This window comes from Hakea prostrata, chromosome 10, assembly GCF_041222555.1.
Source record: "Hakea prostrata isolate BN-2017 chromosome 10, UWA_Hpros_2, whole genome shotgun sequence".
Taxonomy (NCBI): Eukaryota; Viridiplantae; Streptophyta; class Magnoliopsida; order Proteales; family Proteaceae; genus Hakea; species Hakea prostrata.
Window position 1 is genome coordinate 38,123,159 of NC_142609.1, and position 59,888 is coordinate 38,183,046.

At 37.9% G+C, this 59,888-nt stretch overlaps 3 protein-coding genes across 3 annotated transcripts; 1 reads left to right on the forward strand and 2 right to left on the reverse strand.

The window, feature by feature from the left end:
• The first annotated feature begins 263 nt into the window (after positions 1–263).
• On the forward strand, positions 264–15,106 carry SRF8 (STRUBBELIG-receptor family 8). Its single transcript, XM_089137253.1, has 16 exons — positions 264–675; positions 954–1,086; positions 1,219–1,290; positions 1,412–1,477; positions 1,576–1,647; positions 1,742–1,813; positions 3,458–3,529; positions 3,608–3,673; positions 3,749–3,814; positions 3,922–4,235; positions 4,940–5,190; positions 9,818–10,089; positions 10,195–10,330; positions 11,525–11,664; positions 11,794–11,950; positions 13,667–15,106. The coding sequence occupies exons 1-16, from the start codon at positions 576–578 to the stop codon at positions 13,817–13,819; spliced, it is 2,142 nt and encodes a 713-aa protein (XP_088993379.1). The 5' UTR covers positions 264–575; the 3' UTR covers positions 13,820–15,106.
• Positions 15,107–20,903: 5,797 nt separating this feature from the next.
• On the reverse strand, positions 20,904–34,108 carry LOC149002789 (Lycopene beta/epsilon cyclase protein). The gene is made up of 18 exons (XM_089137254.1): positions 33,839–34,108; positions 32,774–32,891; positions 32,413–32,600; positions 32,198–32,305; positions 31,829–31,893; positions 29,715–29,820; positions 28,002–28,085; positions 26,194–26,340; positions 25,987–26,115; positions 25,724–25,791; positions 24,044–24,077; positions 23,874–23,958; positions 23,425–23,492; positions 23,236–23,349; positions 23,084–23,119; positions 22,884–22,970; positions 22,215–22,306; positions 20,904–21,523 (listed from the first exon to the last, which is right to left on the reverse strand). The coding sequence occupies exons 1-18, from the start codon at positions 33,974–33,976 to the stop codon at positions 21,427–21,429; spliced, it is 1,764 nt and encodes a 587-aa protein (XP_088993380.1). The 5' UTR covers positions 33,977–34,108; the 3' UTR covers positions 20,904–21,426.
• A 1,256-nt stretch (positions 34,109–35,364) lies between these two features.
• LOC149002790 (serine/threonine protein phosphatase 2A 59 kDa regulatory subunit B' gamma isoform-like) lies at positions 35,365–47,754 on the reverse strand. Its single transcript, XM_089136602.1, has 3 exons — positions 47,520–47,754; positions 45,768–47,318; positions 35,365–36,421 (listed from the first exon to the last, which is right to left on the reverse strand). The coding sequence occupies exons 2-3, from the start codon at positions 47,040–47,042 to the stop codon at positions 36,032–36,034; spliced, it is 1,665 nt and encodes a 554-aa protein (XP_088992728.1). The 5' UTR covers positions 47,043–47,318; positions 47,520–47,754; the 3' UTR covers positions 35,365–36,031.
• Between the last annotated feature and the right edge of the window lie 12,134 nt (positions 47,755–59,888).

The window sequence follows — 59,888 nt, forward strand, 5'->3', positions numbered from 1 at the left end:
ATAACTAACGGCGACGAGTTATCGATGAAAATGACTTACAAATTTGTCTTCTAGCGGAACCTGAAATCTACGTGGCACTGCCACGTTTCCGGTCGCCAGTTTATTTTCACCCGTCACCGTCAAAACAGGTATGTGGCTTCGATGCAATTAGAATTCATAAATAAGGTTATTTTAGTAATTTTAACTCACTGGTTTAAGTCCTTTTTGTTCTTGGAAAGTTCGAATTCAGAAACTTCAGGTGCGAAAGAAGAAGAAAAAGCTATGTAGTCAATACCTAATACTATTAAATGGATATATATATACTTTGCTTACTTCGAGTCTCCTTTGAGCATTTGCCTTTATTTACTATTTCTACCGTTTTTAACCATTTCATTCTACTTTTGCCGACATTAATAAGCTCTCTTCCCCTTTCTCTCTCTCCGCATTGATCTCTTTTCTTCTTCTTCTTCTTCTTGTGAATCTTTAACGAGGAAGAAATCCAAAGCTGATTCGATTTGTTTCAGCTTTTGGTTTCTATGGAGGTGTTGCATGTTTGTTAAATTGATAGTTTCAAGGTTAGAGCTTTGCAGAGCAGAATGGGGATGAACAGAGTTGAATCTGCTGCTGCTGCCTTTGTGATTTTCGCTATTTTTGTTTCTCTACCTTTCGGCTTTGCTGCAACTGATGCATCTGATGGTAGTGTGCTGCGAAACTGGCTGGATCATGTCATTTTATATATATTTTTATCGATTGTTTTACCTTTCGTATGCATTACTTAGTAGGAGAAGTTTAGAAACGCAGGGTTTGGATTGAAAGGAGGTTTATACGAATGGAAGTCTGAAAATGAAATGCAAGCTCTGTGGATCTCGGCCTTTTCCTTGTTTTCTTCTTCTAGAACATTGAATGCGTGTTTTTATTTATTTATTATTAGTTTAGTTTAGTTTAGTTACTGAGAGCTGCTCTTTGATATGCAGTTCAAGCTCTGCAGGTTTTGTATACATCGTTGAATAGTCCTTCTCAGCTAACGGGATGGAAATCCAGTGGAGGCGATCCATGTGGAGAATCATGGAAAGGAATAAATTGCGAGGGGTCTGCTGTTGTTTCTGTGTACGTGTGGATTCATGTTAAAAGTTTCGGTTCATCGCATCCCGCCCTTCATTATAATTTATAATTGATATAATCGTTTCTCTTCATTGATGTGATTGTTACTCTTTGCTGGCGCTGTTGCCACTGCGACAGTGTTGCTCCTGGGTTAGGACTCAACGGGACCTTGGGATACTTGCTTTCAGACCTGTTGTCACTCAGAACACTGTAAGTTATCTGATTCTCTATTTCCTTTCCCCGCATTCATTAATTGTGAGATTGAACATTTTTATTTTGGCTTGGTTTTATTCTTGATAATTTTTTCCTGTCTTTTTAATTTTGCTTTTAGGGATTTGAGCGACAACAGCATTGACGATTCCATTCCATATCAATTACCGCCTAATCTCACAAGCTTGTAATGTTTGCTCTACTTATTTTGGCGTTCCGTTTCTTGTTAGCTGCTATTGATATATAGTTTTTGCGAGCAAATGCTAATTCATATGTCAATTGCAGAAATCTTGCCAGTAACAACTTTAGCGGGAATCTTCCTTATTCCATTTCAGGCATGGTTGCCCTCAGTTCCTTGTGAGTGAACTGCTTGAATTGCTTTTGTGCTTTCTTATATGGTTATACTTACACAGTTTCAGACTCTTATACAGTTGTGGGTTCTTTTGTTTAGGAATCTCAGCCGCAACTCAATCTCTCAGTCAATTGGAGATCTTTTTGCAAAACTTCAGGGGCTCTCAGTCTTGTAAGATGTTTTGCTCACCTTTGTATGATTGGAATTATTTTCATTATCTTTTAAAACTTTCTTATGGTCAAACTATTAGTTATTCTGGTCCATAGAAAAAGAGGAGGGCTGGGGGTGGTAACTCCGGCAAATCCAATCTTCATTGGGTTGCGGAGGGGTGGACAAGATCTTATTCTAACCTTTGGCATTTTTTACCCTAAGGGGTTGTATGGGATGTTTCTCTTCTGTTTCCCTGGTTTTAGGTAAAAACCAGTTTTCCCCATTTCTATACATTTTAGTTGTTTTTCATTACTTCTGGTGCTAAAATCTTGTATAGTTACATGGGAAAAAAAATGTTTTCTGTATGAAAGAAGAATGAAACAGGGGAATTTTTTTCTCAGTTTTCAAGGTTTCAAAATAGAAGATTATGTTTTGATACTAGAAAGACAAGAATGCCCCTCCGCCTTTTCAAGAGAAGATTTTTTTTTGGTGTTTCTCAAGGTGGGTTTAAAACTGTGCCCAAGGGTCAGTTTGTTTAAAAAATTAAAAAAATTAAAAATAAAACAGAGTGGATTACACATACATGATTTGGGTTGTTTCTGTTCCAAAAGTATAAAAAAACACAGAAAACACAAGAAACAAGAACATAAACATACAACCCCTAAGAGACTACTTTCAGGCTCAAACCTGTGTCTGAGTGCTGGCAGTCCAACTTCATATCACTTGTATCATTATTGTATCAGCATAACTTTATGATTGCTCCTGGCTCCATGTTCCAAGCAGTGTGGTCTGTTGGATGAGTATCTGCATCAGAATGATATAAAAATTAGATGAATTCTACATCTATATGATAGCAGGAGCATTTTATGTATATGCTTTGCTGCTTTATATATCTTGGTGATGGAAGGCAAATCTAAGAAGACAATATCATGATGGGTTTACAAGGTGGGAAATCCAGATTTTGTTCCATGATTTGGTGTCCCAGAACTTCACTTGTGGCCTAAAGTTTTTCAGCAGAACCTGCAATAGAAAGTTAGCCAATATGTTTCCAATGAGTTCAAATCTTCAAGACCGTGCAACTTCAAAGTGTTTATTTAGGGGATTATCCAATTTAGCAGGTTTTATGTGCTTCTTGAAATTATTCCTTCTCTCAACAGCTTCCAATGCAATTATAATAAGTAGAGCCTTCTCTTTACTACATCTTGCTGACAAAACTTGCAGCCACAATGTCCTCTGCTATTCTGTTTTCTCCCATCTATTGACTATTTCCTTCTTCACCTATGCTACGATAAGTTTAGAGTTTGCTGATATTGTGTCAGTTGTATCGATATGATCAAGGTTTGAGAACTATATCTCAATGGCCAGTTCAGCAATTGAAAAAACGGCGTTGGACTGAAAGCTCACCAAGTTGGGGATTTTCCTTTTGGGCTTGGTTAGGGGGGGGGGGGCATGAAATTACACTAATATGACCAAGATATCCGAGATATACAAGATGAAAATCATATCTTTGTGATGTGTTTTGTCTCCCTAAATATTGAATATAGCTTTAGATGAAGAGTTTTGGTTTTCTGAGTACCATTACCAATTTACGGATTCTTCATTCTTCTTCTTTGTGAGTACCACTAAATGTTAAGGATTTTTTCTTCTGACTATTTGTGAATTCAGGGATCTTTCGTTCAATAATTTGAGTGGTGATCTTCCAAATTCTTTTAGTTCATTGTCCAACCTTTCTACTCTGTGAGTTTCTTTAACCATTCATCTCTGATATATCTGGTTACAAAATTTGAACTTTTCATGAGTTATGGATTCTGGCAGCTATGTGCAGAACAATCAGTTAACAGGTTCAGTTAATATTCTTGCAGATCTGCCTCTGACAAACCTGTAAGTTCTGATTGTTTAATTTTGGCCTTTGGTTCATTTCTGCCATTTGAATTTGACACACTCAGTTTCCAACAGAAATATTGCAGACAACCATTTCAGTGGCTGGATTCCTCACGAGTTGAAATCAATTCCAAATTTTATGTAAGCTATCAACATGCTTTATTTTTTTTTTCTCATCCTATTTTTTTCATGATATTCAAATTTTACATTAATATTATTTTTTTAATCCCACATGCACAATAAAACAGATATGGTGGAAATTCCTTTGATAGCGGTCCTGCTCCTCCTCCGCCACCATATTCCTCACCTCCTCCTCATAGGTCACATAATGATCATAACAATTCTGGGCCAGGTAGAAACACACCCCCGGGATCATCACATCTGGATAGTGGAAAAAAGAAGAACGGCATAAACACAGGACTTATTGTGGGCATAATACTTGGTTCCATATTTGCTGGTCTATGTCTGCTTGCTGTTGTATTTTGCCTTCGAAAACGTAAAGTTGGGAAACATAATAGTGCATGGGCTTCTAGTGGAATTCCTTCGGCTGGGACTGATAAAGGTAGATCCTCTAATTTTATTTTAGGGCCTGTGATAATGACATCTCTATATGTGTATCTAGAAGTTGTAACCTTCTTTTATTTTCCCTTTGTCTTATTCCCAAAATTGCTTTAATTGAGGGTAAAAAGGGTTCCTTAAATAATCAAAAGTTAATTATTATGACATTATTAAAGCTGTCATTGTCTTTGTATGTTTTTGGAGTATACAAGTAAAATGACAGGATATACCCTTGTTGAAAAAGAATGTCACAGTAAGGAGAAAAAAGAAGTAAGATTACGAACCATTTGAAACCTTAAGGGGTACCAATTAGAAAATAACTTTATCTATTCTGTAGTTTGTCATGCCTGTATCTGTGATATGTGTTGTTTGCATGTTGGCTTCTCATTTCTTGAAGGTTGAATGTGATCTTTGATCTCGAGTGCTGATGATTATGTAAATGCTTAAATGGTATGCTACTAACATTAGCATGTAATTCAGACCAACGAGCACCCATTATCTTGGCTAGCAATCATTTTTATTGTGTAATCTGCATTCTAGACCTTTAAATTTTGCAAGTAATTGCCAAAATTTATATTTGTATAATGGTATCATTAAAAATGCAGGTGTATTAATATGTTTATCTTTATCCTTATGTTGCCGTTTCCCCCCTCTTTCTGAATTTTTCTAATAATGAAGTGCTCCTTCCTTTTGTGGTATTCGATTCAGGGTTGCAGTCACAAAAGGTCCAAAGTATGTCTTCCATAACAGATCTGAAACCTTCACCTCCAGAGAAGTTGATGGGTGAGAGAATACCTGGGAGCAGTGGATCTGTAAAGAGAGGCAAATCTCCTATTACTACCACTATTTCATATTCAGTAGCTTCTCTTCAAACTGCTACGAATAGCTTTAGTCAGGAATGTCTTATTGGTGAAGGTTCTCTTGGTCGTGTTTACAGGGGAGAGTTTCCTGATGGAAAGGTAATCAGGATTTTCATTGACTGAAGTAAGGCTTTGCCATTAAATCCATTAATATTCCCTATAATTGATTGATCAAACTAGTTGCAGAACCCAGAATTTTCCTTTCCTTTTTTTTTTTGTGTGGGGTGGCTGATGGTAACATAGATGGTTATTTATTTATTATATTTTTAAAAAGAATATTTTAAAACACAACAGCAATTAGTTTTCTCAAATTGCAGTGTTTCTAATACTGAAATTGCATTATGACTGTAAAAACAATAGCGATTGCCTCAATTTTGGAAACAGGGTTAAGGCTCTATATGTTTGACCTCCCCCTAGCCCTGCTAAACGTGGGGGCCTTGTGTATTGGGGTATGGCCTTTTTTTTTTTTAATGGAACAACATCGGCAGAGTAAATGATGAGCTCATGTCTAGCATCCTATAAACATAGATTGAAGTCCACAAATAAAAAATGCCCAAATGTGTGACATTATACTTTTAAGTTTTCTTCTGTGGTTGTTTGGAATTAATCAATATTTCAAGAACACGTAGCTATGAAGAGAACTAGCTCAAATCTTATAAAAGTAACAAATCATCAAAGGAAAACTTATGTGGCCATGAGCAGAATTGCATTAAACTTTATTAAAAATATAAGAGAGAAGGTTTAAAAGAAAAAATGGATAAATAAGAAGAAAAAAAACTCACCATTATTTAGAGCTTTATAGTTGTAGCTGTATAATGGTTCATTGCCATTCACCATTAAAAGCCATCACCACCTACAACTTTTGTCAGCCTCCTGCATACCAATAGTTGTAGCTGGCTTGTCAAAGAATAGTTCCTCATGGTTGTTTCTAAATGCTTCGACACACATCTCCAAACCCTTTTTCTTTAGGTTCCATTCATTCCAATCTAAGTTCTCAGAAGTAGAATAAGTAGGGAAAACATTTATTTCAATGTAAATTCTCAGAAGTAGAATAAGTAGGAAAATATTAGTATAAGATTTTGGCTTACATTTGTGGGTTCCACTTTAAAATTTATGTCCCTTCATTTTACTTTATTGAGAGAAACTCTTAAAACTAGATATTATAGGTCATTTTTTAAGGGAAACTTTGTTGGTAACCAAGGTGGTTACAATGATTCACTGTGACCCTCTTTTGCTTTCCCCGGCCCCAGTTCTGCCTCTTCCTCAGTGGATCAGGCATTGCTTCCCTCTCCCTCTTTGAGTCTATAGGTGATCATTCAAAGCCCCATGCATGCTTATTGGGATTGGATTTAGACTGTTGCATAGAAGGAAGAATAATATGAAAGTGGTTTCTGGGTTTGGAACTTTGGATGGGAACAGTGGTGCCGTTTTCGTCTCTGTTGACCTGTTCATTTTCTGTGCTGTAGAAAATACAATGCAGAAGATGTCTGAGGAGAACCACATCTTTGATTACTTGATTGAGATGGATTTGTAGGAATAAAACTTGAGAGTACATGTCTGCCAATCCAAGGAAATGCAGGTCCTCATTTTTAATTAATAGCTTGTTGTGGTTCATGCACATGGAACCAGAGAAAGAATATAATACGAGCAGCAGGAGAATTGAAGGGGAATTGTGAGCAAGAGGGTGGAACCTGCTAGGAAGAAGCAGAGAAACCTGAGCTGATAGTGACGATGCCTCTCAGGCTTGATGTTCCCACGGAATAGTTGAAGTTTCTGGAGAAGAGAAATGAGGGTAGTGACTACTGCCCACTTTACGGTAGGGGTGTGGAGGAGTGGGAGGGTTGGATTAACTACTTGATCAGATTCTCTTATTTGTTGCTAGTTCTTTGTATAGGGAACAAAAAACTATGGTTGTGAATTGGAATCATAACCTTTTTCTTGTTATAAACGGACAAGCCCATTGTTTGCTACCATTTCACCTAAAAGCTTGAACTTTTAGGGAAGGCAGGGAAATTTATACATTAACGTCCCTCCCTTGTGCAGCCAAGATCACATGGTCTGAAAAATTGGGAACTTATAAAATAGATGGAAGATAAAAGAAAGAAGATCAATTAATTAAACCCTTGCCTAAAACAGGGTTAAGGGACCATCAACAAAATGAACCTTATGACAAAGGAAAGTAAGAACTAAAAAGAGAAGTAGAGCCGGCTATGTGATTGGTTGTGCCGGATTCAATTGTCCAAGGAACAATATCAACTGAGGCATTACTGTGATGGGGAAAAAAATGAAGAAGAGGTATTGGAGGAAGGGACCATAGCAGAGGCAACTGAAGAAGTTGGTTCAAGTCAGGGACATTACCTGACGGAGACGTTGGAACTCGTTAGAAGAGAAGGGTGCATTGGCGGAAGAATCATTATTCACAAGAGTTATGGGCAGCAGTCCCGCCTCCAGATTTCATGCCTCCATGTGAGGCCTTAAGGGCCTTTCCAATACTGGTCCTTGATATGGCACCCGTGGTCATAATAATCGCACTTCATAGGCTGATGACAGAACTAGTCAGTTATAGGCCAGAGGAGTGGTATAGGAAACCTACATGAAGAGGTGCTAGGGCTGGTGTACAGAAGAGACTATTCCATGCGCACAAGGTTGATCATAGCAGTACAATGGTTTTCTTCAGAGTCAAAAATGGCGTAAATCTTCTCAAGGGACAGACAGGGTTCTTCAGGTAAGAACATGCATCTGAGTTTGATCATACTCCGTTTTCAACCTTGCTAAAAAATCATTGAGATGGAAGTTGCCTTCTCACTTGCAAAAAGCAAGAGCGTCCATATCACAAGTGGGAGAGAAATGCCCATAGAAATTCTAAGTCTTTCAGAATCCACACAAAGTATTATAGTACCCGGAAGGGGCAAGTCCTTTTGTTGTAGTTGATGAATGATGCATCAAATTTCAAAGCATTTTGCATCATTATCCATCTTAAGAATATGTTTCTTTCACAGCCTTCCAGACAATGGTTGCAGTATCAAGAAGAAGATAACCTTCTGCAATGGCGGGGGATAAAGAGAATTGAGTAGGTAATGTATAAGTGAACATCAGTTAGTCTCCCATTTAGCTGTGTCAGTAGTAAGAGGCTTCACAGAGGTGCCATTGAGATTGCTAGTGAGAACCTAGGAACCAACGACAACAACACAAGAATGAGACCACATCAGATAATTACTGTCTATGAGCTTGACAGAGTTCATGGAAATGAAGTGAGACATGATCATGCGTTGGATTAACTTCCTCCATTCTCAAAGATATGGTAGAAATACCAGACTTGGCTGCTGATCCAAAAGTAACAAGTGGAGATGTAGGGGGGGAAAAGTCACTATGTAATTCTTCCACACAGAAGGATTTAATACATACGTGAATAGGGAAAGCCTAACTGTCCAAAAGTAACAAGTGGAGATGTAGGGGGGGAAAAGTCACTATGTAATTCTTCCACACAGAAGGATTTAATACATACGTGAATAGGGAAAGCCTTGATGGGAGAACATGTACTCACCAAGGGAAACCAAAAAAAAGGTACATGGAAGGGCCTGCTGTGTCATGGAGGCAAGAGAAGGGGGAGGAAGCATTGCTTAAGGTGGGTTAGAGGTGGTGGGAGTCAGTGATGATTTTAGCAGATAATAAGACGAGGAGGCGGCAGGTTGTGGTGCAACATAAAAGAAAACAAAAGGAACAACTCCCAAAAGTAATTCCTTTGATGCCATGAAGAATATTTGGAAATTGAGCTTATAACAATGTGAGATGGCTCCCTTTGTATATAATAAAAGACAGAGCATAATGTACCATAAAAGAGAGAGTATAACTTACAGAAATAGACATTGGGCAACATGAATAAAACCCTATGGACAGTTCTTCCTTTCTACTTCTATTACAACTAGTATAAGCCAAATGCAAGTCTAGGCATGCTAGGACAATGACCAATTCCAGGAATAGTATAAACCGAATCAATGTCTTGATTGTTTTGAACTTCCAAATAGCTTAATTGTTCAGTTCTATGTTCTTCACTTCCTTATGTTTATTCGTGATGTCTTGATGTGGCTTAATGTTGATTTTCGATTACTTGATGTGGCTTAATATTTGATTTTTGATAATATATGATGTAGCATATTAATAATGTTATAAAGAAGAAGAATAAAAAAGTAAAACTTGGGCACCTTGTTTGCCCAAAGTTCTTAGGCACTCTTCCACTGCCTGTGTCTTGCTGCCTTGACAACTGTGCTCACCATATATGTATATTTACATCTGTGCCCTGGAATCTCCATTTGTTGAAGCCCATGATGTGGTGACCATCTGAATTGGGTGTCCAGCCCTATACTTAGGCTTTTCCTGTGGACAACCATATCCTGTTAGTAATGTGTTACGCATTAAAAAACACATTAATTCAACTAACTAAAATTTTCATGTTTGGTTGACACATGATTCCAACACTTGGTGCCTTGAATCAAGGTTGATATCTATCCCGGTTTTGGGCACCATCCGTCTTCTACCAACCCCGGCTCACTAAGAATACAAAAATAAGAGAACAGGCTAACCTGCTTTCATTTTGAGCTGATTGTTTTCTATTAGTCCTCCACTATGACTTCTATTGCTATATTTATTTTGTCATGTGTTGAACTTACACTGCGCCTTTCTTTTTCTGACCATGATGAACTCCATGCTAACATATCTTGTCAATCAGGTTCTAGCCATTAAAAAGATTGATGGTGCAGCATTGTCATTGCAAGAGGAAGATAATTTTCCTGAAGCTGTTTCGAACATATCACGCCTAAGGCATCCAAATATCACAACTCTTGTAGGGTATTGTGCAGAGCATGGTCAGCGTCTCCTGGTTTATGAATATGTTGGCAATGGGACTCTGCATGATATGTTGCACTTCTCTGAGGATCACAGTAAGATGCTTACATGGAATGCTCGTGTCAAGGTAGCACTTGGTACTGCTAGAGCTTTAGAGTAAGTTCATCATTATTTGATTGATGAAATTCTTTTCTTTTTCTTTTTTTATTTCTTTTTATTTTTTTCTCTTTGAATATCTTGACCCTTTTGACTCTCCGTTAGGTACTTGCATGAAGTTTGCCTGCCTTCTGTTGTGCATAGAAATTTCAAGTCTGCAAATATTTTACTTGATGAAGAGCTTAACCCACACTTGTCTGACTGTGGACTAGCATTATTAACTCCAAATACTGAACGCCAGGTAATACAAGTGTTGCCAGCCATTGTTTTTCATGGTTGTGAGGGTTTTGTGCCATCAATGCTCTACGTTCATATAACTCTTCACTGTTAACTGCTGTTAAATACTTGTCTGGTTGAGTAACCTTTCCTTTCTAGGCAGAAACAGATGACCAGAAACAAAAAGCGTGTTAATTTGGCTATAAAAAAGTATCAGTCACTGAGGTTTAGAACTTTCCTTTTTGTGTAAATAAAAAAAAATCATTGGGAGTTTAACCATGATATGGTATTTTTTCGCTTCAATAATTATAAGTTGTTTTCTGAATCATTAGGACATGATCTTTTTCTCTAGTTTTCTTTTTCTGGCATCAAGGATGGCAAAGTAGTGATGACCCCCTTCTTGCACTGCAAGTTGTCTATTATAGTCCAGCAAAACTATGTGGGTCTCTTAGTGCTTCTTGGTCATGTCTCTGGTTAGTTTGGAGCTGCAGGGCAGTTTTTTCTATTCCAAGTCTTTTTTCCCGAGTCATAAGTACTTTATTTGGTTCTGTTAACTTGGAATGCTTCAGTACAGGGGTATTGCTTCTGGTTGTACTAAAGTAAATAAAATGCCATCCTACATATATTTGTGACTCATGTTTGTGAACACTAATTAGCCATGTAAGCAAAATCATAATATTTGTCGATCAGAAATGTGATGGAGGTGGAGGCTTCTCAAATGGCCATAAGAAGTGTCTTTTTTTTTTTTTTAATTGACTCGTTTAAAAAAAATAACAGGACAACACATACAAGTTGTGCTTCAAATCTATTCCCGGGAACACAAAGGCGACAATTTTTTTCTTCTTGTTCTTCTTTTATTATTTTTTTTTTTATGGGACTGTTGCAATATTGCCCCTTCAAGTCTTCCTTTCTGTGAGGGAGGTTGTATTTTGGAGAAGGATTCTTTTCCATATGTTATTTTGTAGGAAAGACGTTAGACACTTAGTGATGAAGTCATGAACATGAAGGAAGAATCAGGGTGTCTCTTCTTTTAGACCTCAGTCTACAAGTAGTCCTAGAGTGATGAGTTCATTGACCACTGGAAGGAGAATATAAGATACCTTCTTGGGGGAGTTCTTGTAAATAAAATCTGTATCTGTTTTCATTTGCTATAGAGGGGGTTTGTGTTACAAACGATTTGATGCTCTATTCTAAAGCTTACCATTTGGCATTTTGTCAGATTTCAACGCAGATGATTGGTTCCTTTGGATATAGTGCTCCAGAATTTTCTATGTCTGGAATCTGCACTGTCAAAAGTGATGTATATAGCTTTGGGGTAGTGATGTTGGAGCTTTTAACAGGCCGGAAGCCACTGGACTGGTAAATGCAGTGCTTAGGTCGTCGATTTTGTTTGTTTGCTTGCCTGGAGTTTATTTCTTGTTCTTTCTTTGTCAGTGTTCACTATCTGTTTCTTTCTTAATTTCCTTTCTGGATTGGTTTTTTTCTCAGTTCGAGGGTAAGATCTGAACAGTCTCTTGTCAATTGGGCTATTCCTCAACTTCATGACATTGATGCCTTGGCAAAAATGGTTGATCCAGTGCTAGATGGCATGTACCCTGCAAAATCTCTTTCACGTTTTGCTGACATTATTGCCTTGTGTGTTCAGGTATGCTTCTTTATTTTATTTTTTGGAAAGAATTACAATGAAGGCTGAAGCAGCCTCTTAGCAAAAATTATTGGGATAAGACTGTGAAGTAAAATTGCCCCACCGGACTCTGCTTGTGTGGGAATGTGGGGCATAGGGTTCGCCCTTTTAAAAAAAAATTATGGTGAAGACTTTTCATTTTTAAGATCTCGTCGAAGTAAGGTTTTCTATAAAAATTTACCATTCGTATATGGGAGACAAGTCTGTTTCAGTCCCTACCAAATTTACTTTCTACAGGGTGCCCTGTTTCATCCATTTTTGTGTCTATCAAGGAATAGCAGGATAGGCTGTCATTGCATTTATGGACCCCATGCATTATATATGATATGTGATATTTAGATGACACTGCAAGGTGCTTCAATTGTATGCTGACATTAGATAGCAACTTTACTTGTCGAAAGACTCAGAACTTTAAAATTTCTCTCTCCCCTATACTTGCTCTTTATTTACTTTTACTCTCTTATTTAAAAGTTTCAACTCCGATTCCCCCAAAAAGATAAACTATTACTTCCCCTTCTCCTTTGATATTTCAAAATGGCCAAATTATCCTTTATTTTTAGTAGTTTTTTACTCTTTTAATTGATTAAAGTGATTTCTTCTCTTATTATCTATGTTTTTCTCTTCATTTTCTCCTCTTTTATGGGATCCATTACACATGATTAAGTGTACTTAAAAAGTTTTAAATAAATTTTCTCTCTCTTTCCTTTATAGGAATTTGTTATTATTTTTTTAAATTTGTAATATTCTCTTTTCATGAATTCCTATAAGAGAGGGAGAAAGGGAAAATTAAAATAATGATATAATACATCGAATTACGTTTAATAGATTCTTGTAGACAAGAGGGTGAAAGGAAGTAAAAATGAAAAAAAAATGCATCTAATCAATTTAATAAATTCCAATAAAGGAGGGAAAAGGAAATATAAAGAAAATAAAAAAAAAGTATACCACTTTAATGGATTTTTTATAGAAGAGTGAGAAAAGGAAAGAAAAAAGAAAAAAATAATATTTAAAAAAGAGAAGAAATTGCCATAAATGATTGGAGGTATAAAAATATGGTTAATTTAGTAATTTTGAAATATCTAGGTAGAAGGAGAGATAATAGTTCATTTTATGGGATGAAACTTTTGAGAGGGAAGTAAGAGTAAATAGAGACTAAGTCTAGGAAAGAGACAGAAATTTTCCAAACTTTGAACCCTTGACATTTTTCTTGATCTCTCAAAAAGTGATTCCACTGTTATCCATGCTATAGACTGAACACTAAGAGTGATGTTGCCTGGTTCTCTTTATTACCCATTTAATAGAGAACTTAGGCTGTTTTTGGTTTGTAGTGAGTCTTGCAGCATCTTCGTAGAAAAAGCATTGTACCATGATGTAGTAGGATTCTGCATGCATGGACTCGCACAATTTGTTTAGTGCATGACACTGATATACTTTGATGTGTTTACCCCCTCTCCCTTCTATTGTTGTTTATTCAAGCTTTGGATTATAGTAAAGATACAGTCTTTTCTGGTAAGATAACCTACTCTCTGTGCTCATCACGGAAGCTGGAGAACTCTCTTGGGTGGACTTCAAGCCAGTGGCCAAACCGAAAAAGAATCTGAAAGCTTTATTCTTAAGTAATGTCTGGTGAGTCAAGGTTTTAATGCTTAATCTTGGGGTTCTGTGTGGCTCTTGTAGGAACAACCAGAGTTCCGGCCTCCCATGTCAGAGGTTGTACAAGCATTGGTTCGGCTAATGCAAAGAGCAAGTGTGGTCAAAAGACGGTCTAGCGAAGACTCAGGGTTTATGCACCGATTGCCGGACTATGAGGCTGTTGAGAGGTCATTTTAGATTAAATCGGGAGAAAGGAACATCGCGTTACAGAATACATCCGGAATCATGAATATGAGTATGCTGAGAAGAAGTACAGGTGCAATGGAACACAGGCAGAACAGTCAAAGAAATGATAGGAGAGAGAGGCTTCATTCCAGATGCAAACGGAGGAGTATAATTTCAGAAGAATGCTACTGAGGTCTTTTTAAGGTCCTTTCATCCGTCCTCTCTCTCTCTCTTTCTTTCCGCTTGGGTGGTTGGGTGTACTCTTAAATGTCTGGTTCAAGCATGGGCAGTTGAATAATAGGGGATTGAGGTGGTTTTTTAGTCCTTAAGTTCTACAAGGAGGGGTGGAGGACTTGGCCCGTAGCTCAGAGTAGTCCTTTACTAGGGATTCACCATTTTTCTTCCCTAATATTTATAAATCTATCCACAAATTTTCAATCAATTAGATGGCATGTTGGATGTGTCAGCTTCTGAACGCAGTTCATATGTCAAAGTTTCAGGTGTCTGTTTTCCCTATAAAGTTTTAAAGATGGGGAATTTTTATTCAAATGTAATGCAAATTGGGAATGGATTTCCATTTCAGAATCCAAGGTGTTCTCCAAATGGTGTCATTGGTTCTTCATGCTCCTCCTAACAACCATTGCGCCCTTCCGCAACCACCATCCCAAAAAGACAATCCAAAATCCCTGTCCCCACCCACCTACCTAGCCACGCTCCCTCCACGGAGGCAAACTAGAGTTCAACCACCCACAGTTCTTCCACTTTTTTCTCTTCTCTTTGTGTTTTGTTTTTCTGCTAAAACTGTATGTGGTGTTGGAATGCATTTGAACATGTTCCATGATTCCATGTCAATCAAAGCTTGACAGATGGTTGAGGTGTTGCTCGAAGGGTGAGTATGGAGTTGGTGACCTTTCTTTCTCACCATCACATGTGACTCAGATCAGATGTGGACATCCATTTTTGAGAATTTGAGCTACACTTTCTGCTACGTGTTGCCTCTAAGGTGGATGTAGTCCAGCTTGGTGGCGCACCGGCGACAACAGGGGGAATGGGAATGGGGATCCCAATTCCCAACTCGAAGGAGAGAGGGAGACATAATTCATCTTTTGTTGATAAATGCCACCAAACGCCATTTTGCCGTTGCAAATCTCTTTCTTATTTGAGATCTGCCGACACCATATCCTGTATGAATCCAGTGAACATTGTCTTCGTCTTGCGGTAGGTGTTGAAGGATATCTGTCATTTTAATCTTAATTGACAAAAGACGAGACATTTAATTTCATGTCCCCAAACCCTAATTACATTGTGAAAAACTGAATAAAAAAATTTCTTTAATCGTCAAAGTTAAACTCAATAGCTCATGGATTGGTCCCCCCAACCCAAAAAAATATAAAAAATAAAAATAAAAAAAAGGAAGAAGAAAAGAGAATCCAAAAAAAAAAATCAAGATTTTTTAAATCCTTTTTTCTTCTGTTTATTTAATCCAAGTGAGATTCACCACCACACCCCCCTCATTTCTTCTCTGCAAGGCAAATTCATCTCACCATCACAACGACGTAACTCATCCCCTGCTTGATTGAACCTGGTTTTCATGTGGATGATGTTTGATTTCAGAAGAATGACCTTTTACGTGAACTTGTGATCCTCTAGATTTTGTGTGTGGAGTTTGGATTCTCTCCTTGGAGAGGTTTTGCAATGCGTTATAGGATTCAAACACACGACATTCTAATTCAAGATAAGGGTAAATTCAATGAATGCCATTTGATTGATATGAACATTAATGTGAATTTTTTTCAATAAAATGTTACACGTGGTTGATTCCTTTAATTCAATAGACACTCATTGGAAATTTTCCTTCAACAAAAGAGACCAAATACACATGACCAATTGGTGACATCTTAAAATGCCTAATACTCGCAATCCTTTGGATTTTATGTGTGTGGTGCTTTTGAAGTCCCAAAGAATCATCCAACCTGACCTTATCATTATCTTCTAATGAAGCATTAGCCATAAACACAAATTAGCAGAAATAATAAGAACAGTAGAAGTTGGTAAATTGGCAAATCAGAGGATGACAATTGGAGATTTGAGTTGATGGATGGAAATCATAATATAGTACTACTACGATTTTACAATTGTGTCAACTGCTAATTATGGTCGGTAGGCTTGATCTTGGTGGGTTGTTCATGGACTTAATAGGCTCCTGATCCATTAATAACTTCATGGGTAATCTTTTCGCTCTCATTGCTTTCAAGAACAACATGGGCTACTGGGTCCAGTCAACATCTGTTCATTTCATCTCCTTTGTGTTTTTTTTTTTTTTTAATCTTTTTGAGGTGAAAATTTTCATCTCCTTTGTGTCAACATCTCTGTGTGAGTGTCACTATCTCTCTTATTCCATCTAAATGGTATCTAAAATTGAGAAGAAGCGCATGTCCCCCTGTGATTTGATTTCAGATGTGACTCCATTAATTTCACCCATGAAAGTTTGAAAATTATTCTGTTCTGAATGGTGAAGCTGATGTGGATGGGAGAAAATAGAACCTAAAACACACCTATCCCATAATTGCCCTCTCTTTCTTTCCACTGAACTCTCTTCCTCGTCATCATCGTCAACAAGAATAAGATGGAATGAAGATTGCGTAACTACTTGGAAATCTCAGGTTTACACAGACAAAAGCGCGTATGATTCTACAAGTGGTAGCTCAGATTCTGCAGACCAAGTGTTCGTGACTTGGTCTAAGTGAAACCAAAGGCCAAGCGCAGCTTCATTCTTCAACCTGGACGGTTCACAGCTCAACCACCAAAGGTCTTTCTCGCGCAACCCACACGAGGCAAGTGATCCTTTTGACGTTCTTACAAATTGTAAAATATATATTAGCTATTGATTTCATAGTTCCAGACTTCCAGTCTCATTTTAGACCGTTCACCATTATCACCCCATGCCAGATTGGAATTTTATGGTGGTGCCCATCTAGTATTATAACCAGAGGAAAACTTTGTCCAAGTAAGAAAGCTAGAAAAAGGTGAATCAGAAAATGGAAAGCACGAAAAAGGGTGTCTATGAGTGAGAGTTGATTCAAAGATTAAAGAGTTTCAACGAAGCCAATCGAGTGGGTGGGCATATGATTTTTCAAAACATGACGAAAATGACCTTTACTTAGTGGAGGAGGCACTTCCCCAGAACCCAGATTAATACCCAGTTCAATACTTATTTGTGTTACCCCATAAGCCATTGTAGCACATCATTTGAAAGTTGAATTTGTTCAATAATCGAAGGTTATTTTTGTAATTACACAAGGATCTCAATCCCAAGATGGTTGCGTAGCAGAACTTCTACTTCATAATTTTCACATATAACTAGGTTTTATGCACATCCACTACCATAACATTGCTTCTCTCTCTATTTTTTGGGCTCCTTGTTCATCTCTCTATCTTCCTTTTTTGTCTGCTTAATTCCCTACTTCCTTACACATTGTTCAGAAATGAATCTGAGTCGTGTTTGTCCATTCCTGCTTCTTGCTTTTCTCTTGCTGTTCATGACTCCAAGGAATGATGCCATTAGGAAGAGTGTTAGTTTCAGAGCTGCTTTCTCTGAAGCTCCTCAAGATCAGCTCTTCCAACCCTCAACAGGAAATCAGGTCCCCATTGGTAAAGCTAAAGATACGGAATCTGAAAAGCGGAAGATACCTTCAGGATCAAACCCACTTCACAATAGGTGATAGCTTGCTAGTTTGTCTGGTTTCAGAATGCCTTCGTCTGCTTCTCTTCCTTCATCAGTTCAATCCATGTATTGACTATGGAGTTCAAACACCCAGGGTTGACCTGAAGCAGATTATATAGGGATAAACATTTAATACATGTTAGAGATTCTGTACAGAAGGTCTTTAAGGTAAGACCCATATATGTGATTTGGATCTTAGTAGCTAGAGCTGTCTTAGTCTTTTTTCTCAAGGATTGTACCCCATACCTGGATTTGATTCCCTTTTATGTATGCAGATTAGAGTTTGTGTGTGAAGGAGAAGGATAGAGAGAGATTTACGTAATAAGTTATTTAATTTTATTCTTATATCCTTGACTGTAATCATGGCGGCCAACACAGACAAGAATGATTACTTCCCCCCCCCCCCCCCCTCCCTCCACCCCCCAAACCCAAAAAAAGAAAAAATGAACCTTGTAGATTTTGATATGGAAATTGATGCATTCATTGGTCATAATTGGGCTTTGAGTTTCCTTTTCGATTCTTTCACAGAGAAGACTTCGGTGGGTAACCACTGAAATGCTTAGTTGTACACCAGAATCCATTCTGAATGAGAAGAAGAAGAAGAAGATAATGGTTGAAGAATAGGTAACACTCAGTTCATCGGGGTTTTCACTTTCCAATGGGGTAGTATCTGTCTCGGGTGGGTTTCAATGCCAAGCATACTATGCAGATCATGGATGAACCAGATGAACATGGGGAGTCTGGGATGTAATCCTGCCATGGGAATATGGAATTGGGGTTGCTAAAAAGGTTTGGAAGTTGGAAAGCTGAGAATGTGGATGATAAATTCTCTTGCCTTACCATACCATAAGCCAAATGGTACAAGTATGTTATACCATTATCATATTATAACTTTTTGATACAAAACGTTTCTGTCCTTCAGTATGATATGTTCATTTGTATCATTTTGTCTATAACATTACTTCTTGTTATAGTTGAAATAGAAGAGGATTTCTTATTGAAAAGAATGGATAAATCCATTTCATTTTCTTATGTTTATAAGGAAACACAAATGGAGATGAAAATCTGAGAATCCTTTAGGAATTCGCAGTCACTACAATATAAATAAAATAGTTAGTGGTTCCAATTTGACTTGAATTTTGGATTGATTCGGTGAATGAAAATAAAAATTCACATTTTCTTTTTTGACCATGTCATATTGATACTGTATCATATTTATTCAATATAATATAGTATAAGTGATATACTTTCGGTTCCAATAAATGATATACGATATAAATTGACACCCTTAACTGTGAGGTCTACATCCAATTGGAATTGAGGTTGGCTGACTGTACGTTTGTCAAAAGCGCGAGAGGTTTTTCTTTTCCCTTTCCTTTTTATTTGGTAGAGATTATAGAATAGTGCCCATATGGGTGCAACACTGCAACTTGAGGGAGGGAAGACTCTACAGAAAGACACAAATGGAAATGGAAATGGAAATGCAGAAGTATGAATCATGTCCAACATTTTTAGAAATCAATCATATATAATCTACCATGTTAGGAATGAATTCCACTTCAGTATAACTAACTCTTGTGATGATTAATTCTTGAATATTATCCTGTATGAACTAATGAGAGGGGGAGAAGGGGAGGAATCTCAATGATAAGGATCCTGGTTTTCATAATTTCATCCCATGGAAGATTCTGGAGGTTTAGTAAGCCCATTGGTCCATGCCCAAAGAACGGTCCTGACAACTTTTTGCAAATGCTCATTCAACCCCCGACTCTTCCTTTTTGTATTTTGGAATTGGATTCAACAGGATTAGCACATTGATTATATTCCTAGATGTACTTCTTATGATTATTTATATATACGGCGGAGTTCTACTCTTGGCTACAAGGAAATTTGAACTTTTGATCTTATATTATTGAAAATCAATCTCGAAAGATTGACTCTCTTCATTTTCTTCTTCCAGCAGCCCAACATCGCGTTTGATTAGATTCCACCGAGTCTATAGGATTCACGCCGAATGAACCAAATACCCATCGAGGGGTCTCCATTGCTACAGATGCTGAGGCCCGGTTATACCCACATGCATTTTTCTGCTAGATCAATTATGAAACTCCTACCGGCAGAGCAAACACGCCCCCCCCGCCCCCCCCCCCCCAAAAAAAAAAAAAAAAAAAAAAAAGAAAAGAAAAGAAAAGAAAACTGTTTTGAAATTTCCACATTTCTTTCTTAAAATTTTTTATAATAAAGATAACGAGTAGAAAATTCATTGTGTTTCGTATGAAATATCAGTCTTGGCCTCTCTTGATATTAAACATTGGCTCCGTCCCTGAAACTCTCCAGTAAAGTACAAAAATGTAAGTCATGTCAGGCACTACACTTATCATGTATGCAAACAATAATTATCTAGACCCCTTTTTTGAATAGTTGTCTTAGACTTTTGGCAAAGAATAGTTATCTAGACATGAGTTCAATGTAGAAGATTTTGTACTTTTTCAGCCAAAAACCTTAATGTGAAATCAACCCTAATTGCAATACCCTTTTGCAGAATATATGGTTTTTATATTCAAGGTTGAATTAGGGATCGGAGAGTATTCCATAAAGTCATTCTTTTCCCATAAGGTCAAAATCAATATTCCTTTTTGTATTTTCTTGCTTGAGCAGGATCTGGCTCTCGATGGATCACAGCAGATGGTTTTGGAGGTATTTAGGGTGGTCTCCAAACCGTCTATATCATCCACAAAGTGCATTATGTTGTGGGAATTTTTCACATGTGAAATGTACTTGGACTCATTTGAAAGCCTAAACATAATAGATAAGATTATAATTTCTTGATATGAGTTGAGAAGTGTTTTGAGTGATAGAGAAAAATGACTGGGCTAGGCTCTAATCATTATCTTCTTCTTCCTCGTATAGAAACACTATTATCTGTTTGGCCGTGGACGAAACCTTTGAATGAACCATGTAAAATCTTGTCTTGTCTGTGTGTTTGTTTTTGCTCGGTTTTTCTTAACACACCAGAGTTGACTCCCATATCCTGTGAACCTTGGGCGAGGACCATGCCCACACGAGGAGCAGATCGAAAAGGAAAGCTAGAGAGATGATACCATCTAGAGGTGAACAAAAACTCTTTGCAATGAGCATTTGGCTTGCAAATCTACATTGCCCAGATGGTGTTGAGAGCTAGATCTCCCCGTAGTTGCATTTGAACTTTACTTAGCAATCTTTGAGAGCAAGCAGCAAGAATTTGAGTTTCCATCTGCTTAAAATTTCTGATTAATTTAGGGTGCAAGGTTTTTGGCCATCAAGGGTGAAGTAGGTGTATTCGTGCAAGGTGGTGATTGGGCTCCTCAAACAGTAAAATTGCATCATCAGCTCTCACCCATATTTTCTCTCTTTTTTGGCTTTTCTTTCCTTTTTTTTTGTTTTTTTCGTTTTGTTGTTTTCTTCCTAATCATCCTATATAGGATTACAATCTTATCACGTGTGCTTCCCCACCAAAAAAATGAATATTTCCCCTCCAAACCTGGGGGTTTAAGGCTCTATTAATTAGTTGTTAATAGCAACAAATAACAATACTCTTAATAGATTTATATCCATCCCCATGATTTCAGCGGAGTTCTTTAAATGTTCTGTATGGGATTAAAGAGGGGAGGGGATAACTGAAAGGTGAATATCCATCTAATCAATATTTAATTGAGGTAAGATTTGTCTATTATAGTTGTAAAGCAGGACTTGATCCGAATCTGAATAAAGGTGTGGTAGGGATAAAAGTTCAAACCCATAACCTCTTAGATTTATTATCTCTACATAGGAAGCTGCCACCATAGTGCTAGAAGTACATTTGTAAGAATTATTACAAAATCCATGAAAGTGTTGACCTTATCTCTCTCCACAAACCCTACAATTTGTAATCCAATCCAGATCCATACTTCCAGGCCTCAAGACGCCTCTTCCATATGAACTTCCTCTTGTCTGGAAATGCATTGATCCGTGACCTTGCAGATAAGAAAGTTGGTAAAGATCAGGTGAAAATGAAACAAATTAATTATCATCCCCAGATTTAAAAAAAGAAAAAGAAAAGGAAAAGAAAGAAAGAAACCAAATTAGTTTAGGATACTAATGTTCTCCCAAGATAACATACACTAAAGAAAATTTAGTTTCATATATCACTTCAAGTCTTGCAAGTCCATCAGTAGCTTAATGAAGCTGCAATTAGCTGTGACAATGGGTTTACATCAATGAATTTGAATTTCTAGAGCAACTGCTTGAGACATCAAAAGGTGATGCTTCATACTGCACTCACCTCTAGTCATATTGAATTTATTGATAAGTAGAGAGAGAAAACAGAGAGGGAAGAGCAAAAGGGGGGGGGGGGGGGGAGTTTGAGAGATCAACTTGGATTCATTAAAATGAGGGAAATTTGCTAACACTCCCTCGTACTTATATTTAATTTACTCAAACTGCCCTTCAAAAAGCTACATCTCTTGATTCTCCTAAGAAGGTGAACTTCTACATCTCCCCTGTTTTTCAAAATGACCAAATTACCGAACCTTAAAGTGAAGCCATTTCCATTCTGCATTTGTTGGTGATGAATGGAGATGGATCCATTTTACAGCGGAAAATAAGCATCCAGATGCTGTGCTCTCAATTTGTGTGTGTGTGTGCGCATTACTAGACGGTAGTTACCTTATAATAGGGTCTATGAAGATCGAGAGAAATGTGTAGTAACCCAGCATGAAAAAATGTCCAGACCAGTCCAAAAGCACTGCAATTCCCACCTAGAAGACAATTGTTGTAAATTTATAAGTACATGCCTTCATTATATTAGACTTTGCCACATCAAAAAATCTAGCAGGGACTATCTGAGAATGATTGGAATACACAAAAGTCAATTCCATGAACACATTATTGCCGACCCAGACCTTTCTTCATTCATGTACTTGATCTATATGTTCCTTAACTAAGCATTCTGATACTAGCCGGAAGAAGGGGAAGCAATTGCAAGTTCTCATAAGCAGATTGGTAATTTCATCAATCTCTATTTACCTTATATTATTTGTAGGTCAGCCTTGCAGTTTCACACATTTTTCTATGCTCAAGTTAACTGATTATTTTGGTATTCTCCGGTAATTCAACTTTGGCAATAAAAGCTACTGGACTAGTTCTGATTGTGAGGAGCAAAATACCAACGTTATAGTTATGGAATCAAATACCATGAAGGCCGTGCTGCCTCAACAAGGAAAAAACAGATGAAGCCTAATATGACTATGAACTATTTATCTATTGTCACCACTAAAGAAAATTATGAAACTTTTTGGTACCAAGCATTCAGCAGACGTTTGCAACCAAACATACCTGCTTGAATATTGATGGAATGATTTGAGGCTTGGTTAGCATAACCAAACCCAATGTCTTTACAAGAGGCCCAAATTGTATTACATCCTGCCACAATACAGAAAGTTTCATACAGGAACTACTTTTAATTAACGGATAGCAGTACCTTCCAAATTCAAAGAGTTACATAGAGTGGGTATAGAAAAATCCAGAATACCAACCTGAAGAAAAGGTCGCAGTACTGGGTTCCCTAGCCTCTGGTGAAAAATGCGGCATTTAATAGAAATTCAAAATAATTAATAAACATTAGTAGAGAAAGGGGAAAAGTTGAACAATGTAATTGTACCAGATCTGTGCACAATACACAAATTACCTGCATACACTGGAAATTTACAAAAAGAAGGTCATTAATGAAATCTGATGAAACATTAGTCTGTTGTCTTGCTGACATTGCTCGTTGAAACAACCAAGATGCTCTTAAGTTGGGCTGCGTGCAACAAATTTCCTTTGAGTTACAAGAGGAAGGAAAAATTTAACAACCCATGTACCAGGAGACACCCACCAAATATGGATTCATCAGGGACAAGCTGTCTGAGTCTAGAAAATTGTTATTGACTGCTTCATATATCCCTTAATCCACAAAGAAATAAATAAATATTAGTCAAATTTCATCCATGATACCAAACACACACCCACAACAATAATCAAGACAAGCTCATGCATGCAAATTACTGCAGAAATTGTCACCCCACACATGGTGACAAATGCATTGCCCAAATAGCCACAAGTTCTGCCATAGCCTCAAATTTGTGATTTCTACTATAGCTAGAAATCCCTAAAACATAAAATAAAAAAAAAAAAAGGTAGGAAAAACAGTATGTCCAGAAGTCAGAAAAAAGTTCACAGAATTTTCTGGATAAAATGTCATAATATTTGAAGGAATATTGGTGAGCTTCTTTGGTGAAAAAAATTTGCCATTAAAGACTGCCAATGGATATCAACAGAATATACCAGCTGAGAGTCTGCCAAGGTGCCGAGTCAAGCTCCCAAAACCACCAAATGAAACTGGTGATTGTATGCCACTAGCATCACCAAACTGCAGAAATGACTTAACATTCTCAATGCATTCTTTACATAGTTCCATATCTCTGAGACCTTAAAAAGTGTGTAATATACTTCACCTGTAGAATACGATTAAAAGAAGCCGGCAATGGACTGAAAAAGACATTGATCCACCCCCATTAAAAGAGAGACATGTCAGAGTCGGTAAATGTAGTCGGCACAATATCTTGAAAATGGCACATAAGACGTATGGAAAGTGTCATTTTAATTTAATTCACAAATGGCGAAACCAAAGATGAAGAAATAGAAGATGATAACTGGATAAAGCATCAATGGCAATATCACACATTGAACAGCAATACCTTGAGTAGCCTTGGTATTTAACATCAATATATTCTACACTCAACTATACATACAAAAGCAACACAAAAAAATCACAAGAAATTAATAAAAAATCAGCAAAAAAGAACTAAGGATTCAGAATGATAGCAAAAATACAGAAATTGCCGAAATTATTCTAGATCGATTCTTGCCTAAAGGGGCAGGCCTTGGCGTAATGGTTGGTGGTTGTAGCTTGATATCAAGGTACCGAATCATCCTCTCAGCAAAATTGTTGGGGCAAGGTTGCATAAGAAAAAACTCTGCTTGTGTGCAACCCTTCAGCAGTAGGTTTGCCCTTTTCATTCTTAAAATTACCTCTCAATACAACAACAACAAGCCTTGTTCCGACTAAATAGGGTCAGCAGCTAAATGAATTCTTGCTTCCAATCAGCTCTGTCTAAGGCCATGCTAGATACAAGGCCCAATCTATGCATATCCTTTCTCACCACTTCTCTTAAGGTTATCTTAGGTTTGCCTCTAGCTCTTCTAATTCCTTCAATACAAAATTTAAGTAGTGGTCAAAACTGAGGAAGCCTGGTAAAAAGGACAGCATAGTCAACCTTGTTTCATATCAGAGAGTCCAGTTACAAATTATAGGTCTAAGTGTAGCTCCAGTCATTTCATGCAAAATGTGGGATCTGCAACCATCAGCTGCCTAGAGGAAGCCCTCAAGTGTTTCAGATTCCACCAGCTCGAAACAAACGATGACCGTCCCCTACAAAAAAAAAAAAGAGAAAATCCATTTGCCAAAAAAAAATATTAGGGGGACAACCTCAGGAATCTTTCCCATGTTTGGGCTTTGGGGTCAAAACCCCTAAAAAAAAACTTTAAAAAACAAACGGTAATTAAAAAAAAAAAACCCATCAAAAAACCCCCCAAACATCTTTTTTAAAAAAAAAATAAAAATAAAAAAAAAAAAAAAAAACCCCCAGTCAGTCCGCCCGAAACCAACTGATGACCGTACTCTATCAAAATAGAAATGTAGTAGACTATTCATGTTGCCAGAAAGAATTATTAGAGTGCATGCAACTTCAGGAATCTTTACCGTGTTTGGATCATTGGAGTTCAGAATCCTTAGTATATAAGACTATTAGTTAACAAATCGAGGTAATTTAGACAAAAATTACAGATACAAATTTCTATGCAAATGAGGAACCATCAAGTTCTATAGAAACTGTAATTCCCACCAATCAGGCGAAGACTTGTATTTCTTTTGTTGGATAAAAATGCAGTTGGAAGAGATGATACAGAATTTCAATATTAAAGATAAGGTGTGTATCAACAGGCTGCTAGAAGGAGACAAACTGTTTGGATATGCAAACACAACAGAAGCACCATTAAAGGATGTACACTAAACGTTACTCCTTGTCTTGAACATGACAGAAAATTGCATTTTTGTTAACAGTTGCAACTCTCACCTGTCACAGTATGTAGGGAAAATGCCAAAGAGAACTCTCCGTATCTCCAAATCGTCAAGTGAGACCCCCTACACAACATTAAAAGATCAGGGTCTGAAGACAATGGTTACGAACTGAATTAACAGATGATACATAGATTTCTAAATTCCCGTTCATATAAGAGTTAGAATTATAATGATAGTACCACAAAAGGCATAAGAGCCAGTACTATATTAAAAACCACTGGAAAGTTGATTTTAACCAATATGGTTGAATTCAGCAACCTGATAACCTGGCATTAGATCCCAGTAGTCTTCTAATAGATCTTCCAACTTTGGGCATCCTGGCTGGGGATCAAGATAAGTAAACATATAGGTTGTTCGATCCATAGGACCAGAGCCAGCAGGAAATGCCTGTGAAATCACAAAGTTAAGATCCATTTGTAAATAATAATTTAAGTTCATCAAAGATCAACAGTGAATTCCAGTTACCTCCCAAAAATAATGTGCATTTGAATCTCCAATCTCTTTCACTGACGAACTACTAAAAATGACATCACTTGTAAAATTCTCCCTAAAACCACGAGAACAAGAACCAACAACAAGGCAAACACCATCTGGCTTCCTTCCTGATCTGATCTGTCAAATGAATTACATGTCTAAAAGTTACAAAATTGCTATTTGGGGGGACCGGAAAACCAAAATTGATATTGGACATAGGGACAAGCAAGATGGTGAACACCCACTATTATGGAATTTAATTTTCATGCTTCGTTTCTTTAACATTGAGTGGACTAGGAAGTGGTCCACACTTTCATTTATTTAAATTAAGGAACTTGGGTCAGTAAGTTCTCCGATTGAAGAGTTTGATAGTTCAAACCACTTGTAATGGAGTTCATTTGTGAAGGAGTCCAACTACTACATTGCATATAATAGTGATTATGTTAACTTTAAAAAAGTACAGCTGGAAGAGGGTGGGCCTCGCCAAAGTTGTAAGGTTCCTCCATTGCAACTAGTGGTCGTGGGTACAAGTCAGGAATCAACCTTTCCACGAAACAGAGGTAGGATTACTCACATACAACCCTCCCCAGACTCCGCAGAGGTAGGAGCCTCACATACTGAGTAAACATTTTTTAGTAATGCTAGAGCAAGCTTCAGACTTTCAATATTGCTAACTTTTCTAATAAAGCACAATAATTGTTAGGAAAAAGAAGAGCAGCCTACAAAAGGAATTAGTAGTATTGACGATATTGAAATTTTTTATTTATTTCCATTTGAGGTCATAGAAATATGCTAAAAGGTCTTGCAACGATTTGGAGGTAATCGAGTGACAACTTTTCATTGTAATGAGATTAACTGACCTTTTTCAAGTTAAGATCTAACAATAAACTTTTAATTTTGACAATGAAGGCTACTAGACTGTCCAAGTGGTCACATGTTCAAGTTTAGAAACAGCCACTGTGCAAAAGCAAGTCCCCATATCAAAATACTTCATATGTAATATTAATCATTTCTAAAATCCATTTCACCAATCACATTTTTACAAACTGAGCCAGTCATCATATAATTTGGACCAAATAAGTTTTCCCATCATTTCCATTAAAGCAAAGCAAAAAGGCCATCCAATACAATACCAACAGAGGCTTGCCAGAAGAGGTTTGAGTGCATAACATAAGCAACCACAAAAGACATTTGAATGAAACTCCAGTCATTTGAAGGGGCATCTAACCATTGCAAGTTATCTAGTGCTTTGAGGCTTTAGCATTTTAACCTCAATGTGGTAAGTAATATACGCACAGGAAATTGAAAAAAATAAACCATCTCTGTATCAGATGTGTGAAATTTCCATTATTACCAATCAAGTTTTTGTATTATTTAATAACTTAGAGAAAAATGACATCCAAAAGGCAAATTCTTCGGTTAAAGCCACAGATGACTTGAGCAACATTGTGAACAATTTAATTTCCATGACTTTTCTAAACCCTTCTTTGAAACTTGGTTAGCTTGTTTTGGCTGAATCTTGACAAGTGACCAGTGGGACCTAGGGCTCTACCAGTACCATTCATCTACACAGCCATGAAGATGTCTTTTCCCCACCGATAAAAAAATGATCTGCCTGCTTATACATGCTGAATGGCTAGATAACAAGATCCAGAACTTCTATATGCATGCTCATGAGTGTATGCACAGACGCATTCATGACCAATAGTATTTCAACTTTGTGCTGTGTGTATGTTTGTGTGTGGACTTACATTTCAGAGTACAGAGACATCAATGTTGGCATGAGATTCAAACCTGACCTGTTTAACAACGGGTGAGAAATTTCCCATTGCATCAATAACGAGATCTGATCTTAAAATGTTTCCCTCCATAAATTGCAAAACCTGAGAAGCATAAGAGCTATAAGTTACAGAACTAAACTAGCCAAATTATAACTAACTAAAACAGATTGGTTGTTAATGAAGGGTAAAGCATGGATAAAACTCTACTTGATGGGTGACCAAAAGAAGGATCTCATGATGGTTCATAACTTTTGGGCAACATGAAGGTTAGGTTTTTGGGAACCAAGCATCAGATGTTTGCAGACACTGCAGATTAGTCAACTGCCAAATTTGAAGTCCCATATCAATTGTTGGATGATCTTTGATTTAAGTTTTCCTTGTCTTTTCACTGGTTGAATCAAAACTAAAAACTTGAGTTCTGAAGATCTTAATATCTCCTAGTGGTAAATTAGAGCTGTATTAAAGGTTATCTGGCTGCTAGATGAAAATATGGAAAACTGTAATGGCCCACATATTTAAGACCAAAAGAATTGCCATGTGGCTAGCAGAAATTTGGGCTCTGATGATAGGTAATCAACACAGCAACAGACTCAACAAGAAAAGGAGATTAAACAAACCAAATCAAACTCCTTCAATTCCTCCCACAAAAGTCCACCAAATTATCAACAGAAGAAAATGCAAAAATTTTGTGGTCGTCTTCTTCTTCTTCTAACCCCCCCCCCCCCAATGGAACTCCCCTTCCTGTTCTAGTAAGGCCACATCAATTATTTACAACTATTTACTCCATTAAAGCTATTGATGTCAATAAAATGGGATTCTAGATGAGATTGCATTTTGGTGATTAAAGTTTCTCTGTATTCAAAATATGGTAAAACTGCCAATGGAGGAGTAGTAGGATGGTTAGGAACCTGCTTCTCAGTGGAGAGGTCATGGGTTCAACTCCTATTGGCGGCATATGTAATATCCCTATCCCTATAAATAAAAAGCGCCTTTGTACCAAAAAAAAAACATATATGGTAAAACAAACTCTCATGCTTGCAATTGTTAGCTGCCTGACAGACCATGCATCAGAACAATTTAAGGCCAAGACGGACAAAAGTTTCAAGAAAGTTGCCTGGCTGCACCAGATTAATCTTCAAAGTTCCTTATTTGTTGTGATTAGCCAAAACCAGCCAACACTACCCATATTATTCTAGTAAGGACTGATGGCAATATTATATCTTATAAGGGCTGCAAATATTTTTCTGAAAATTTTTAAACCTAAGAAAATTCACACTATTGTTGGTTTCCAACAAACCATTCAATGGGTCCCATCTATGATGTATCCAGATAAAACATTGGTCGCAGATGGAGATTTAAATTCTGCTGATTTATGAATCATTTACATGGACCTTACTCCTACAATTAAGGCCGTTTAGTATCTCTTTCTAAGTAGATGGAAACTCTTGGGTTGGATACTAGGATCTGCACAAAATTGTCCACCCAATGCCGAAATTCAAGAGGTGATTTCATGCCAAAGGAAGAAATCCCTGAATATCTTGACATTTGGCAAATTTTGGTTCTGTCGAACTTTTTTCAAACATGTATATCTGAATTTCTGTTTGCTAAATACATTGAGGAAAGATATGGCATTCCACCTAAGTTGATTCTATGATTTTTTTTTTTTGGGGGGGGGGGGGAAATGATCCAGAAGTAAAACTGCATGACAACAAAGAATAGTCATTAACGCACCGCTGTATCTTCGTATATGGATATGCTTGAAACACTATAGCCCTCAAATATGACTCCACCGAGGGAAGTAAAACGTGTCTTCATAAGCTCTATCAACTTCAATGGCCTAGACAGACAGATAGATAATACAGAGAAATTGCCACTGAAAATGTTAAATCCTCAATGGAAAGGACATCAGAAAGGAATTGAAACATTTCTTTCAGAGGAAAGTTATTAAAAGGTATATATCACATAAAAGGCAAGGTGGCAGCTTCACTGCCTATAATGTTTTGGATACTCTTGAAGGAAAACTTTTTTTTTTTTTGGACAACTAAGAAAAAACCCACTATATTGGTGGTCTTCCACAAACTCATTGCAGTAGCCAGTAGCCACTGAATCAAAAATCCCCAGTTGCACCACAATTTGCTGGACATGGCAGTTTGTTGTAAAGATTTCAAGAAAATAAGTAGCCATTGGTGTATAGGCCATGTGGTTCGTATGTCAGTAAAAACATTTCGAACAAAGAAGCAAGATGCATAAAGAATTGAAATAATAGGCAAAGAAAACAAAAAAGGGCTATATATTCTGCTCTAGCTATGTAGATCTTATGTATTTTATGTACTGCTTGTCCTCACCCTCCCTCAACCTTCTGGTTATGCTTCTCAATATGATTAGTCCCATTTGTCCACATTAGAGAAATTCTACTAATCATTTAATCTTGGAGTTTATGTATGCATTCCCCAAAAGACAAAACCCTAAAACTAGGAATAACATCCTCTTATCTATATAGTAAGTGGGAAAACACCATAAGGCATCAATCTAGTGTCTATCATCTCGCATAAAGGTACTAGTTTCAGGGCCAAAAACAAATCCTATTTATTGACAATTTGTCTTGTTTTGCTCCAGAAGTTACTTAGCCAATCCATGTTTCCCAGTCTTATCAGTAATCTAATCCAAATTGGAAACTCAGTACTGTGAATCATGTTTTTTGAGGATTAAAACCCAACCGCATATCATATCAGTGTCCCTTGCGAGGAAACATCATGCCAGAACTAAATGCATGTAAGAGAAACCAGGAAAATGTTAAGCCTCAGTAACAAGAACTTCAGACTGAAATTGTAGATGGACTAGTTCTACGGATATAGGAACTCAGAAGGCATCAACAGAAAAATGGGAAGGGACAAAGGCACCCCAAAAATTTCATTCTCAAAGAAAAATCAGCACAAATGCCCATCTCTCAAAATTGCTTTTTCTTTTCTTTCCACTTGACTGCTGAATTTGGTGCATATAGGTTTGAGAAATAAAAGTAGGATAGAAGGTGGAAAAATAAGTAAAACTATAACAATTATATTTGAAACAATGATAAATTCCACTAGATCCAACAAGAACAAGAATCTGGTGCCATGGATTTCTGTTGTCCAAAAAGATTAAAACAATTAGTTCCCTGTGCAATAATTAAGACAACAACAACCACAACAACAATAAGCATTTTCCCAACTAAATGGGGGACTCAAGATGCATGGTTGACAAGGCCTAAGCTTTAGATATCCTTTCTCGCCACCTCCAAGGTTATCTTAGGTCTACCCCTACTCACAAGATCCTTCAATATGGTTATATCACTCTCCAGCAACATTAATCTCCGTGCGTGCCCCTGCCCCCAGACTTTCTCTAAGCCCATGGGCACCCCGGACCACTCTAATTGATCGTTATTATCTATCCATCCTAGTTTGCCACCATCCATCTTAGCATCCTCCTTCTGGTTTATCTATATGATTCTTCTTAACGCCCAACACGCACCGCATCTGGGGCACAGTCCTTAAAATTTTCCTAGCTTTAATGCTAGACCCCGGATGCACCCCCACCACCCACCCATAAACCGGAACCCCCCCCCCAACCCCCCCCCCCCCCCCCCCCCCCCCCCCCCATGATTGAACCAGGTACCTAAAACAATCACGCAATAAATAAGAACATAACTTAATACCAGATGCATGGACAAGAGGCCAAGAAAAAAAAGATTTAAGGTAGAGAAAAAATAAAGGGGGGGGGGGGGGCACGGGATTTGAGGCACAATTCAACATCAACCCTCTTATCTTTTTTTCTGCAGCACCTTAAAATGGAACAGAAAGCTGACTTACAAAACTCCAAGGTTAAGAATGTCCTCAACCCAAATGTCACCCTTTCCCTCGAATCCACATCTATTCTGTAGAACCATCTGTAAAAAAAAATCATTACAGTAGTTTCTCTGGGTGCAACAACTGAACAGTATAAGAGAAGTTGATGATGAATCAGAAGGCTAAACTTGGTCATATCCTAGAGTGTATGCCATAAACGAAACAGTAAAGACACTTTCAATTTTTTCAGGAGAAATGAAGTACGGAACCTCAAATGCTTATTTTACTTCTGGATTATAGAAACCAGTTAGCATATGTGCAACATGTCAGAAAAATCTCACAAGCCTTCTCTCACCGAAAATCTAAAATAATATATAAATTTCTGAAGCTTACAGGATTAAATTTCACTGCTGTTACTTGTTCAACATCATCTTCAGTTAGAATGCCAACCTCAACAAGTTCCATGAGCTCTTTCCTCGAGATATTCCACTCTTGTTCTCTCTGATAATTGGTATTAAGGCATTAATGCAAACTTGTACCATACCCCCAATACAATTGGTAAATTGAGCATCAATGGAGTTTTCCTAGAATGAATTATCACAGTATACCCCCTTTAGCAGATTCCGTTCAATTATGCCTACTCGAAGGCCTCTTAAGCTCAATGCCGTAGCAAGGAATATGCCCAAAGTACCACCACAAATTAGTACATCAAATGTATCTATTGCTCTATCAGCCAGTTCAGAATGGCTGAACAAACCAGGAACACAGGAAACCACTTCTCGTTGTTCTTGCAGAACTGCAAAAGATGAATCCAGATGAGTTCATTGAAATATAGATTTTACATTAGTATTCAATTAGTAATTACTAAAACAAACATATTCCACATTAGTATTCAATTAGCAATTACTAAAACACACGTATTCCAATATCAAAATGAAAATTGGATGCAAAATTGGTGAAAAGGTCAACCTGTTGGTGAAGAGCAAATATTAGACCATAATTGGTCCAGCTTCTTCAAAGCATTATATGAAGATGCACCACCAGCACCACCCACTTCACCGCTTACTGAAATGCTCTCCATTATCCTCTAGAAGAACATAAAAACCATACTGCAAATTAATTCAAGGTTTAACACAACAGATCCAATAATTAAGGCAAATTCTAACACCAAAAGTACTATTACCATCATGAGTTCAAGGAATATATTACGTTAAATAAAGCATGGAACCTATTTAAATACCAAAGCATTCCACAGTGGACCTCTTTGAGGGGGTGAAAAGGAGGGTCTGTAATACAGTTAGCACTTCCTTGTGACATGCTAGTATTTATGGTCTTCGTCACCACTCTTTAAGCATACTATGGCCCAGTGCGTGTAGGTTACAGCCAACACCCATGATCAATCTTCAGTGACTTGAAATTCTACCTTCAGGCTCTTACTAGTCAAGTACAAGAAAAGCTGATACTTTGCCCACAAAACCTTTATGCAGTTCTCATTCTTCCACAGTGCTACACTAAATCAGTGCATGAGCTCATTGAGCTCGGGATATCTACCTAACACAAGCCAGACCCAGCAGTGAAGGATGCAAATACGCTTGAAAAAAAAGGTTCTAACCCTGAGTTAATGATATCACAAGAAATATAGAGCGTGTCTAGGCTGCTTTCCTGTTAGTTTCAGGTTCACAATAGAGAACTCTTAATCTTCTATCCTTTTAATTACAGACTCACAATAGACTTAATTTGAGCTCTTACTCAATCCATTCTGTTCCAATCAATATTAAGCTTCACAACTGAGGTAAATGCTGTAAAGTATAGTCCAAGATTCCTTTCCCAACTTAAAGTTAGAAATCCAACATCTGTTTGATCCTTGAAAAGGTACTTCCGTCAATAATAGCTAAAGGGACAATAGCCAGAGACATCGTGATGAAGCGTAATAAGAAATACCAAATGAGGCTGTAAATACGGTTGGCAAACAGGTAAGCAAAGAGGCGAAGTTCAAGTAATTAAGAAACAGAGAGGAAAAGGCGATATCAATACTTGGGTTCTAGAGGGACGAGCTTCTGTTCGCAAAGAGCAGTTAAGATGTGGTCTCCCTTGCCTCTGAAATGGAGATGCAGTAGAGAAGTTATTGAAGCCATGAATAAAGGTTCGATGTTGAAGCAGCATCACCGACATTGCTTCGATCTTTGAATCTTTTGGGGAGATATATTGATTGCGTCCCTTGATTCACTTTCAAGAATAGTTGTTAAATTCTTGCTCTTCTCTCCATTGTTTCCACTTTCCAACTCGAATGAGAGAGAATGCTGAGAAGAGCAACTCATGGAGCCTTCTCCAGCAATCTCAAGTGTATCCATGATGGAGAAAGCTGAGATTTGTGCGTTGTAGCATTCGACACGTTAACAACATGAGCACTACAAAACCATCTTCTCACTGATTTTGTATCGATTGCAAGGGATGCACAAAAGATAATTAATGTCCAAAAATTCATTTTCTTGAGGAAAGATAATTTACCATATCAATCTCTATGTAAATTCTTTTTTTTGATATTGTGCACTAAAACCTTGGTTGGGTCAAGTTGAGACCTCAAGTGTAACGTGACCAGTCACATCAACCTAATTCTCTACTATAATTGTATTTTTTTACATTTCTTTATCACACATTTAAGAAGTTTACCTTTAAAAAAAATAATAATAATAAATAAATAAATAAATAAATAATAAAATTGAACAAAAACAAATGTTGAAAAAAATGTGAAAGAACCACGATTCTCTACCCTTCCTAGTTCAGTATCCCATTCCGTAATCTTAGGCATAGTTTTATTATTTTTCTCAACTCTTCCTCCCTACTTTCCCCTTTATTTGTGAATTACTATGGAATTATCTAAATAGAATAAGGCACATGAGTTCTCCTTTGTTCTTCTACTGCATAGAAAGACAAAAATTAAAACAAACTAATTAGCATCAAACATGGGGTGAATCAAGTCCAACATCTAAAGCCCATAAAGATTCACCTAAACTAGCTATACCTAAAAGATTGGCCTGAACTGGGTCTTTTAAGGATAACAGGTTAGGTTAGGGTTTGCAAAAAAGGAATCCAACGAAACCTAAACCCTATTTCACCCCTATTATTTGGGCTCAATTTTGGTGCTGCAAACTGTCAAGATTTTGATTTCAACTGTCCATTTCTAAAAAGTGTGAAAACACAATTTAGTGAAATGGACAGTTTGCAGGTGTTGTGCATTATTACACAACACCCCAACAAAATTCATATTATTTAGAGTTGATCTTCATCATGATAGAAGTTCCCAACTTCTTTACTTACTAACACATTAAGAGGAGGATCCACTGAGTCCAGAGTCCTACCTCTGATTCATTTTGTTAGAACTCAAAAATAAAACCTTCTACTTTATAGTGAAAAATGTGAAGAAAACCCAAACCCTACTTCAAGTGTAGAGGTTCCAAACTCTGATGTCTATTTGCCATGGCCAAGCATACTTCTACCTTCAGGCACCGCGACACCACCCCTTTTTGTGCTCTTGACACAGAATTAAGATCTGGACCGATACACAAATTGATAGACCAGACTTGCGAATTGCGATTAGCCCAAACAAATTCTCATCTCAGTTTTCTTAATCGTGTGGCCCTGTGGGTGTGTTTTCCACAATCACTAGACCAGTCGACGCCATTAATGGTAACTCTTCTGCAATAGCATTGATAAATCAATGTGTTCACAAGAAAGCGGCTTACGTTCCCATTCTTTGCTGCCTAACAATCCATTCTAATTACCCAGAGTGCTCTTGCAAGATGCAGCGGCTTCATCTGTTCAGAGAAGAGAGATGGAGAGGAGAGAGATTATGTACAAAAACTGCTAACATTTTCATTCGAATTGGGCAACTTTGAATGCCTCGAGTAGAAAAAAATCACCGGGGCAAAAGCATAAAAAGCAGAATCTGTTGCATCACCATTACATAATAATTAAAATAACGATCAGCAGGTAGGAAATCTGCAGAGACACTACCTCTATAACCAAATCTCTTATGTTACATACAATTAGCTGCCTGTACCCAACAACAGCCACAGAACCCCATCTTCATCTTCACAACCTGCAAGAGGGTGATTCACAGACATGTAGGAGAAATTGCGGAATGAGAATGGACCCAGCATCAGCTAGACTCCGCTGTCATGGGGTTCCACCACCATGTATTAGAAGAATTGCAGGATCCATGGGTCTCTAACTACCAACCGCAGCTCTAGGACTTGTGGAGGAAGCGATGGTCAAGGAAGATGCGAACCGGGAGACGAGCACAGCCTCGTTGCTAATTGCTTTTGAGGCTGCCACATCTTCCAAGCGCTTCCAAGCAGATTCCCATTTTTCCCGTCTCTCCCTTTCCTTCTGTTCCTCTTCTTGGAACTTAACCAAGCACTCTTCAACAAGCTCTGGGTCAGTATCTGTAAAGATCTTCTTCACGTTCAATGTTAAACTCTGGACAGCCTGATTCCAGTGGCTCCGGCTGTTCCTCTCCAAAGGAGGGAATATTATAGGCAGTAATACCTTACGGTTCTGTGTGATCAGATTTACTATGTGATCGTTGTTCCACAGGAATAATGCTCGCTCAGCTACCTGCCAACAACAAAAAATATTAATAATAACAAATTCAATCATTTTTCCGTTTTATCTGGACGGTGACAATGAATTTAAAATCAACAAGGTGGCCTTTCAGCTACAACATTTTCTTCTCTTTAATTCTACTGAAGTTCTCTTTTTACAAAAATTTTTTCCAATGACCAGATGCAATGAATAATGGAAAGGAAGTGGAAATTGATTTATGAAAACCATGCACATACATCAACAACCATGGTTGTCACAGCGTCTACCTAGGCGCCAAGGGTCGGTTTTCATTGGCCCTTCATCACCTAACCTCGCCTTGTCACCTTGGCAACCATGCCAACAACAAGCCTTGTACCGACTAAATGGAGCCGACTACATATATTCTTGCCTTCTAATCAGCTCTATTTGAGGCCATACTAGATACAAAGCCTAAGCCTTTCTCACAACTTCTTTCTAAGGTTATCTTAAGCCTGCCCCTAGTTCTTCTAATTCCTTCACGCTGGATAAAATCACTTCTCCATACAGGGGCATTTACGGGACTTCGTACTCTGTTGAATATGGCCATACCACCTCAATCAACTTTTTGAAGCTTATTATTTATCGAAACTACTCCCTGACCAGCTCCATATGATTATTCCTTACTTTATCCTTCCTAGTTTTGGTACTCATCCATCTTAGCATTCTCATTTTTGCTACAAAATTTGTCTACATAAATGTTTCTTAACAGCCCAAAACTTTGCACCATACAATATAGGTGGTTGTACGACAATCCTACAGAACTTTTCTTTGACTTTAAAAGAGTGCATAGATCACACAAGACCCAAACACACCTCTCCACTTCATCCACCCTATTTTAGGTTTGACACTATGTCCTTAAAAAGCAAAAAGATTTAACAGGAAATACAAGGGAAAATAAAGATAATAAAAAGACTGAGGAAATGTTTACTGAAGAATCATATTAGCTGCACTCTCAATCAGATTCCAAATTCAGAAAGCCCAAAAGGTCCCTCAAAACTTACTTGTGCTACTTAATGGATTAATGGAACATACATTTGACAAAGAATAGAAGGTGGGCCTTAATGCAACACTAAAGTTTGGAACAAGCGGTCATGCATATGTCTCCGAATAGCCTCCAAAAGAAATTGGTTAAGATTGCACATATTATGATTTATGACCCTCCTCAGAGCCAACAGTGATGGGAACCTCATGCACAAAATGCCCTTGTTTACACTTGACAACAAATGAAATCATATGCTAGCAGATTCCCACTTGATAACACATTGTACATACATCAGCCACGTCTTGCTCCTTTTAAGTCAATTCCTTGAGCATTAATTCTTACTGACCCCAAAAATAGTAGAAACAACAGGAAAGATTTCCTGCAGCCAGCACCGACCAGATAAGTTTCAAAGGGCCGAGTCAGCCATAGACCCAAACCGATTCATTGGCTTCATAGTCCCATTGTGCAAGGTTAGTAACCCCCAATCCCACACACTCACAGGAAAAAAAACACCAGAACTTAAGATGACATACAGGGGCAGGATATGAACAAATTCATGGAAAGAGAGAATTTTTCAAACAGAAGCGAACTAGAACCAGAACAGAACTAATATGCTTAAACTGAAATTAGTAAGAATGAAGATAAAGCAAAACAGAAAAAAGAAAACAGGTAAGACTTAACCTGAATGATTGGAAAACAGCAGAAGAAAGTGGTGGAAGCGAGGGTCTGAATGAAAAAAAACCTATCTAATCCTCTTAAGTGACCTCCCACCAAACTCAAAAGCTTGGAATCGCCAACACCACCAAGTCATTCTTGTGACCCCACCAGTGTTTACTTCATCTCACATCTTAGAAGCTAAAGCCAGCTTTATTCAATTCTTAAATTCTGGGGGTGGCCTTAGGCTTATAAATCTCTATAGGTCAAATAGAACCAAAAATTCAAACTAAGCCTCAGGAAAGGAAACCTACTTGGCCAAAGGCTGTAATGGCAGAGTGATGTGAACCAAATTCTAGGGTTTAGAATGATGAACTTATGCCCTAGAATTAAGCTCACTCGCGGATCCTCTCTCTGAAAATCAGCAGTCTTCTAGGGCTGTAAATGCTTGTATTGAAGGTTTCTCGGAGAAATTAGGGTTAGGCCTAGAAGGTTTCAGCCAGGATAGGGTTAAGAGAAATTGGGTAGTGGACCAACACAACGCTGTGATTGTAGTTTCAGGTCTGGGATTGAGTTTAGGTTTAGGTTTCAGGGGTTAGGATGAAGGGGATTAGGGTTGGCTGCTGCTGCTTGTTGAATTTAGGTTAGTTTATAGGTTGGGGCTTAGAAAATAGGGTATTGGGTTTTGGTTGGGCTAGGGAGGGGACTGTTATTGTTATTTTATAATTTCAAGTTAATCCTAATTGGTTTGGTTTGAAGTATCCTACTTAGATTAGTACTCTTAGAAGTCAACTAGCATTTAAGGGGAGGTAGAATGAAAGTGGGAGATGGCAATCCCAAAAGGGTTTGAAGTGAAGTTGATGAATCTGGGAGTTACAGGGTTTCTAAAAAAAAACTAGGGTTTAGGGCTTGTAGAGGTTGAAGATTAATTGCAGAAAATTCTAAAACCTAATGGAGGACCTAAGGGTAGGGATAGGAAGGGGATGGCTGCAATCCAACTAGAAGGGAGGGGGTGGACTGGGTTGGGATCTAAGAGTTTGAAAGGGAGGGGGCTAGTTGCTGCCAGAAGGAAGAGGGAAGGGCTGGGATGCTTGCTTGGGCTAGGGGAGAGGGAGAAGGGGGCTGGAAAGGGGTGAGGAATGTTCTGTACATGGGAATGGCTTAGGACTGCTGTACTTGAAGAAGAAAATTTTAGTTGAAGAACTGCAAAAATCACTCTCCAATGGCAGCCGCAGCCCTCCCCAAGGAAACCGACGATTTCAATTACCTCCAAACTCAATCTCAAATTTATTATTCAAATTCAACTTGTTAAATATGGAGGCCTTACTTATAGCCTCAAGGAAGAAACAAACTGAGATTCAAACTGGGAAACCAACTTGACTTCAAACTAACTCTCTAATTTAAAATATGACTCTTAACTTATTTAATCACTCTCACATAAACAAGGACTCCATCATATCTAACTCCATAGAGATCCAATTTGGATTCTAAGAGTAGATATGGAATCCTAACAAGTAAGTATATTGAAACTAGGAGATTCCAATCCAAACTAGGAATTGCACCAACACGAACTCTTCAATAAATCACAAAATGATGACTCAAATAAGAAAATAAAAATAGATATAGCGTCCTGACAACTAGCTGGACCAGTGGACCCTGACCTCTGACCCCACAAAAATACAAAAAATGACCAAAATACCCCTGAATTGTTAAGGGGCCATATGGTTTGGGAAAGTAACCGTAGGCCTATGCAGCCCCTGGAAACAGTTTACATCACGGAGACTCCATTAGGAGGCCCTAATATTAAGAAAATGGTAAAGTAATACCCCAAGCTGGAAGTCTCATCCCCATTACGACCCCCACCCTCTCTTTCCATTTTTATTATTTTAATTTTAATTTTTCTTTTCTTTTCTTTTTTTTTTTTTTTTTTTTTTTTGGGGGGGGGGGTTGGGAGGGGTGAGAGCCACCATATGGATCCTAAAGAATCTGAACTCAAGAAGACTCTGATGTTTCCCGAAATGAACAGGAAATCTGGATATTATAGAACCACAGGGTTGGTTCAAAGCAAAAGAAACTGGTGGAAGGATGAACCAGACCAACCCCAACCTCATGAGATTTTCTTCTTTCTTTAATGGGATTTTGCATCCTGTTTGATCTTTTTGCTCCACTGTGGTTCTTTCCCTTTCCACCCACAAAATCAAACAGACAAAAGAAAACATATTACATCTCAATATCCAAATAGGGAAGAAGAAATGTTAGCCAGGTTAAAATCATAGGAAATCAGTAATATGATTTTCATACTAAAGAACTTTTGGCTGCAATCAACGGTTTCATGATCTCAACTTAATACAAATGGAGTACCACAGGATGTTGAAGCTTTTCATGGGTTATTGATGTAACCCACGGTCTGGGTTAGATATTCCAGGACCCTCTTGAATTAGAACAAGCACAAATTTGGATTAATAATATGGTTCGTATTTGTTTATGGGATGGTTTGGGTACCCTATGGGATGATTAGGGTATACCTTGGAATGGCTGGATGCTTAAGGATAGCCTAGGGGGATATTTGGTTAAACTACGGTTTGTACAGGAAGGGATGGGTTGCTCTAGGATTGATAGGAAAAAGGTGGGAAAGGTTTGGGAAGTCCATGATTAAGAAAAAATGAAGAGTTAGGGTTTTAACAAATCTAATTGGGGTGGGATGGAAAGATCAAGGTTTTGCAAAACCTTCAAGTGAAACGAAGAACTAGGGAATAATGAAAGGGGAATGGAAAAGGTAGGATAGGCCTACCATTGCGAAAAATGGGGCGGGGTACCTTGCATTCTGCTTCTCTCTGTCTCTTTTTCGATTTCTTTACTTCATCCCTTTTCTTGTTTTTCTGTTGTTTCAATCTTTTGTCACAAGAACCAGACAATAAAAAGAAACAGAAAAGGGGTTAAGGAGGTATTGCAAGAAAGAGGGGATTTTTTTTTGGGGGGGGGGGGGGGGGGGGGGGGGGGGTGTCTTTTCCTGGAATTCTGCTATTCTCCTTTCTTGAAAATTCTGATCCCTCTTTCCTGAACTTTCAGCTCAGATTCAATAAGGAAGTGAATTGCAGAATTTATACCGTTGTTTCTTAGCTCCTGCAGCCTAAAGAAAAGGAAAGAAGAGGGTTTGCTGTTGCCCGGGGGGGGGGGGAAGAGGGCTGGGGAGGCTGCTGCAATGGAGGGGTCTGGGAGAGGGCTGCAATGGAAGGGGAGGGGGGGAGGGTTGGGTAGGGTTGTACTCACTTGGAAGATGGTGGCTGCGGCTGTAATGGAGGTTTTGCTTGCTTTGAGTGGAAGAAAGGCTGCTGAAACTGCAGATCTGAACTTAGAAGCTTGAAAAAGGGAAACTTAGACAAATGCAGGGGGTTCCCCCAGGACCCCCACAAAGGAACCCTGCCAATTACCTCCTTAGCAGCAATACTGTCAACTCTAATAGGCATGAGAATATATAGCCTTTACAGGACTCGAAAGTAAGCCAACTTTCAAGGAGTAACTTGACTCAACTAGGTTTTCCTTCATAAGTTAGGAGACCCTTTACATATAAATAACAGCCACACATAAATAATAGATCTAATTATCAAAAAAGAGTCCTACATAAAAAAAAAAAAAGACTCTTTATGACACAAGAGCTCAACTACTAACTCTATCTAAGGATTCAAAATATAATTGGACTCAGAAACTTATTAACAAAAATTCTGAAAATAAAATAATCATCTAATTAGGGCTGAAAAATGACCAAATTGCCCCTACAAGGGTTCGGCCAGCCCTGGGTGACCCATCTTGGTTGGGCCCCAAGGCCCAAACCACGGTTTCGATAAGTGGCTAAAATCCAGTTCACATCAGTTATACAGAAAATTCTTCTGGCCTCCCTGCTATTAAAATTTGAGATGTCATCTTTTCCTCTAACCCCCACCCCTTCTTTCTTTGGTAAAATGCAACAATACTTAAGTGGCAATTTGATAATTAATCAGAGTTTTCAAGAGGCAACTTCATAGTTAACCAGGGAAATGTGCAAGAGAGGTGTTAAGTATTAATTGATCAAGTGCAAACTAGGTAATAACCAGGTAATTAAAAGAAAAAAGAGAGGCAACATTAAGAACAATGGTAGGGGTAAAATTGAAAGAAGGAACAAAAAGAAAGGCGATTAGCATCATGTCATTTAGGTTGTCTCCAAAGTAACAACCGAAGCAACTAACAATAGATGCAATTTTGAGAGCAGGGGATTATCTCAATCAAATAGATTCCTGAGTCTGAAAATTTAGATCATGATTGGGAACTTGATGTCCTGCATCCACTTACTCAACACTCAAATAACGACCAATAGGAAAACAATTTTAGTTGCTGAAGCTCAACCTGGCTGTAGCTGATGGTTCAGACTGAAACTCCATGCTGGAACTAGCAATAATGGTGGGTTTACAAGATGAAGGCGTTCTACAGGGCTGGCATCCCAAACCCAAATTTCAGGAAGAGAATAGAAATAACAAGAGAAATTGACTGTTAGATCACCAAAGCAGCATATAGTGATGCTGAGAGAGTAAAGTAGAGCCTGATAGGCCTGTTGAGATGGGCTGCACTGAGAGAGGATTATGAGAATAGAAAGAAGCAGAGTAAACACTCACACTGGAGTTTCTCTGCTACAAAATTCAAATTCATAATCAAACTCCGGGATTCCTCATGCAACTACATAATCAATAGGCAAAAGCCTAGTCTCAAAAATAGATGATAGCTGAATAGGGATTATAATACTAGGTTAATGCTGAGAAAAGGAAACAACCTATATGATATTCTATGTAATCTACCCAAATAATCATGATACTTAAAATAAAGTACTCCTGATAGTATTACTAATTCCAGCCTTTCCCAGACCAGAAATCTGGTTTAGGCCTAGCCCTTGGTCTGGTTTCCAAAGTAGATCATGTCAGTCCAGCCAAGCCAAGGCTACAGCATCACACACACACACAGAAGTGCACAAGGGACCCCCCCAAATGAACTTTCTATCTCATTTTTCTCCAATTATTACAAGCAGTCAAGCACATTTAAAAGAGAAATCACATCTGATAAGGAAATTACTCAAATAAGAAAACCCAGAAATGCAATATGACTCCTAATAATGTATTAAATCTCCGTCTAAGCCTGCAGTTTTTGCAGGCGAGTGAGACAAGTTGACATGGGAGTTTCAGAAAATGCAGTGTTTTGACTGGTTTAGATCAGAAGAAAACTAGCATAAATTCACTATTAATGCCAAATATCCTTAAGGACTTAAGATATTGTGAATAACTAAGAAAATACCCCTATTTGAATCCAATAAAAATAGCTCAAATGTTAAATTCTAAAAGGAACATAGAAAGCCAGAATAAAAACTCGATTTTCAGCAGTAGGTGCAATTTTCAACTTTTAAATGTGGAGTTTTTCCTCAACTCTAAAAAGTTCCATAGATCTTAATATAATATACCATTGCTAAACATCCAAAAGAAGAATAAGATATTCATCTCTTTTGAGATTTAAACATTTATTTAAGTGCTGTGATGTTTTAAGAAGCATTTCTGCACTACAAATGTAAGTTAGATGAGAACATAACTCCTTCATAAAAATCAACTTGCTTAAATCTTAAACTGCAGTTGTTATAGAATCTTACTCAACACCATGTCCAACAACAACGTCTAAGATGAAAGCAATCTGATTTATACTGGAGTTGTTAACTTCCAGCAAAACCTTATCCAATACCATGTCTGAGAACAATATATAGTATCAAACTTGGTTAGAACCACAAGTATTCATTTGAGTGTTCTCTCTGTGAAACTAAGGAACAGATTGGGTTCAAAATGTCAAAAATAGCAGCGCAATGAGGGGAAGGGGGCAATTTTGAGCCTCAAGGCCAACATTTGAATTACCCTAGAGAAGTCTCAGGTGATGATCAAGGTAAGGTTGAAACTGAGATTTAGAGCAACTGTCCTACGCAAATCTCCCGTCCCCCCCCCCCTCAAGGGAAAAAATAACATTAATCCAACTAGAAGTAAATAAGATCCTAAAATATCCTACTAGACCAAGTATCCAAATCTAAAACTTGGTTCTCGGCCTAGGCTACCACACAGATTCGAGCGAGTTCAACCACATATCTACATCAAGGAGCAGAGAGAGGGTGAGAGAAGAAATGAAGAATAACGATGAACATCACAAATCTTTAGAGATTGTCAAATATCCAATCTTTGTAAATTACCCAGCTTTTTGATCTTTCAAATTTATTCAAAAAGAGAAACATAAGCATTATTAACTATTTCAGCTCTCATTTCTTCTTTCAATAGGAAGGGATGAGGTAGAATTCCAGGAGAAGAGAAAATAGGCATACAGTTCCAGGTTTTGTTTACTATTTGAGGTCCAACTGGATCTATGGTTCATGTTTTGGTTTGAGTTTAGCATAATTTGCGAGTTGAACGGGTTGTATATGTCATGGACTAACAATTTTAAGTAATACAATTTCAGTGGCGAATTCTTTAAACCCTTAGTAGGGTTTTAAGTCCTATACAAGATTAAGTAGTAATTTTTCCTAGTTTAGTATTTCCCATGGATCTGGAGAGTGGAGACAGACCTAACTGCTCCAATGATCTTTTGGAAAAAAATCATAGCTTTCTGAAGTGATTTTCGATGAGATGCAGTTCGCACTGCTGAGACTCAATGGAAAACGTTTCTTTTTCCTCTGTTCCACAGAAATCAAAAGGTTCATGATGGGAATCGAAGGGATGGGTGAGGTGACGCTAGTGCTGGTTTTCGGATCTAATGTTGGACAGAGAAAATGGCAATGAAGGGTGCAGTTTGTCTCAGGGAAGGACACAGAAGAAAGAAGAAGAAAAAAAATGGGGAAGAAGGGAAGACATGGATATATTCAGCTCTGGTAGCATATTGGTACAGGAATTGTTAAAAGAGGAGGAAAGGGGAAAAATTTAAGAGTTGCAGGGGAAGAAAAATGGATAAGAAGACGAGAAGGAAAAGAAAGGGGGAGCGGGATGCACACAGGTTCTCAACCATAACTCCAATTCATTTTCTCAAATCTGTCTCCAACAATGGGAATTACATCATATAAAGACATAATGAGACTAACTCTCTACCGAGGACACTAACTCAAATAAGGAACTAAAGAGAACTGGAAACCAAAAACCCCCAATAAATAGAATAAAAATAAACTAAAGACATTAATTTCTCATGACATAAATTCCTAAAATCCTACTGAACTACTGGGTACCCAACTAGCTCTGAGTCAGTCTACAGCGATGAATTTGCATAAGTTCACCTCACAATTGACAAGTTACTAAGCTGAGCTAAACTTAAGGAAAATAGAACTCATATTGAACCACTCAAATGATCAGGCTTAATGACAGTCTTTAAAGTCTCCGTCAAGATTGTCCTAATACCAAAAGTGTAATATTGAAATGAAATATTTAGGAAGATTACTCAAATATCCCGGATACAACATATCCAAAAGGTCAACATTAACCTATTGTATAAGAGGTGATTCTACCATGAAAAGGTACCTATGTAAATGCCAATAAAACAACTTTGTATCTACGAATTAGAAAAATTTCCAGGATTCAATAAAAGAAATTACAAGCAAAATACTGACTGAAAGAAATGGAGGGGAGAGCAGGAAAACAACTCTGAATTAGAAAAAAACAAGCACAGTACCTGGAAATGTGAGCTACTAAGGCAGCGACCAATCTGACGGAATAAAGGAACCATGCATCGCTGGAACTCCGCAGCTTGTGTGGCCTCGAGCACTTCTTCTAGCTCGCTAAGGAACATAACCTCTTTTGAACTGTTAGTTATGGGCCAATATTTTAGAAGACCACGAATTACTGTATCTGCCAACTTGAAGTCCTTCTCCACAAATTGAGTTATGCAATATGAAAGCTGTTGATGATACATAGCTACACACTTTGGCTTGTGTAGTGGGATCAGAGCCCGCACTAGGAAAAGCTTATGCTCTTCCTTCAGTGGCAATGCAAACCCATTGATTATGCTGCCTAAGATCTCGAGCAGTTCCGCAATTCCATTATGCCTCTCAGTCTCAAAAATGAATCGATAAAAGATGTTGTTTATGGCCTTCCTGATGAATGGTCGGTGCACCATGAATTTCCCATAGATGCGATGGAGTATGGTCTTCAGGTATTCCCTTTCCCTTTGGTCCTCTGAATCAAAAAGGTCAAGCAACCTCAACACAAATGAGTGGTCGATGTATCTCTTTGCAAGCTTGGCGTCTGTCTCCGAAGAAGCGATAAACCTCAGGAAAAACTCATAAACAATCTCAAGGTGAGACCATGCTGGTTCCAACGTGGGTTCTTCATCCTCTGGGTCAAAGCTTTCCAGGAGCTTGTTATCATGATTTGAACAAGGAAAAGTACGGAACAAATTCACAGCTACCATTTTTGTAATCTCTTGCATTGCCATCTCATTAAACTTGGAAGAAACAGAGGTGATGTAATCAACAAGTTCAAGCAGCGTCTGCCTCTTTACTTCTTTCTCTTTGACATTCTTGGAGGGATCGGTGAAGTCAAATACAACACAACACATGCTAATCTTGCGAAAAAATAGATTCTGTTTCTCGGAATTTGGAACATCCCGAAAGCTAGGAAGTGCCTCGTAGGAACTAGAGCCAGGCAAAGGCCCCGGTTGGGCAGCAAAAGCTGCAGATTTCTTTCCTCCATTCGTTTTATTTGTAGCAGAGGATTGCTGGGTGGAAGGCCCGTTGTTGGTACGGGAAAGACCAGAGCTTGCATTTGAAGATTTCCCAGGAGCTGAAGAGGTTCTCGAGTTATTAACACCATGACCAACGGAATTGTGTCCCTGAGATGAATTCGTTGATGACGGTGCGCCGCTGGCAATACCGCCGTCAACAGCATCATTTGGGACCGATTTCGAAGAAGGCTTCCGAGGAAGCCTCCCAAGTATCTGCTTTATCATATTTACAAACCCTAAAACCAAATCCTGTTTCTAATCCCGAAATCCTGTTTCTAATCCCGATCAACAATACAGTGTCTCAAGATCTCCCTCCATCCAGATGGAGCATGCAACTAAAAATCTCTCCTCGACACATCACAAAGGCCAAACATTTCTTTCAGTTCAGCGAAACGGGTTGTAGAATTAAGGGAGTTACATAAACGTATGAATGTTCAGACGTAAAACCCTAATCGGAAACCCATCCATTCCGCCCGAAATTCGAATCCATGAAGCCTTTATCTGCGAGAACAACAGAATTATTCAGAGCTCATAATCTCAAATTGAAATACCCTAGCGAAAGAACAACAAGAGAAAGCAGAAATCTCCGTCACTGGAGAAAAGAAGTTGTTTTTCCAACAGATGAATATTAAGAAAAAACAAATTGTAAAAAAGTACAAAAAGAAAGAGAGAAAGAAACCATTTATCGAAGGAAGAACTCACATTACTCCCTCGATCGCCAACAAAAACAATCAAAGAGATGAAGGAGAAAGGTTAACTCCTACAGGAATCAAGTACTTAATTCTGACTAGTTTCTGGATCAAAGAAAACACATGAAAACGAAAATCTCGAGTTGCAATCTCACGCTCTCTGCCTCCACGACGAATGTCGAACGAAGGACGATGGGCGGAGAGAGAGAGAGAGAGAGAGAGAGAACGCAGAAGGACGAAAGGGAAATGCAAAGTAGTTGTAAACTTGTAATTCCTCTCAGCGATACAAAACAAACTCCTCTCACTTTCTCGTGTCGCTCAGATTAGAATTTTACTTGAGTGATGAAATTTTTTTTTTTTTTTTGGTAAACCGAGTGATGAAAATTATTATTAAAGAAAAAGCGTAAAGATACTTGGAGATTAAATTAATACGTAATGCCTACCGAAATAGACCAGGCGTCTACCCCCAACCCCAAGCAAACGGTAACATAAATTAAAAGTGTCTACCAAAAAAAAAACACTGATTTAAAGTTAAGGATTAATTTGGGAATTCAATAAACTTCAAGAAGCAAGTTGATTTTGAAGCCTATGTCCCCACTCTTCCACACTCACATAAAGCATGACAACTGACATAGTTGAGTGCGAGAGGATGGGGCACGAACAATTTGGATGGAGAGGATCTTCACACTTAGAATTCAGATTCTCTCTATCTGGGCAGGCCTTTCCCGCATTCTCCCACCCTCACAGTTGGGCTGACATAGGCATGTCTGCTTACCTGTGTACCATGAGCAGGTCATATGTGAGGGTGGGAAAATGGGAGTATAAGCTGCCCGAGTGGAGAGGATTTGGATACGGAAATTTATTGCTTTGGAGGCAAAAGTGAATACTAACATGCAAGTGGACCTTTATGAGGGTCATTGGTTGTTGGCAGTGGACCATAATAGGCCTTAACGGGCTATCATGCGCTCTAATGGGCCAAAACTTAATTTGTTAGATCAATCAGATAATCATTTTCCATGATCAAGTCTACTAAATGAGAGGGTAAAAAAAAAGTATAAAAGTCTATCTTGGCTTCGAAACTCATGCAAGATTTTCTCCTTTTTTTTGGGGGGGGGGAGTGAAAAGGCGCTTGATATTATATTAATAGGAAATAGGAATAACATACTTACATACGGTAATAAACATGCCCACGGACATTCATCAAATTTGCCACGAAACAGCCAAATATCTCCGAGGAAGTCACGAACCGACTAGAGAATCACATTTGGATGGGTGATTTGCTAGATCGCCACAAGGGAATCAAAGAACTCCACCCGTAACCACCCAGGCCGCCGAGTCAGTCAAGATGGCATGCAACTCCATCTGCAATACATTCTTTGGCACACACCTTCTGGCAATATCAAACATCACCCTCCAAAGTTATCTGATGGTGTTGTAACCACAATGCTCTAAAGAAGCAACTTAGCCATCACAGTTGATGGCTACCCAACCTTCAAGACGACGCTCTTGGGGTAAGAACAAAAATATCCCAAGAACTAAAGAAATCATGATGCATCAATATGTCCTCCACTTCACGATCAAATGTATTAAGTTGGCCATGAGTATCAACAATAACATGCCAAAAAATAGAGATTGAAGTTGATTGAACATTTGAAACACCGAGACATTCCTTGCCTCCCAAATACAATAAATTGGCACGGTGAAACTAAATCGGTGAACCCACTAAAGAATCACCACAAAGATGAGTCTATAGCCATTCAATTTCCTTCTGGAAAGATGGCTAAGGAGAGCGATTGAAGCCATTGATTGTTGACAATTGAGTCCATATCGGGGAAGAGAAAGAGAATGCAAAAAACAAATGCTCTTCATATTCAGCATCTCTTTAAATCGACAATCCCCTGGAGTATTAATCCCCAATGGGCAGGCAAGTACAAGTGTGAAGACGGCTTTGAATTTGTGAAATCCCCTGGATTTCTAACCCTTTAACCCATGGTTACAGGACCGTGAACTTAGAGCTCGAGTAGACAACATCTGTGGACCATTCGACTCGAGCCCAAAAGTTCAAAAATGGACCCCATGGTAGTGGATGACCTATACATGACTCGGTCACTCTCTTAAAATTCAAGAGGAGAGAGAAGGTCAGGCAATAAGGCTTTAAGAGGAGATTTTGACACCTCTGGAAACCGATGGAGGAAGACTCAAATGTCAAGGTAAAATACCAACGTGTAGGCCCTAGAAAGACCTTTTAAACCATCAGAGAATCACCGAAATCGGCCCCCAAATGAGGGGTATTCAAGGGCCTCGGGCTGGTTCGACCGCCTTTTGCCTAGTTCGAGGTAAATTTGGAAATTCGGGTTTTAAAAACCCTATTTTATGTTTCCACTCCTCATAAACACATTATTTATGCTAGAGAGGTACTGAGGGCCCAGGAGAGGAGAAACCCAAGAGAATTTGGTGATTCCTTCGTGTGTGGTGACTCATTAAAGCTTGGATCATCACAATAACGCTTAGAAAGGTGAGTGTTCTTGAAAACCTTCTTCTCTAACCTAGTATTGATGGTAATTATTATCAATGAATGCTAGGTTTTGGTTGTTAGAATTGTTAGGTTGTATTGAATGCTTCCCCTTGTGTCTCTTTGTGTCTTCCAACGTCTTTGAGAGTTGGTTATGCGAATCTTTGCATTCAAAACCGATTCTAACCTCTTATGAGACTCCCACGGGCAGACACGGAGAGACAAATTTGGGGCTTTTCATTTGAGACCTAATTGGTATGTTTGGATGGCACTTTGGGGACCCTAATACTGTTAATTTAAAGACCCCAAAGTCCCGAATTGATTTTGAATCGGAGCAGAAATCAGAGTTTTTGCTCATATGACCATTCTAGCGGGAGGTTTGACTGGCCGGTCAATTGCCCCTGTAAGCCTATGCAATCGGCTCTATCAACCTATCTAACCGTTCATATTCGGGATATGTATTTTGACCCCTGATCGATTCCTGATTTGTTACTCACTTTCTTATGTAACTAGGGTTATTTTGGGCCTAATTACACTCTCTTTGGTGAACTTTTGGGACTTTGAAGAGCTTTATTAACTGAAAATGTGAGGAAAATACTTAATCATATCTTGTGTGATTGTTGGTGTTATTTAGATTTTCATTCATATTGCTATCATGTACTTTATTATAAATTGTGTGTGATTTTGCGCAAATGGAAGGTAATGATAATCTATACTTGTATCAACTTTAAATTTCTTGAATTATGTATGGGAATGATGTGAATGTGTGGAGTTGATTGCGGGACCTTCTCCTCTTGTACTTATATGCCAACTAGGATTACCCTAATGACTCTATTTATATATGCACTTAGACCTAAGTACATGGATACTAGGTGTCTAGATGTGTTGGTTAGGTAACTCCATGAGTGCTACTCACCTTCCGGCAGGGGTATTGAAGCCACTTAACTCGTGATGTCAGTGGTTGGGTCCTGTGAGCATCAAGCATGCCCACTGCCATCATGAGATGGTAGGGTTTAATATGTATAGAGTTTGGGCTCGCGTCATTTTTAGTGCAATGTGCGATTTCCACGTGGAAGCCATAAGAGTGTTTGCCTACACCTCTGTGGATGATTGTAGGATTGAGAAATTGAATCCAACAGATGCCTCCCGTTGAGGAATGATATCCGGACCATATGTAGTACGAGACCATATGACTATGCACTGGCCTAGAGTTATCCTTGACACACACCGGTTTTTCATAACAAATGTGATGTGAGAGAGTGGTGACCTATTCCCCAACTATGGATTGATGTGACTTGACTTGACTCAACAACCACGGAGAACCCAATAGACGCCTCTTGTTGAGGCAGAGTGATTGAGACTGCCAAGAGGAGGCTGGTGTATAGCTTAATGCGTGTCTACCATAGAAACTTCATGACTAGAGTTAAAAGCGTGATTGCATATTCATTTAATTATTCATCTTACTATTTTTATATTCACATATATTTGTTGTGGAGAGGTTGCATATTCATTTAATTATTCATCTTACTCACTTATTGTACACATATGTTTTTAGATCTTGTTACAGGTTATGAGGACTCCATTCAATGGAGGATTTGTCGTTAGTAGAGTATTTTGAGGGAGCGACTTGTGAGGAGGTGGACTCTCATGGAGCTTCGTGCCCATGCTTGGATTGCTCCTATGGATCCGGGTACCAGTGAAGAGTCGGCGATGTTATTGGAGACGATAGCATCCCTCATAGCCCTATGCTATATCCTTGTCACTAACTACTAAGCTTATAGAGAGGGAAGATATCTTCTTCCATCGAAGAACCTATAATTCCACAGCAAACAATTCTTTCCTTTAAACTCTGATGTTTTTATTTGAGTAACGTTAACCTTGGATAACGATTTTAAACTTTAAGTTAATGGATGACTGTAATTACATTTGATAATTTGGTTATTATAACTTTAAATCTTACTTCTTTAATTTATTCATCTCCTTTGTTTATGCTATGTTGTATGGTAGTATGGATTTGGCTGTGAACCTTGATCCTATAGTGTATCACCCCCACGGGTATTTAGGTATGATCGAATAAAATTGGATGGTGTGTGACAAAATTTCCGTCCTCGCATGGAAGGAGAAACATGGTTGGCAAGTGTGAAAAGGCAAAGATGATTCTTTGAGATAATCCTATGCACTCAAAATTTTAAAAAAAAAAAAAAAAAGAAAAAAAAAAAAAAAAAAAAAAGTTGAAGTGAAGAAAGAGAACATGGAGGAGAGACCAGATTAAAGATCATGGGTTTGTTTTTCTGGGCACTTATTGGTGGGACAAAATGATTTTGCCATCTTTTTTAAGCAAAGCTAGTGGAATTACACAAGAAAATATACTAGCAATCATTGGTAAAAGATGTTTTCGAATGCTTCCACTTTTGTCAATACTAAGTTTTCAAATGTCTATGAATATCATCTCAAAACTATTCTGATCCTGCTCATATCATATCACCACCAAAAAGTCCTTTGGCCTTATTATCTAAGTACCATAACTCTTATATATTGCTTAGTTTCTATTTTATTTTTTACAAGGCCAATTTATAACTAACTTGAACTCTTATTATCTAGTTTTTCTTTCTCAAAATTGAACTTTTCTAAAAAAAAGTCTTATTGACAATCAATGTAATGTAGACTTTTTCGTTGGAATAATCAACATAACTGTTGTGGAGATTTCTTTTAGGATAATTCTATCTTCTATTCAAAGCAGACGGCATAGGATAATGAACAAAGTTCTGCCAACTACAGACTGGAAAGCGACTATTCTTTTGGACTCGAAACTTAAAGGACCTTCCTGGCTAGAAGGTTTGCAACTATATTGAAACCCCTAAAGATATAAGCGGCAATATAATATTTGAATTTACACCGGAAAGAGATAGAACATTTTTCTTTAAAAGGTGTTTTATATTAATTTACAGAAAATAGGAGGCGGAAACTACTATATATACTATCATGAAGAATCAAACCTTAACCTTAAGCATCAATCTTTATCATTTGATCTAACTTTTGATTTTTTTCGTTTCTTTTCTTTTGGGGTCAAGATTGGAGTCTCGTAGTATATTTAAGTAATTATAAAACTATTCTCCTGAAGCTTAGTCGTAAACTGACCAGATAAACCACAATTTTCAAAAGGAAAAGAATGTTTAAGAATCAAACAATCAATATAATCTTCAAGTATGAAATTCAATTCAAACCTCTTTAGGTGGGTCAAGTTTTGACGATATTGACTTTTTAGGTAGTCCATTCCAAAATACATAAATTTTATTGGGAATTTTACCTTTGTGATCCATTTTTGTTTATGTAAGTCCATTTTGTGACCCAATTGATGATCCATTCAACTTCTATTTCATCTTCAAAATTGATAGATCAAAATGACCGTTCCCACATGAAGAACTGGTGAGACAAATTAATTGAAGGTCAGCGTTGTTGAGTTGGTCAATGATTTTGCACTTGGTTTAGGGTTTTAATCTTTGAAATTGAAATAAATTTTTTTAAAAACAGAAAGCGATGGCCTGACTTGAATTAATGTTCTATGTTGACTGTCAAACATAGAGCTAGTGGTGCAAGTTTGGCCTCGATGGCTTGACTTGATCCACACAAAATTCAAATGAAATTTGAACTTAAAATACTAATTCTGCGAAACAGATTATAATTCAAATATTTTAACCTTGAATTAGCATTAAAGTTGATTTGAAGGTGAATATTTTACTAAACCCGACCTGGTTCCTCCCCAAATGTAGGATAACAATGTCAAACTATATATTGTTAACCCAAAAAAAAATTTCAAACTATATATTGCTTTATTATTTGGGAAATCTTCAGTTGGTTCAAAAAATGAGTTATCTAATTGATGCGTCTAAAATCTGTTCAGTCTTAAAATACTTGAAGATATTCCTGCAAAACAGTGTTAGACGTTGGCTCGACCGTGAGGTGGGGAGTCCACCTCCAAAGGCTAAGTCAGCTAAGGAACTGAGCACAAAGCTCTAGCTAGTTGCAGAGCATAAATTGAATACGATAATAAGGGAAACGATTCCGTTACCTTATAAATGCTTAGGCTACTTGTTTATAAAGGTTTTACATCTTGTTCTTAGTCATTGGATTCGTTCATGAACCTTCTTGGTAGCCATCCGATCGTAGGACTTTACCCCTTTTCTTGGGGGTGGAAGCAATTTCTTCATAGGTCATGAACTCTCCCACACCTCAGTGATAGTTTCCTATGTTTAACACGATTGCCCACTCCTCAGATTAGCAGGAATCGTTTATAAGTCAATCACGTATCCCGAATTCCTCGGGGTCGTGCTTATCTTTGGAACCGCAAGGGTTTAGTGTTTATATATGTTTGAACCCGACCGTGGTCAGGCCACTCTCGACCGGGGTTGAAGGATGAGTCGAAGATGAACCGTGTTCGGTATAAATTTTCCTGTATTACTAATTTATCAATTAGACTCGTTATAAGGTGAAATTATATCAAAGACACTCCTTGTCGTTAGAAAATCGTAGATAAGTGTTGATGGAAGTAAGTTAACCATTAACATCAAAGGGTGTCTCAGTTGGTAAAAAAACAAAAACTCCACATATATAAGAGGTTAGAGTTCAAATCCCCTTAAGGTTGGAGGCGAAGCCCTGCCTTATATTATGTGATACCTCCATCTATAGTATATTAAATGCCTTTGGAAAAAAAAATCAAATACTTCAAAGGTTTAAAATTAGAATAATCTTGAACAAAAAATCTTATGCTCGATTCATGTCTTTGTCTCTTTCTACTCTTTGCGGCTTCTCACTAAATTTGGGAGATATACTTCATGTATAACTTAGAATGTAGGGATAATACATGAAATTGATAAACAAAAACTAATGGAGGCTAATTTTTTTTTTAATGAAAAACTAACGTTGTTAATAATAAGAGGTTTGACTTACAGATTAGGTAACTTAGGGAGTGACACTGAAAAATTTCTATACCATTTTAGAGTTAATTTAAGGGTTGAATGTTCAACCTAGATTAACCTAGTTTAGATTAGAATATCCTGGGTTAAGGTTTTGTGAAGTTCATACCATTTAGAGCCTTACATGAGAAACTTGTGCACCACATATGACATTTTTTTTTAATAGAAAAAAGAAATTAAAGTATTGAAAAATAAATACCTTTTTACCCAAAAAAAAAAAAGAATAATAAATACATTGAGCACCATGCTCCTAATGCTAGTGCAACTGAACAAATCATTCTTATTTGAGTGTTTTAATTACATATACACCCTCAAGTTTACAAACTATTATGTTTATACTCCCTAAAATTATTTTTGCATCCTTTATATTTTAGTCTTTTAGACTGTATATCGAGGAAGATCCAAATTGAATTCCATTCTTGTGTTTTTCCCTCTTTTTAAAGGGCATGCAATTTAATTATTGATGCTTGGCAAGGGCCGGACAGAACGAAAAACCAGCGAAGAAAAAACCCGGGGAAAAAATATAAACAGAACAGATATGGGAAGGGGAAACGAGATTTAAAAAAAAACAGACATCACAAAAATCAAACGACAAATAGTTTAGGATGAACAAATTCATCCACACCAAACATCAATTTTATAAATTATACTCCATAAAGAAATCGATAGATTGACATCCCGCCAACCAAACAGGCCAAGGGCCCGGGCCCCCCCAAAAAAGGGGCAATTCTTGGCTAATTGACAGTTTTTTGCATGATTTTTTATTTTTAATTTTTATCCAAATAAATAGAAATGGTAGCATTTGATATAATTTATACAGCCTATTTCTATTTTAAAAAACCGAAAAAAGTAAAAGTTAAAAACAGAACAGGACTGAAAAAAGTAAAAGTAGGTCTAAACCTGTTCTCAATTTTTCTTTGAAAAAAACTTGCAGTGGTTGTTAAAACACACGTGACTCTAATGGTCACAAGTGAGGTTAAAATGGTAATTTACCTTCTTTTATAAAACTTTTTTATTTCCCTCTCATTTCTCTTAACACTGACGATTTGCACTCCAACGTTGTTGTCTCTCTGGTTCCGCAAGACATAGTTTCTCTGTTGCTCAGCTCCTCAAGCCATCCTTCTTCATCTCTTGCATTCTTCCATGAGATAATATTCCTCGTAACTGGAATATTTAGGGTAAGGGTTTGATTTGATTTGATTTCTTTTCTTTATTTTTATCTTTCTCTGAGATGATGGTTTGTTTTTGTAAAATATGAACACTCTGAAATTTCGATTCTATTATTCCTCATCTTCAATTCTTTTCCATCATCACTGATCTGGGTTCAAGATGATAGCAGAGAAAAATAATGATAGCAGGTAGCTCGAGTGAGGTGCTGGAAGTTCAGGGCTAGGTACTTAATTGAATGCTTGCTTCTATTGCAGGTTTTGATTTTTGTTATTTAAATATGTGCTTCTTTAGGTGGAGAATCCCCTTCCGAACCCGCTCGACCTGGGGCAGGCAGAAACCCAATGGAGAACCAAGATTGACCACAAAAGAAACCACCCATAGTGACCGGGGAGAGGGAAGAGAAGGGAAATGACCAGAGGAGGAGGAACAGGAGAGTTACAACTAGAACCCCGGGTGGGGGGGCCCCGGGCCCCCCCCCGTAGGTGGAGCATCACTGGCGGTCCGCAGACCGCCGGCGAACTCATGTCGACCGGTCGGTCGCGCAACGCTGGTTCGACCGGGAGTTATGAGACCATTTTAGTCTTACTTAGGTAAGGCAACTTATGAGCTTTTTAAGTATGGAGATGCTTTTCTTGAGCTAGACTTCTGAGTTGGGGATGAAAAATGGATAGAAAAGTGATGATGGGAAAAAAATCAAATGACACCCGTTGATGTTCTGTTGAAGGTAAGAGTCACCTATCATTATCTATTGAGGAAGTAAAAAATCTGGCATTCTGCTTGGACAAGTGCAGTCAAGTCTAAGTTGTGTTTTTGCCTCTTTTTGTGTCCCTTTGTTACAACTATAGATAGATCTATCTCCATATATAACTATCAACTATGTGGGAAACTCTGGTGTTGCAATATATTGATCAGTTCCCTTTGATCAAATTCTGGTCCAAGATCAGACCTGGATTTGGTTGGTGGTTTCAATATCGATTTTTTAGTGTAATATGATAAATTTCTGCTTGATTATTACAAAAAGCAATCTGATTGTGCATGGTTCTCAGTTTTTGGAGCTTTTTTTTTCCACTGATTGTAAGGACTTGATTGGAATCATCATCACATTAGATTGTGGAATGTCAGTTGGTTAAGTCCTGTTCATATTCCACTTTTACACTTCATCAACTGTTTCCCTTCCCCCTGATGAAATCAACAGACTAAATGGTCATACGTTTCTTGATTGAAGCCTTGTTTGATAATATCAATTACAAAGGAAAATCCTTTTTTTTTTCAACTATCAACAGAGACATTTCCATTCATTTAAATAAACCAGTCTGGAGAAGGTTTTCCACAATACAGTAGCATTTTGTTGCAAACAAACAGGTGGATTCAGCCACCAAACCTTTGAAATTTCCAGCAACCTGGAGTCCTTAGCAAGCAGATCAGCTTTAGAGTTTTCTGATCTAGACACAAAATCAAACATTACAAACAAGTCTCCAATAGTTTCAGATATACTACAGCAAATCCAATCTAAACAATTCAGCATTCCATTGAGGCTTGCAACTACATCTTGACAATCTGAAAATAATTCATTGTTCTTGATACAATGATACCCGAGGCAATATGGATTATGTCTCTGATAGCCTCAATGCACTATATAATCTTGCTGTAGGATATCCTTTTTGTCAAGTGGACTAGTTGAAACTTCAGTGAAATCAAGTTTCTTATAATCAAGAAACCTCAGGACGAATTTACTGACCTTTTTCAACTATAAATTGCATGGTACCTAGAAGATGCAGTGACTGAGAAGTAACATCATCTTTGGCTGTTTAGTACATTCAGTAACCACTTTCCTTGTGTACCTACTATGACAATTCATTTTGAACTTCAACAGTAAATTTGATTTGTAAGATGAAAGCACAAAACAGCTGACTGCAATAATCTGTTTCTTCAGATCAAGCAGTGGCTTCTTAAGATCAAGTGTCACTACACTAGCTTTGGTTTCTCTGACAAAGGCTTGAAGTGAGAGAGGTAAGACAAGTGTCTACTCTTGAAAAATTGACTAATGTCATCAGGCCATATGCAATCATAGTGCTTTCCCTTTTTAACCTTAGCTAAATACTAAAGTTAGGCCAGCTCACTCAAAAAAATCCATTTTTGGTGACGCTCCTTTCTGTTTAGGCATTTTCCTCGATGGTTTACAAGAAACCGTTGCCAAATAAAATATTTAACAACGGTTTACAAAAAAAATAGCCAAATAAAACATTTCTTGAAGGTTTACGAGAAACTGTCGCCAAATAAAACATTCTCCGATGGTTTTAATTTAGTATAGAGCGACACTTACTTAAAAAATGTAGGAAAAACATTATTTTCGGCGACGATTAGTATAAAGTGTCGCCGAAAATACCTAACTCCTCGCCCAAACTTTTCTTTTTCCCGCTTTGATTTCCCGAGCGGCCACTCTCTCCCTCTTGCTCACGCTCTCGCTCTCTCCCTCTGGTTCGCCCTATCGCGCTAGTTCTCTCTCTAGCTCTCTCTCTCGCTCTCGGTCTCGCTCTCTCCCTCTGGCTCGCGCTATCTCTGCATCTGGTCGCCAGCTTTCTCCGTCTCTCACTCACGCTGTCTCTTGCTGCCTCTGGTCGCTCACGCTATCTCTTGCTCATGCTATCTCTACCTCTGGTCGCCAGCCCTCTGAGCTCGCAGGTCTCTCTTGCTCGCGCTATCTCTCCAGCCCTCTTGGTTCGCAGGTCTCTCTCTGGCTATCTCTCAAACATTTATCTCACTAATTTTAATCTTGATTTTACTTTGGGTTTGTGAGATTTGGGGTTCCCATCTCTGTATCCTTTTCATTTTCCCTTCCCTTTCATCCGTGTCTCTGTGTTCCTTTCATCTTAGGCAAGTTTGATCTGGTGGTTGTTAAATTATGGGTGCATTTATTTATTCTTGTTTTCAATTTCCCTTGTTTCCTTGATATGTATTTTCTCTTGGATTTAGTGGTTGTTAAATTACAGTTGTCAAATTATGGGTGCATTTATTTATTCTTGTTTGCAGCGTGGCCTCTGTATGTAGAGCAGCATCTGAATGCGTTTGAGATGGTGAAGGAGTTGGGAGGGTTAGTGGTGGAACTGAGGTTGGATTATAGGGTGGAGATGATATGGTGATGGCAGAGGAGGTGGAGAGGGGTGTTGTGTTTGATGGATTCTGATTGTGAGGTGAGGGTGAGAGTCAAGGAGATAACAGAGAAGTAAAAGGGGGCTTTGATGGAAGATGGATCTTCATCTACTTCTCTTACCTGATTGATCAATGACCTAATGGGTTAGACTGGAACTCCTGTAAAGGATTGTATGGTGTTGCAGCAAAAAATAACAGAAGTTTACAATATCATCCAACTTGATGTGCTTCATTCTGTGTGTACCAAAAAAAATATGTGCTTCATTCTGTTATTGCTTAGTGAAGAAAGAGAATCAGAAGCTAGGGTTTATCAGAAAACATCTATAACTAGACTGACTGAATCCAGGATGGACCATCACTGTTACAAAATCAAAATGGGTTAGGTGCACTAGATTCAGATTAGTTGACGAAAATCAGTTTCAGATGCAAGTAGTCAGAAACATCAGTTGACACAAATGATCAATATATTTGAAAGCATGTAACATATGAGAACAAGAGTACTCTTCAAAATTCAATCCATATACCCATATGTTCAATGCTCTCAGTTATCATGAAGCTATCAACTAAGTAGGTTAAC

What these genes read in the sequence shown, in the direction of transcription:
- SRF8 (XM_089137253.1), top strand. Translation starts at nt 576, where the DNA reads ATGGGGATGAACAGAGTTGAATCTGCTGCTGCTGCCTTTGTGATTTTC. An exon ending in GGTACTGCTAGAGCTTTAGA is followed by an intron (nt 10,090 to 10,194) that starts GTAAGTTCATCA and finishes ACTCTCCGTTAG; the next exon opens with GTACTTGCATGAAGTTTGCC. An exon ending in CTCCAAATACTGAACGCCAG is followed by an intron (nt 10,331 to 11,524) that starts GTAATACAAGTG and finishes GCATTTTGTCAG; the next exon opens with ATTTCAACGCAGATGATTGG.
- LOC149002789 (XM_089137254.1), bottom strand. Translation starts at nt 33,976, where the DNA reads ATGTCGGTGATGCTGCTTCAACATCGAACCTTTATTCATGGCTTCAAT. An exon ending in CTCGTCCCTCTAGAACCCAA is followed by an intron (nt 32,892 to 33,838) that starts GTATTGATATCG and finishes ATGTTCTTCTAG; the next exon opens with AGGATAATGGAGAGCATTTC. An exon ending in CAGCAGTGAAATTTAATCCT is followed by an intron (nt 31,894 to 32,197) that starts GTAAGCTTCAGA and finishes ATGGTTCTACAG; the next exon opens with AATAGATGTGGATTCGAGGG.
- LOC149002790 (XM_089136602.1), bottom strand. Translation starts at nt 47,042, where the DNA reads ATGATAAAGCAGATACTTGGGAGGCTTCCTCGGAAGCCTTCTTCGAAA. An exon ending in TTAGTAGCTCACATTTCCAG is followed by an intron (nt 36,422 to 45,767) that starts GTACTGTGCTTG and finishes TGTTGTTGGCAG; the next exon opens with GTAGCTGAGCGAGCATTATT.